The sequence below is a fragment of the Triturus cristatus genome, chromosome 5_1 (genome assembly GCF_964204655.1).
Source record: "Triturus cristatus chromosome 5_1, aTriCri1.1, whole genome shotgun sequence".
Lineage (NCBI taxonomy): Eukaryota > Metazoa > Chordata > Amphibia > Caudata > Salamandridae > Triturus > Triturus cristatus.
This window is the reverse complement of record NC_140587.1, coordinates 497,653,198-497,725,286: the sequence shown is the minus strand read 5'-3', so window position 1 is coordinate 497,725,286 and position 72,089 is coordinate 497,653,198.

The following is a 72,089-nucleotide window of genomic DNA, read 5'->3' as shown; positions in this document are numbered from 1 at the left end:
ACATCACTGATGACATCACTGATGACATCATCCTTGTGATAGAGTGGCAGACCTCCTCTCACCCTAATATAACCTTTGATACACACATTCAAAAATAGAGACTAAAATGTTCAAAACAATGGACATACCAATACCAGTTACAACAACCTCTTCAGTAATTCTAAGATCCACATACACATCCACTCATTCACCAACAGTCCTATACAGTCACTCATACATGTACTCACTCATCATATGTACTCATACACCTATACATCCTGTTACACAATGCCACTCATCCATAGAGTTACTCACACACATAGTCACTCATGCTAATAAAGAATCAAACATACATTTACTTGCATATACAGTTATACACACACCACCATACTTACTTCTACGGAAACTTACACATACTTAGTCTTTTAAACAATCACTTATAGAAACACATACTTATTCATACAGGAACTCTTTCAATCTCTCACTCTCACATATACTCACATATATACACCAATAGTCACATATACTAGTTTAAAACATATGTAGTTACTCATAAAGACACTATTGAGACAGTCATTCACTCACTAACACACCCATACACACACTCATCCACCCATACATTCCTGCACACATGCTGTGTTCAACACATACAAACAGTGAGTCACTCATTCATGCACCTATGCACTACGTAATACCCCCCACCGAACCATGCAGACACTCAGACTGATACTCAAAAAACCAACTAATAACCTATATAGACACCCATGTAGCTACTCACCAACCCATGCAGCCACTTATACACAAAGTGAGAGACTGATACAGATATTTACATATTTAAACATTACTCACTAAGCCATGTATTCACTATGATACACTTAATCAGTCAGTTACACAATCAATTTTTCAAAAACAAATCATCCATTTAGACACTTATATACCCATTTATTCTTCCATCGACCTTGAGATATACATATATAAAACATATTTAATTTTCAGAAAAACACACATTCACTGGATGATGTCATCAGTGATGTCATCAGTGATGTCATTTCAGATGTCATCAGTGATGTCATGAGTGATGTCACTGACCATGTCATGAGTGATGTAATATGTGACGTCATCAGCAGTGCATTGCGGGCGCCCGAGTTATAGTTAGCTGAACTAACTATAACGGGGGAATTTCAATGGTTTTGTACAAGTGAAAAGTCCAGCTAACTATAACACCCCTGAAACCTATGGTTTTTTCAGTGAATATATATATATATATATATATATATATATATATATATGTATATATATATATACACACACGCACATATATATATAATATATATTCACTTAAAAAAACATAGGTTTCACACAAGTTATAGTTAGCTGTACATTTCACTCGTAAAAAACCAATGAAATTCCACGTTATAGTTAGATCAGGTAACTATAACTTGCGCGCCCACAATAAACTGCTGATGACGTCACATATTACATCACTTATGACATGGTCAGTGACATCACTCATGACATCGATGATGACATCTGAAATGACACATTGTGCATTGCGGTCGCGCAAGTTATAGTTACCTGATCTAACTATAACGTGGAATTTCATTGTTTTTTTACGAGTGAAATGTACAGCTAACTATAACTTGTGTGAAACCAATGGTTCTTTAAGTGAATTTGCAAGGTTTTTTAAATGCTAATTCCTAACTATAACGTGTGTGAAACCTATGGTTTTTTCAGTGAATTTGTACGGTTTTTTAAATGCTAAGTTATGTATTTATTTTTAATTTTTGCGCGCACGGTGCGCCCCCTGGAGCGTTGCAAATTGGGGGATTAAATCCCCTTGAGTCCTGAGGGTCCCTGGGGGCCAACTAGCCCACCAGCTACCTCCAGCAAGCGCCACAGAGCTGCGTTGCAGAGAGATGTAAAAAGGGGCGTGGTCTCTCAACACCTCTCTGCAACGCAGCTCCCTGGCGCATACTGGAAGTATCTGGTGGGCTAGTTCGGCCCCAGGGACTCTCAGGATTGAATTGGACTTAATCCCCCAATCTACAATGTGCCAGGGGGTGCATATACACACTTTCTATGTCAGGCCCCGCCCCCTCCCTTTACCACTGTGCAAACGTGTCGAAATAAAAAAAAATCCTTTTGGGTCCCTGGGGGTCCTTCTGGGACCAGGCCTAGGTGTTTCAACCCTGCCCCCTTCTCTTGTTTTATACCTTTGTTTCTCTGTTTTCTAGCGACTCGCTTCTACCGAGCCACAAGATGGCTGCCAACACTTCCTGGTTTGGAGTGTTGGCAGCCAATCACAGTGAAGCCTGTGCACGGGACTTAGGCTCTGCCCAGATATCGAAACTTTAATTTTTCTAATTTCTCAGCAATTACTGAACGGATTCACACCGTTTGAAAAAGGTCACTTTCTGATCTAATCGCTAGTTTTGTGCCAAATTTGGGGTAATTCCGTTCAGTACTTTTGGCTGTAGCCTTGCACAAAGTTTCCTATGGGAAATTGATTATTTGACACTTTTTTTTTGAATTTCTCAAAAACAACTGAACAAATTTACACCATTTAAAAAAAGGTCACTTTCTGAACCAAGTGCTACCTTTCTGCCAAATTTGGGGTAATTCCGTTCAGCAGTTCATGCTGAAGCTCATTGCAAAATTTACTATGGAAATTAACAAGGGGAAAACGTGTTTTGGGACCCCACTTTTTTCTCAGCCCCCGCTTGACGAATCACCCCCAAACTTTCAAGATAGGAACTATCCTAAAAAGTGCAACTTTTTGGAAAATGTCATAAAGATTTGTCAAATGACACCAAAGTTATTAGCATAAATATATATATATATATATATATATATATATATATATATATATATATATTTGTTTTATTTTTATTTATTTTCTTTAATATTCCAATTCCACAAAAAGCAAATACATTTTAAAAAAATTAAAGATATGTACATGCCTTATATGTGTGTGTGTGTGTGTATATATATATATATATATATATATATATATATATATATTTATATGCCAATCGAACTTGCTCCACAAGAGAGAGAACCACACCCAACGTTCAACTCAGCCTTCTTTATTCCAGACGGCAGCAGCACACTGAAGAAAATCCTTGACAGTGAAAGCATGCGTCATAGTAGCCATACGTGTTTTCCCCTTGCTCACCGGCTTGGTACTGGGAAAATGAAACAGCATTGCACTCAGCTTTTTCAGGTGTTAATAGTTTCTAAGACCGCCCATCTGGGCGTGTCATTGCCAGGCATTGTGGTTTTCGTAGTTCAAAGTTATAGTAACTTGCGCTGTTGTGTCTTTTCCTCCAAAATTAAATATCCAATCGGGTCGCTGCCCTGAATTTTGCCGGTATGCTGCTGTATTTGCGCCGCTGAAACAGGTACGTTGTTTCTCTGTGCATTTCACCCATTCAGAAATGCACAGACCTGCTCGTCTTGCAGTGGGGTAATCTCGTGACCTGAGCGGGCCACTACATATGCAAATCGAACTTGCTCCACAAGAGAAAAAAACACACCCAACGTTCAATTCAGCCTTCACTGAAGAAAATCCTTGACAGTGAAAAAATGCACCATAGTAGCCATACGAGTTTCAGGGACCTTTCCCCTTGCACACCGGCTTGGTACTGGGGAAATGAAACAGCATTGCACTCAGCTTTTTCAGGTGTTAATAGTTTCTAAGACCACCCATCTGGGCGTGTCATTGCCAAGCATTGTGGTTTTCGTAGTTCAAGGTTATAGTAACTTGCGCTGTTGTGTCTTTTCCTCCAAAATTAAATATCCCATTGGGTTGCTGCCATGGACTTGGCCGGTATGCTGCTGTATTTGCGCCGCTGAAACAGGCACGTTGTTCCTCTGTGCATTTCACCCATTCGGAAACGCACGGACCTGCTCATCTTGCAGTGGGGTATTCTCGTGACCTGAGCGGGCCACTACATATGCCAATCGAACTTGCTCCACAAGAGAGAAAACCATACCCAACGTTCAATTCAGCCTTCTTTATTCCAGACGGCAGCAGCCCACTGAAGAAAATCCTTGACAGTGAAAAAATGCACCATAGTAGCCATACGCGTTTCGGGACCTTTCCCCTTGCTCACCGGCTTGGTACTGGGGAAATGAAACAGCATTGCACTCAGCTTTTTCAGGTGTTAATAGTTTCTAAGGCCGCCCATCTGGGCGTGTCATTGCCAAGCATTGTGGTTTTCGTAGTTCAAAGTTATAGTAACTTGCACTGTTGTGTCTTTTCCTCCAAAATTAAATATCCCATCGGGTCGCTGCCCTGGACTTTGCCGATATGCTGCTGTATTTGCGCTGCTGAAACAGGCACGTTGTTCCTCTGTGCATTTCACCCATTCGGAAACGCACAGACCTGCTCGGCTTGCAGTGAGTTATTATCGTGACCTGAGCGGGCCACTACATATGCCAATTAAACTTGCTCCACAAGAGAGAAAACCATACCCAACGTTCAATTCAGGGCAGCGACCCAATGGGATATTTAATTTTGGAGGCTTTAATCGCCTTATCAGCAAAAACACGCTATCGCTTGTTTTGCCGACTTAGCGCCCGTTTCCAGCACGCCTAACTTTGCATCGCTAATGAGATGCAAAGTAGGCATGGCTGTCAAACCAACCAGGGAAAATATCGCTAAGGCAGCTTCGCGATATTAACAAGGAAGGGTAGCGAATATTAAAATCGCGTTAAGTACGCCTTAACGCAGGAAGGCATACTTAACATGGGGGGCGGATTCTGTGGCTAAGACCACAGGCCCTATCATCTAGGATATCGCCATTTTCCACCATGGAAAACGGCGATATCCACACTATCTCTGGAATTTTCATCGCCTCAGCGATGCGCGTTGTTGATAACGCGCTAACCGGGCGATAAGTTCCAGAGATAGCCGGTGATAAATGTGCAAGCGCTAAGCACGCTTTGCGATATTTATCGCCGGCCCTTGTTAATATGCCCCAATAATCCTTGCAAAACTGTAATCTCTTCTTGTACCTCAACATAGAAGGAATAGGTTCTAACCAACAGGCACTTGCATCTACAGAAAGCACCAACAAATGTTTAAAATGTACGAAAAGTCACAATATCTTCTATAATATTATCAAAGAGTTATTACCAGTGTTCTAAACATGCAAAATCTATCATGAACTTTTCATGCAACTAATACATTCCTAAAAGTGAAATAAATTGTTCTCTGTAATTTGATGATGGTTCTTTCACTATTCCTTCTACTAGACCAGGTTCTGTTTTACTGCATCAGAAGAAAATACATATCCTAGATATTCCACTTTAGTGAACTTTTTCTTAACGTAAATACCCCTGTTCTTCTAAATCAATCTTGTCATGCTCCAATTCAGTTTCCCTAGACACCAAAATGATGTCTTGAGGTGGCAACACATATTTTAGGTTTTTTATTTTATGTGGGTTTATGTCTGAAAATCTGATGCTGTGGATGTGTGACCAAAAGGCGTTCTGAACTAAATTGTACTGTCAAATGCAATAAATATGGTTAGATTGTGTTAATTCCATTCAATAAAACCTAATGATATAAAGCCCACACCTCCAACTTGCTAAGCCACCTGGCCCAATCCATCACTGCAATTAGGTCTGAAGTGGTGGTAGGCTGTCTATTCAAATTTCATAATTGAAACTATCCAAATCAATGCAGAGACATGGATCACCTGTCTTCTTGCATACAAAAGCAACTAGAAACAACCAACTTGTTAGATCCATCGTTTCCAGTAAAAACTTCATCTTATATATCTTTTGGCAACAAATATATCCTTCTGAACTCAAAAAGGCGCACTGAGAAATTTCTGTTTGGCAAGTGTGGTACCTTGTTTTAATTTAACAATATAAACAAATCCATTCAATGTGCCCAATGTTGTGGCAAGCACTTTTTAAAACATATATGTCAATTTTCTCTCTACAGTCATCAATTGTCTCAAAAGTTCTTAGCATCACCCTAGATATTGTTTGGTACTTCGAATTTAGAACATTTAAATGCTTCTCTGCCGCATCTACTTTTCTGTAAATGCTTTTCTCTTTTAGGCAAAGTATACAAAATAACCAATAAAATAATCTTACATACCTCGTATGAACTTTGGTTATTATTAGCTAGCAATGAATCTTCTAAAATTATGGTAATCCTAGCCCAAGAATCTTCTAATATCTTCAGTTGATTACCATCCATTATAACTCCGCATCCCATTTTCTGTAGTCCATCATTTGTGTCACTCATCATAAACATGTACCCATTTATTCCTCCACACACTATTCAGAAAGGTAATACTTTCCTGTATTTCGATATAATAAATATATGTGAATGAAAATTCCATACTTTTAACATGGTGGGTTGGTACAAAAAACTCAGGACAATAGTGATCTTCTCCAATTGAAAAACCTTGCTATTTGGACAGGTTTCAAGCCTTTGACAGAAGGAGAAGTCTTAAAGAATATCATGCACCTGTAGCCCACATTCCATGCTACTGATCCCCTCCCCTCCACCCGAGGACAAAACCTCAACCACATCATCTTTCCGTTTTGGATTGAAATCATCAACGCCTCCCTCTCATCAGGCCATGGACCTGAATCCCTCCAACTAGGCCAAGTCACACCGAAAATCATAAAACTAGGGGCAGATCCTAATGACCTCAATAACTTCAGACCTGTTACCAACGTTTATTCCCAGCTAAATTGATTGAGAAGTGCATCCTGCTCCAACTACACCAACACATAGACAAATTTAACCTCCATTACACCTTCCAATCAGGATTCTGGAGAGGTTGCAGCACAGAAACTGCTATGCTCAGTATATCAGATAACATTCTCAGAATCCTAGATGAAGGCAACGCCTGCCTCCTAATCCTACTTCACTTATCAGTGCAAATTTGACACAGTAAATCACACTGGCATTAATGGCACAGTCTTGAGATGGTCAGAGTCCTATCTACAACATTGTTCTCAACAAATTAAAATCAACAGTTGTCTTTCTCAGCCTGCCTCAGTTCCACAAGGTGTACAACAAGGCTAAATTCTCTCTCCAGCCCTATTTAATCTCTTCATGGAATCTCTCACAGCTATTGTGAACCAAGTAGGGGTTAAATATCACCTATATGCTGACGATACAGAACTCTACTACAAAATAACATTACTCAGAGACATGTGGCATCTGTATGCAACACTGAACAAGATACAAACCTGGTTAAACACCAACAACCTAAAGCTGAATCCCACCAACACTGAACCAATACTCTTTTCCCCCAAAAATAAACCTTTACCTATTCAAGAATGGCTTAAGAACTTTGACGTACTACTAAACTGTTCTCTTTCACTTTCTAACTCCGTAAAGTCCCTGGGAATGACCCTGTACAAAAAAAATGTTATTGAAGGAACACATCTACAATTCAGCCAAAGGAGCACTCTACACACTAAAACACCTCAAGAAAATCAAACCATTTATTCTCTTGGACGATCTTAAGAAGGTAGTGCAATCACTAGTCCTCTCAAAACTTGAGTACGGCAATGTAGTCATCACTGGTGCTCCAAAAAGTCACTTTGCGCCCTTAAAAGCATCTCAAATATGTAGCTGCCTGTGGGAAGGTGCCCCTTTTTGACATGGTCACTTCCACTTTTTGCTTGGTATTGGATACAATTTTGACAGAAAGTGCACTGGGTTCCTGCTGTCCAGGTCCCCAGTGCCAGATTTTTTTCCTATAACTGTAAAATTATTTCCCCAATTGGCAATACCTTTAGGACCCCTTGTCAGTCCCTAGTAAATGGGCAAGGCGGGTAAAGAGCTGCAGTATATATTGTGCCACCCTAAGCGCCCCCTCAAAACCAACATGCAAACTGCCATTGCAGGCTGCCTGCCATGGTTCAGAGAAAAGTGAACACACAACATGGCATACCTCCTGTGTGCCATACTTACATCCACTGCATGCAATACCCCCAAGACACCGTGGCCATCGAGCGCTTTATGAAAGTATTTTTCATTTCATTTTTTTTTTTCATTTCAATATAGGTAAGTCATGGGAAGCCGTAAGGCAGGGTGCACTATACTACATGTGTGGGCATATCTGCATGAGTAGATATGCCCTTGTGATATCTAAGTCAATTCTTGGATATTACAATGGAACAGGGAAGCCATTGTAAGAGCATGTGCTGGACACTCGTGTTTATGAGTTTCCTATCTACATGAAAGCTTTGCTAAAACTTTGGCATCAAACATCTTGTATTAACCTCAGAGGTTCCCCCTGAAAACCTACCAACTACTATCGTGCAGGCTGACTGGTGTATACCAGCCTGCCACCACCGACAAGTTTCTGAGCCCCTGCAGGTGAGGGCCTGCGTTCTCTGAGAGTAGAAAGAATGCCTGGTCCGGCCAGAAGTGTTGTCACCTCCTCCAAGCAGGATAGCTAAGTGATCAGCATATCAAGGCAGGAGGCTTCAAAGGCCACTGCCAACTTTGATATGCAGCCCGACGCTTCCTCAGACAGGTAAAATGCCACTCCCTGCCCCGGGCACATTGGGTACCAGGGCAGGCAGGAAATTTAGCTAGTTAAGAGGCGTGTCCCCCTCTTAGGCGAGTACCACCACTTAGGAGGGCTACCTGAAGTGGACACTTTTTTAGACACCCACCATCTTAATTTTGGCAGAATTAGGCTCTCTGGGTAAGGATTATGCCCGCTTCCCACAGGAAGTGGTCATATAGAGGGTGCAGACACCCTAAAGGTAAGTAGCCCATTGGCTACTTCCTGTCACTCCCTATAACGTCCCTAAATTGAGAATTTAGGTGGCATCCCTGACACCGGAAACTCAGATTCCATGGATCAAGAAGAGAAGAACACAGAGAGCCACAAGAAAAAGCGACAACTGAAAACTGCTGTGGACGTTCGGGTGCCAAACCCTGCCTGCCACAAGTCCTGACAATCGCAATCATGGGACTTGTCCTGCTGCTGACCAGCTTCCAAGAACCATTGGAGACCACCAGCCCTTCGTAAATTGCCAAGCAATCTCCCTAGGAGTAGAAGAGCTACTCTCCTGCAGTCCGCAGGCACTGAAACACAAAGTCTGGTTTACCGTGTTGCCACTCAGGGAGCCAGCCCAACACAGCAGCCCACCAGAAAGAGGACCCTGTGCTCCTGAAAGTCAGATCTGTCCCCCACCAAGTGAGAGGACACCAAGACTAACCGGAGCCGCACAGGACCAATACTCGGGTATCCAACCCATTGCAGCAAGCAAAGACCATGAGAGTCCAGTCAGGACTCCAATGACTCCAAGACAAAGCAACCATTGAGGGACATCAGCACCACAGAGATGCACGACAAGAGTGGCCCGGCTGTCGTGACTCTTACACCCTCAACAGGCAAGACCAACAACCACAAGGTTCCAAGGCACACAGAGCCCAGCCAACATTTCCACTTTGCACCTGAGCACACCAGCCCGGGTACCGATGAACCAACTGTGCACCCTTGCCCCCAGGGCCCTAGAGACCCAAGCCCCACATAGGAAGCTTGTGGACTTGTCCCCAAGTCCCCCCTGCAGCCTCTTTCTAGGTGGTCCCCCTTCTTTCTACAGGCATTGCATGACAGCTACCAACCCGAACAGTACCTCGGCACCTGGGTGCCCTAGGGCAGGTAACAAGTAACTGCTGGTGATACTTTGAACCTTGGCCCCCTATAATCCAAATTTCTCAAGGAGCCCCCCAGAAACTGACTGCAAATACCTGTATGCCATACATGCCTTTTTCCCCATGGGAAATTATTGTGCATAAAGACGCATTTAAGTGAACATTTTACCTACCTGCTAAAATCTATATTTTAAAAAGTACTTACCTGATAACGAAGTTCTTGGTATCAATATTTATATGAAAATGCAACTTATTTTTCTAAATTTGTCTCAAATGTATTCTTGAGTGTGTGTCTCATTTTTTGCTTTTGTGTTTGTTAACAAATGCTTATCACTATCTTCTGATGTGCCTAACTGCATGCCACATTACCACAAGAAAGAGCATTTGGGCTATCATTTGTGCCTTTGTGAACCAATCAGTGTTTGCCTGGACTCTTTACACAGTGTACCTCATTTCGGTCCACTATATAGAAAGCCAGCCTTCTACACTGCCAAACTCATCACAGGAATTAAACAATTTGATCACATCTCACCAGCCCCCAAGAGTCTCAATTGGCTTCCCATAAAAGGAAGCTGCATCCTCAAGACAGCTTGCATCACCCATAAAGCTTTTCAAACTAAAAACCCCAAATACCTAGAAATCAAACTATCCAGAGCAGGAAAAGATCGGGCCCTAAGAAGCTCCAACTCACTTCTTTTCATACCTCCAAATCTGAAGAAGAAAACATTCCAGTCGTGTTCTTTCTCAGGAAAGGCTCCTAGGATTTGGAACTCACTCCCTAAGGATCTCTGGTGCAACCCCCCACCCATTTCCAGCTTCAAACAAGACCTCAAATCTCGACTGCTTAACAACTGGTTCTACTCGCCCACAAGCTGATCCACTTTCCCAAAGCTCCAACCTCATTGGCAGGATCCTTCGATGCGGTCACCTGACTTATTCATCATTTCAACTGTTGCTAACGCCACTTGCTTAGTTGTATTCTTCTATACTTTTAATGACCCACACAAATCTTTGCATGTTGTCCGATTGTACTTATTCACATAAACTTGGTCTAGACAGGGCTATATAAAACCCCAAAAATAAACAAATAAATTAATTAATTAAAATGCTTGGTCTTAAACTGAATTGAAATCTGCTGCCTTGTGAACCATTTCCACCTCCAGTACTTTGCCCTTAATTTTCAACAATGTACACATCTATGACAGCCATAGCAGACACAGACAAATCAAACTGCCGCTTTTCATGAACATCCCTATGCTTTTGGCAATATCAACAGCCTTACCAGGGGAAGAGGCATTGCAATCTAAAAGGCTCTCTTGGATTTTTGCATCGGGCAAATAAACTAATTGGTAATCAATGAGGAAGAATGATACTGCTGAACAATACTGCTCAAAGGAACTGGTTCACGATATATAAATACCTCCTTCAAATAACAGGCTGTGTTTTTAAAGTGCATTCTAAGATCAAGTTTTTTTTAGGACCAAGAAGATTGCTGAATCATAGTTTTGGAAACTTCTGGATTACGCAGCAAACCAAATATTTATCAGCTTCTAAAATGAACTGTAAAATTGTCTGAATAATCAAAAACTCCAGCATCAAATGGCCTTATTTTTCTATCCAGACCTACCTTCACAATCTGTAACGATGGCTCACATAGTCATTTTTAAAAGGATATTTGTAAATATCTGACCTTTACCCTTTAGTCTTGTAGAACAGGGTGTCTTGTCCCACAAGCTCTCGAATTTCAATATGCTCTGTGTTGGGGTGGGGAATTCTGTCCCTGCTTCATAAAAAAGGTTTGTCAGTTTCTGCATGTAGTGCAAATTTATGAGGAGTTACACGTCGTTTAGTACCAAGGTTTTTTTTTTTGCAGCATATTAGCCTTTTATTAGTAGTTGTATCCAGTTTCTGAACTTGCTCAACTACGTTTGATACCCTCGAGCACATCAGTGGACACTGGACCTGATAAATGCTGTCTTGTTAGTTTCAAAAAGAACAATTGATGAACAGAATGCTGAACAATGTCAAACATTCACCCCAGTATATAGCTCTGGGCCTAAATGCTTTGTTTTTTGCTCCCCATGCCATTCCAGTTTAAACCTAGCCATATGAAAATCAGTCTTGACCCTGCTCCCCATGAGAACAGGCCAGCCAAACTGCCAGGACAGGTCCTGCCTGGACTGGAATGAAGCCTCCTGGGACTGGTTTTGGGGTATCACCCCTCATCAGCCAGGCTAGATTCACTCAAGTGGCATGGAGAGCATGAGACTCATGTCTGGGCATACCCGTACCACTCGGGGTGACAAATGTAAAAAGAACAATTGATGGACAGAACCCCAGAACAGAGATCTAGGCCTAAATCCACTGTTTGTTTTTTTGCGCCCCTTGCCATTCCAGTTTAAACCCAGCCATTTGCAAATCATTCTTGACCTTGCTCCCCATGGGAACAGTCCAGGCCGAGTTGCCAGGCCAGATCCTCTCTATATTGGAAACAAGCATCCTGGGACCAGTTTCGGGGTATCACCCATCTTCAGCCAGGCTAGCATCACACCAGTGGCATGGAGCGCACGGGACCCACGCCTGGGCATACCCGTACCACTCAGAGTAAAATCCCGAAACCGGTCCCAGGATGCTTGTTTCGGGTCCAGGGAGGACCTGGATTGTCAGTACAGGCTGGACTGTTCCTGTACTGTTCCCATGATCGTGGAATTTCATGAGCGGGGTTGATATCACCTGCCCTGCCCTAGACGTGGTGCCAGTTAAGTGGGGACCCTCCTCTTAATCTAACCAATGTTCCCACCTTTCCTCTTGCAAATAGTGGGGCAGGCAAGGTAGCTTGGCTTGCTCCCTATCTGGAGGTTCCTGGGTTGTATTTGAATGGCGGCATTGCCTTTGAATCTTCCTTCCCAGGAAGGCCATCCTGTCCTGGAGGAGGTGTGAAGCACCTCTGCACAGAGCAGGCATTGTTTCTCTCCTCTGAGAGTGCAGGCTCTCACCCCATGAGGTCAGAAAAATGTCTGCTGATGGCAGACTGGTGAAAACTATCAGGAACCACACCAGTGCTTGCTAGGTTTTCAGGGGGCCCTCTAAAAGGGTCTTCTGTGTGAATTTATTAATAAATCCAACACTGGCATCAGTGAGAATTTATTAAGACAAGATGCTTGGTACCAAACGTCTTAGAAATCAGTGAAGCCATCATGGAGCTAGGAAACTCGTGTTGACAAGTATGCAGTCCATGTACTCTTTATGGCTTCCCTGTTCACTTACTACATCCCAGACAGACTGGACATTGTAGGGCCATATGTGCTCATTCTCATATGCCCTCACATAGGATATAGTGCACCCTGCCTTAGGGCTAAAAGCCTGCAGTAGGGGTGACTCACCTATATCTTCTGCAGCGTATGGGTGGCATGGCACACGTTGGCATGGCACACAGAACGTGTGCCATGTAGAGTCTTCACATTTCTCAGCACTAAGACAAGCAGCCTGCAATGGCAGAGTGCATAGCCTTGGTGAGGGGTCCCTGGGGTGGCACCACCAGTGCAGCTGCCCCAGAGGACCCTCTTCAGTACCCATGCCCTAGGTACCAGGGGTACCATTTACTAGGGACTTACAGGGGTAACTGATGTTGTGCCAATCTTGGTACAGTGTGTGGGAAAGAGATCTGGCACTGGGAAGCTGGTTAGTAGGGATCCAGTGTACTTACAGTTCAAAATTACATCAGGCAAAAAGGAGTCACTTTCCTACATGGCCACCCACCCCAAATGAAAGAGGATAAAACTAACTTTACCTTTGAGAGTCTTCATCTTATAAGTAAAAGAACCTGGAAAGGCCATCTGCATTGGCATGGCCACTACCAGGTCTGTGTTCAATTGTAAAGTCCATTCACTGCAGGGATATGGACCACCCTAACAATTCAGGTTCTCCTTTCATCTGCATAGCCATCCAAGAGGCCTGTGGTCAGTTTGGAAAAGGAGGTTAGAACCAAACAAGTATGGTCTCAGCTTCTTCAGTGACCAAAACACAGCAAAGGCTTATTTATTTATTTGTTAAGCGCCAGAATCCACCCCCGAAGATGTATCTCTGCGCTAAGACGAGCAGTTTAAGAGGGTTGTCCATTATGGACTAGAAACAGAAAAGAAAAGTCTTAAGCTGTTTCCTAAAGAGAAGATGATCCGTACACTGCTGCAGCTGTAGGAGGAGAGAATTCCAATGACGAGGGCCCAGATAGGAAAGGGATTTACCCCCCAAGCGGGCTCTTTTAATTCTCGGAGTTTCAAGTAAGGAATTGGATTCAGAACGCAAGGACCTCCGGGGCTTATAAAGAATAAATTTGTCCATGAGGTAAGTAGGGCCAGATTTAACCAGAGCCTTATGTACAATACAGCAGACCTTGAACTTCACCAGCTCCCGTATGGGGAGCCAATGTAGCTTATAAAGCAAAGGGCGGGAAGTAGTCCTTGGTGGGGCATTGACAATCAGGCGTGCCGCAGTGTTCTGGACAACCTGCAATCTGTCAAGAGCGGCCTCATTAGCAGAGGCCAACAGGCCGTTGCAGTAATCCAAGCGGCTTAAAACAAGAGCCTGTGTCACGGTTTTCCGGATTGAATCAGGAAGCATAGGGAAGATGCGGCGTAACAGGCCCAACACTTGGAAGCAGAGGCCAGCAGTCTGAGCGGCATGTTCCTTCATTGTAAGGGTCTGTTCAATACGAACGCCAAGAATTTTTACACAGGTCTTTGGAGAGGGAGTGGAACCAAAGTCTGTTGGCCACCAACTGGGGCTCCACAGTAACTGCGCTTCCCCGAAAAGCAAAATCTCCGTCTTTCCAACATTTCATTGAAGGAAATTGCTCCTCATCCATTGAGAAATGGTTCTCATTCCAGAGGAGAAGGCTTCCTGCACTGATGAAGTGTACTCTGCAAAAGGAAAGAGCAGCTGAGTATCGTCAGCATAGGAGATGGGAATGAACCCACAACTCCTCAACAGAGTGGCCAAGGGAGCTACATAGATATTAAACAAAGTTGGGCTCAAACACGAGCCCTGTGGAACACCCTTGGTCAGTTCTGTGGGTGCTGAACGATACGGCCCAAGAGTGACAGCCTGCATACGAGAGGAAGCAAAACTCGTCATCCATTGGAGGGCCAAATCTCTGAGTCCAATCTCCTCCAACCTCCTGAGCAGTATTTGATGAGATATTGTGTCGAACGCGGCGGTGAGATCCAAGAGCACCAAGATAGTTGAATGACCCCTATCTAGGGTCATCCTGACGTTATCGGTGACCACTAGTAGGGCTGATTCTGTGCTGTGGTTAGGTCGCAAACCCGACTGGGAAGGGTCAAGACTACCCGTCCATTCGACATAGTTAGAAAGATGTATATTTATATGCTTCTCTAAGAGCTTGCTCAGGAAAGGGAGGAGAGAGATAGGACAGAGATTGGAAAACTCGGTCAACGGTACCTTGGTGTTCTTACGAATGGGCATCACCTGTGCAGCTTTCGATTCTGAAGGAACATAACCCTCTCTTAAGGAGAGATTGAGGAGATGCATAATGGAAGGGGACAGATAGCCAGCGAGAGAAGAAGTAATATTAGCCGGGATAATGTCCTGAGGGGACCCTGATTTAATGATACCAATTAATAACTCTACTTCTGCCTGTGTAACCGGAGGAAAGCTCTCCAATAGTGGGGCAACTGTCTGTACAGGTGTCTCAGGTGATAAGATGACTAAAGGATGATTCCCTAATGAAACTATTTTATCATAAATAAACTCTATTTTCTGCATGAAAAAGGATCCGATATCGTCACACAATTTGGGCCACTATGGTCTCACAGGCTATAGGGTTAGTAAAAGTTTGAAGAATACGAAAAAACACTTTAGGGTCATTGTGTGCCTGGTCCACTTGTAGTACTATGTGAGCTTTACGCGCTGCCCTAATTTCCCTGTGATAATTGACCAGGAAGGCATAAAATCGATCTCTGTCATTCCCATCATGAGTTCGGTGCCACAGTTTCTCATGTTTTCTGCAGAGACGCTTCAGTATACGTAGCTGGGGAGAATACCAAGTGTGTGGGGGACGTTTAGGAGTAGTGGAAAAAGATTTTAAAGGTGCCAACTGATCAATGGCACTTAAAACAGCCAAGTTATATGTGGTGAGGGTGTGTTCTATATTATTCGAGTCTAAAACCGGTGGTTCTATGAAGAGCGTTTGGAAGCCCTCCGGGGTGACTCCCTTCCATTGGCGACGACAATGGTGAATGACATGGCTAAGGCTACTTGTCTTCCTAGGGGCACGAATAAGGAATTCAATTAATGCGTGATCGGACCAAGGTAATACCTGTGGAGGTTCACAAAAAACTTTGGAGGAGTTGGAGAAAATAATATCCAATGTGTGGCCAGCTGTATGTGTGGGGCCCTCATTGATTTTATATAACCCTAATGTGGCTAAGTCAGCCAAGAGTGTTGTGTCATCGGCATTAGAAGCACATTCACTATGTATATTAAAATCGCCCAGCAATAAAAAATTGCTACTCACGATCACATGCGGAGCAATTAGTTCAACATGTTGTGAAGAAAATTTGGTTAGAGGGCCAGGAGGCCGATAGACAAGAGCCCCCTTCCAACTTTTTTGGGGCGTAAGGTCTATACGAAAGACCATAACTTCCATAGTCTGGTCATTTCGTTGTTCTAATATACCTTAACGCTTCCCTCTCTATGGCACTCCAACGTTGCTCTCTGGGGAGAAGCCTCCTGCTGACAAAAGCAACTGGTTGGTCATGGCCATCGTAATTGTTCTGGGATAGGACCCCTCCTATCCCATGTTCAGAGGCATCTGTCTGCACTATGAACTGCTTGGTGTGATCTGGAGATTTTAGAATGGGTGCTGAGCACATTGCTTCTTTCAATGAGTAATACGCCTTTTGACAGCTCACTGTCCAGTTAACCTTGTTGTGCATTTTCTTGGAGGGCAGTTCTGTGAGGAGGTCACAACGGTTCCAGATCCCTACACAAACCTCCTGTAGTACCCAGTCAAGCTAAGAAATTCCTTGAATTGGGTCTAGGTGGTTGGAGATTCCCAATCCATAAAGGTCTAGACTTCAGGCTGTAGTGGCTGAACTTGGCCTCTGACCTCAAGGTTGCCCAAGTACACAGCCTATTTGGCATTTGCTTGCCTTGGTAATGATGCTGAAGAAATTCAAAACTCCGTCCCAGGGTTAAACTAACAAAAAAAAGAAGTTGGCACAGAAACTGAAATATAAAAGAACATCTTTATTAAACTCAAAATGAGTGTGACTACGTCACCCAGAAGCCGCAGCAACTGAATGAGGCAGTCCAAAGAGAGCAGAACACTGGGGCCTTATATATGTGAGGGTTACATACTCAGCATAAAAGAAAGGGGCAGTCCTGGCTCATGCAAGCATGCAAAATGCCAATATGGACATACACGATCTGCCAAATATTAGCCAATAGGAAAACATTCAAAACAAGGCATCATGTAACCAGAACGTCCCCCTTGAGTCGTGCTTTTGCCCAACCCCATAAGTCAATCAATGACAGCACCTATAGGTCAATCAGTAACAGCAGGACATGTTTGTGTGCTTCAAAGGACAACTTAATGCGGAGAAAGAATACTGAAGGCCAACAAATAGTTGGGATAGGCAGGGATTTAGTCAGTCTGGCTAGTCCTGGAATTGGCTTCACAACAAGGAAGGGAAGGTTATTTGACACGTGGCAGTACAAAGGGCAAAAACACTCGGTGTACCAAGCTGCCTGAGTGAGGGCAACAAAATGGCGACAGAATACAGAATGGAGTTAAAACTGAATTACCTCAATGCCCGCACTCAACCTTCAGGACCTTGTGGAGGTGGATCAGGTGATCCTGCCAGGTGGAACTAAAGACAGCAATATCATCAAGATAAGTTGTGCAATAGGATTTCCAATCCAGCAAGTCTTTATTCACCAACCTCCGAAAGATGGCAAGGGCATTCTTCAAACCAAAGGGCATCACAGGGATATGGAAGTGCCCATCTGGAGTGGAAATTGTTCATGTTTCTTTTGCTCCAGGGGTCAGACCTATCTGTCAATACCGTGATGTGGAATCAAAGTTACTCAGATATGTGGCTACCCCCAACCTGTCAATCAGCTCATCCACTCTTAGAATTGGATGTACATCTGTTTTTGTGGCTGCATTGAGGCCCCTGCAGTCCACACAAAACCTAATTTATTTATTTCCACCCTGGGAATGAGGCTTGGTGACTAACATAACTGTGATGGCCCAGGAGCTCTTTGGGAGTTCAATGACACCCAACTCCAGCATTTTGTTTACCTCAGCTTTGATGCTTTCTTTGACATGATCAGATGTCCTGTATATTTTGTTTTTGACAGGTAGACTGTCACCAGTGTCCACATCATGTATACACCAGTCAGTCTGACCAGGGGTCAAAGAAAAGAGCTCAGAAAGCTGTTTTAGGGCTTGCCTGCAATCAGTCTGCTGTTGGGCAGTGAGGATATCTGAAAAGACCACTCCATCAGGGAGTGGCTCACTCTCTGCCTCCTGTTCCTCATCTATGACCATAAGCAAGGTCACATCAGCCCTGTCATTGTAAGGTTTAAGGCGATTTACCAGTATTACTCTCTTCGGGTTTCTACATGTGCCAAGGTCCAATAGATATGTTACTTCCCCTTTTCTCTCAAGGATAGGATACAGCCCAGTCAATTTGTCCTGGAGGGCCCAAGGTGTCAACAGCTTCAAACCCATACCTTCTGCCCGGGTTTGAACTCTACCATAGCAGCCTTTTGATCATACCAGAGCTTCTGGGGCTTTTGGCTGTCCTCAAGGTTTTTGTTTACTTTTTTGTGTATTTAGCCATCCTTGAACGAAGGCCAAGCACATAATACATATTATCTTGTTTTGGTTCCTGGAGGGGTCTCTGCAATCCTTCCTTGAAAAGACAGAGGGGTCCTCTTACAAAAGTTCAAAGGGGGAAAACCCCATTCTCTTTTGTGGCACCTCTCTGTAAGCAAAAATCAGGCAAGGTAGTAAAACATCCCATCTCCTTCTGAGTTTTTCAGGGAGTCAACCAATCGTGCCTTTTAAGGTCTTGTTAAATTTTTCAACACGTCCATTAGTCTGCAGATGGTAGGATAGGATAGGATAGGATCATCACTTATAAAGCGCGAACAAATGCCGAGGCGTCTTGGCGCTGGTCCATAAGAGAAAAACCACTCCATCTAGCCCCGGGTTACATCAAAAAGCCGTGTTTTTATCAGTTTTCTGAAAGCTTGGTGACTTTCGGTAAGTTTAACAGAGCCCGGGAGCTCATTCCACCGTCTAGCCGCATGGAACGAAAAAGCTCTGCCACCCCATCTGGCTTTTTTAACCCGATTCAGTTTCAGCAGGCTTTGAGTAGATGACCTTAGTGTCCGACCCGGGAGGTAAGGGCTGAAGAGCTTCTGTACTTCCTTAGCTCCCCCCCCATACACAGCCTTATGGACTAGGCATAAAGCCTTGAACTCTATACGCTGCTGAACTGGGAGCCAGTGCAATGTTTTCATTCCCTCAACGACAGATTGGTCCCTAGGTACATCCAGCAAGAGTCTAGCTGCCCCATTTTGCAGAACCTGCAGTCTCTTCAGCAAGGTTTTGTTCAATCCTAGCAGTACTGCATTACAATAATCCATCTTGGACAGCACCAAAGCTACCACCACATTCCTGCGAAGATCAGGGTTGATAAAGGGGAAAATCTTCCGCAATATCCTGATTAAATAAAAGCAGGAAGAGGCAAGATTGCTGACATGCGCCGAGAAATTCAGTTGGTTGTCAAAGACCACTCCCAAATTTCTGACCTTGAGCACAGGACAGGGACATTCACCCGCCTCAGCCGGCCACCAGGAGCTATTCCAAACTGGACTTCCCGGGCCAAATTCCATTATCTCCGTTTTCTCCGTGTTAATCTTAAGGAAGTTTTCTCGCATCCATCTCATGATTTCAGACATACAGTTATGAAACTTCCTCGCCGTGTCATTAACTTCTTCACCAGCCGAAACTATAAGCTGGGAGTCGTCAGCGTAGGAGACTACAGTAAAGCCTTGAGCCCTAATGAGCTCGGCTAAAGGGGCTACATAAATGTTAAACAACGTGGGAGATAAAGAAGACCCTTGTGGCACTCCACATGGTAGATGAAAAGGGTCCGATTGTAGACCATCCCATAACAGGCTATGGTCTCTGTCCTCCAAAAAGGAAGCAAGTAGGGCCAATGCCCTTCCCTGTACCCCAATCTCCTGAAGCCTTCGAAGCAACACCTTATGATTAACGGTGTCGAAGGCAGCCGAGAGGTCTAACATCACCAATACTGCCCGACTACCCCCGTCTACTATAGTCCGTACGTTTTCTGCTGCAATCAACAATGCTGACTCTGTAGAGTGCTGTGCACGAAAACCGTGCTGGGAAGAGTTCAGCAGATCGTGGGCCATCAGATATGCCGTAAGGGCACGATTTAGTTATTTCTCCAGAACCTTAGCCCCCATGGGCAGAGCAGCAATTGGACGATAGTTTTTTAGGACGAGGGGGTCTAGTGTAGCTTTTTTTAATAAAGGTTTGATTATTGCTCTCTTCCAGCAAGACGGGTAACGCCCCGATTGCATTGCTAAGTTAATTACCTGGGACAACTCCTCCGCTATCACCTCTGCGGCCAGGTGAAAAACTGATGGAGGACAAGGATCTAAGGGCGATCCTGAGTTTGTCGAAATAATCAGCCTCTGAGTTTCCTCCACCGTAATTGAGGCAAACTCACTAAGTCCCATGTTGTTCCTGGGGCCCAATTTCGGCCATGCCTCTCCCCCCTCTAGACTAGGACACATGCTGTTAAACTCATTGTAGATGACCTGGACCTTCTCTTGGAAAAATACTGCCAACTTTTGGCACATTTCTTGGTCAGGTCGGTAGTTATTGTCCTGCGGTGGTTTAGCCAGAACTGTTATAGTCCTGAACAGCTCTTTGGCCGAGTTGCCGGCCTCCCTGATTTTAGTTGAGAAATAAGCACTCTTGGCTGCCACTATCGCATGCTTATAAGCTGCAAGGGTGCAGTTATAGTGTGCTATGCCCTCAGCACTGTAATCCTTTCTCCACAACCGTTCTGCCCTTCTACATGTGGCCTTCAGGAACTTAAGTTCAGTATTGTACCAGGATGCGCTTGGTTTGGTTCTCCTGGATCCAAGCAGCTTCTGAGGGGCTACCCTTTCCACCACCGACTCCAACCAATCCTTAAAATGCATTGACGCGGGGGGCGTGGCCAAGATGGCGGGGTGAGCGGACGCTTCCTCCCGTAGCTCCTCCGGCCCGGCCAAGCTAGAGCCCTTTTCTTATGCTTTTCTCCCCCCGCTGAGGCTCAGCGCGGGAGAGGAGCGTGGCGGAGCATCAGGGGTGCACATTGGTGCTGTTTCGGTTCGGATCGCCTCGGGGGAACCCCCCCAAAAGTTCGATCGAGACCAAGGAACGACGACGGCGAGCCCGAGGGGCGGAGCGCATTGGAGAGCTGTCCGGGCGCCTCGGCTGGGCCTGGTGCTGAAAGTTGCGATCTGGAGGGGATCTGGCCCGCCGTTCGACGTTGACTGAAGGAGCCTTGCGGGAAGGGACCCGACGGTGTGGAAGGCTTGGGACGGGTGCCCCGGCACTCAGACTGGTGACGGCGACACCTCGCACTGCGGAGGCCCTAACCCCTAGCCGAGGTACAGCGGACTCCCTGATGAGGTTGGACCATCTAGGCCCCTGTGCGTGACAGACGGGGGCCGGTGGTGGAACTTATTTTACTGTGGGGTGCCTCGGGGGGCCCGGTGGTGTCGTCGGGCCTGGTCGTATTGGCCTGCTCCGCCCGGCCGCCATTTTGTCCCCGAAGGTGCAGTGGTGGCAGCCTTCGCCGGTGTCCTGGCTGCTGGATGCAAGCGACCCCCGCTGCTGCTGGGCTGAGTACCGGAGGGATGTGCTGATGAGACCCCTCTGCTGCGGCCCCCTTGGTTGTCTCACACAAGCTCTTGCGGCTGACGGTGACCGGACTGGGCCGCCATTTTGTCACCTGTGACGCAGCGACCTCACTCGTGGGGGATACCCAGGTCGAGTGCTAGCCGGCGGCTGAGCATCCCTGGAGTGCCTGGCTCGGTGCCCGACTGCGGAGCTAGCGATGTCTGGAAGAGGAGGCCCGAAGAAAGGGGACCGTACCCTGCTGGACATGCTTGGCAGGGCCCAGCACTTGCGGGACAGGACGCAGCCCTCACCGGGGCCCTCCCGGGCTCCGGCGGATGTGACTGGAGGGGAGCCACCCGTCACGAGGGCCTTTATGGAGGAACTGTTCAGCTCCCTCAGGGAGGACTTCCAGACACTGAAGCAGGAGGTGGCCAGCGAGGTCCGAGAAGTGCGCAGGGAGGTGGAGGGCCTTGGCGAGCGTGTGGAAGCGGCGGAGACGGAGGGCCAACAGCGAGCGGAGGAGATAGTCCACCTCCAGCAGGACGTTCTTCGCCTCCGGGAACAGTGTGTGGAGCTCCAGGCCCACTCCGAGGACCTTGAGAACAGATCTCGGAGGAACAACATCCGAGTGCGTGGCGTGCCGACTGCGGACGAGGGGTCCGATCTGGGGAGCTACTTGCGGGCCCTGTTCCGAGAGATCCTGGGGGAAGCTGCGGACTTTCCCATCAGCATTGACAGGGCGCACAGGGTTGGCCGGCAGCGCCAGTCATCGGCACCTCCACCGGACATTCTGGCCTTCCTGCCCGACTTTCCACTAAAGGAACGCATCATGGCTGAAGCCCGCAGGAAACAGCCCCTGACTTTCCGGGATCGGCCGGTGGCGCTTTACCAGGACCTCTCCGCCATCACTCTGCAGAAACGCAGGTCCTTTAGGATTGCCACTGACTTTTTGCGCGAGCATGAGACGCCGTACTCTTGGGGTCACCCCTTCCGCCTGATTTTTCGGTGGAACGGAGTGCTACACCAGCTACGCTCCTTGCAAGACATTTGTGGTGTCCTGGGGCTCACGGCGGCGGAGGAGGAGGGAGCTACGCCGTCGTGGAGGTCCTCGGAGAGACGGAACCGGCGGAGGTCAACGAAGCGGCGCTCAGCGACCAGTGTGGGGCGCCCGGACTCCCCTACCATCAGAGCGGACATGGCCGACGCCCTGAGGGTGGCGGCCGGGGACTCGACCGGCTCCTCTAGCGTGGCCTTGACGGCCTAACACACACTCCGGGGGGAGATGTCTTTAGCTTCTTCATATGCTTGGCACGGGGCGGGGGGGTTGGGGGGGAACGGTTGGAGGTGAGTGGCTGGACGTCCACTTTGCTCTTTTCTACGGACTTGCCCGTTTTGGGGCTTGACTGAGACTATGGGGTGTTTGAGTTTGTGGGTGGCTAGTTGCCAGGGTTGGGTTTTGGGTGGGGGAGGGGGTTGTTCTGGGGTTGGGAAGGTCCCGTCCGATGTTGTCTATGCCCGCTTTGTTTTGGCTTCTCCTGCGCTGCGGCCCCGCACGCCCCACCCGCTGATTCCCTGCCCATTGCATGGCGCTCCCGACCCCCGCGAGGAATGCCGGGCCTAAAGGTAGTGACCCTTAATGTTCAGGGTCTGAACAACCCGGTGAAGGGTAGAGCGATCCTGTCGTTGCTGGAGGGGTCGCAGGCGGACATTTGCCTTTTGCAGGAGACACATTTATTGCCCTGAGATTGCCATAGGATGCGCTCTGCTAAGTTCCCTACCCAGTTCTTTTCCTCGGCAGCGAACAAGACGGCGGGGGTAGCCATTCTCCTAGCGAGCTCCTTTCGGGGGGAGGTGTTGCATAAGTGTGCTGAACAGAAGGGGAGGCTCCTTGCGTATCGCATGCGCCTGGGAGGCATAGCATTTACGGTCGGTTCCGTTTATAGCCCAAACGATCACCAAGAGCGCTTCCTAGATTCCGCGCTGGTGGATGTCACTGCTTCCCCCGACCGCCACATTATCTTGGGGGGAGACCTCAACATTGTCTTTGACTCTGCGATGGACAGATCGGCGCAGCGCTTCCCGCAGACGGGGGAACTGTCCCAGGCTGGGAGGGCCCGGATTGCGGAAATGGATCTGCACGACCTCTGGCGCTCCATGCACCCCACGGATAGGGACTACTCTTACTTCTCGCACGCACACCGAACCTACTCACAGCTGGACTACCTCCTGGTGAGTGGACCGATGCGTGCCGCTGCCACGGCGGCGGACATCGGGGTCCTGACCCTGTCTGACCACTCCCCAGTCACCGGCGTTTTCCAGTGGCCGGCGGCCTCCCCCTTTCGGGGGGTGTGGCGCCTCCGGGATACACTTCTACACAAAAAGCCGGTGGTGCAACGCATCGGGGAGGTCATACAGGACTATCTCACCCACAATAGCAACACTGACACCTCGCTGGCGACACAGTGGGCGGCATTGAAGGCCGTCCTCCGGGGGGAATTCATCTCTATCTCTGCAGCTGAGAATAGGGAGCGGCAACTGAAGAGGGATGAGCTGACAGCTCAAGTCCGGGAGCTTGAGCAGGTCCACCGCCGTACGGGGGCGCCGAGGGTGTGGAGGCAGTTGAAGGCAGCGAGGAAGCTCCTGTCGGCTCTGGATCTTGACAGGGCGGAGTATGCCGCCCTACGCTTGAAACATGCCTACTACACTGGGGGGGACAGATGTGGCAAGCTCCTAGCACACCGGCTCCGGGTCGCGCAACAGCGCAGCGTTGTGAAAGAATTGGTGGGCGCGGACGGGGGGGTTGTCTCCGGGGACGCGGAGGTAGCGGAGTCTTTCCGCGGCTTCTACGAGGCGCTGTATGCTGAGGAGCCCTCCTCGCCACGGGATGCCGACGGCTATTTGGAGTCGGTGACCCTCCGGTACTGGATCCGGCTCAGGCTGACCACCTGGAGCGGGACATCCATGTTGAGGAAGTGATTTCAGCTATCGCGCGGCTGAAACATGGCAAGGCCCCGGGCCCGGACGGGTACACGTCGCTATTTTACAAGACTTTTTGCACGGCCGTGGCCCCTGTCCTTACTCGGCTATTTAACTCTTTCTCCGAACCCGGAGCCATCCCTCCGGATCTCCTGAGGGCGACGGTCGCGGTAATCCCGAAACCTGGGAAGGACCGGGCCCTCTGTGGCTCGTACCGACCCATCTCGCTTTTAAATGTCGACCTCAAGCTGTACACGGGGATTCTCGCGTCCAGGCTGAGTCCACACCTCCCCGACCTGGTGGAGGCGGACCAGGCTGGTTTTGTGCCCGGCAGACAGACGGTTGACAACACCAAGAGGGTGACGCATGTTCTGGAGAAGGCCTCAAGGATCTCGGGGGAGCGGATGTTGCTGTCCGTTGATGCGGAGAAGGCCTTCGACAGAGTTCACTGGCCGTATCTTGAGCTGGTCCTCAAGAAACTGGGAATCGGCGATAAGTTCCGCACCATGGTCTTTAACTGCTACAAGCATCCTTCAGCGTCGGTGCGGGTCAACGGGTGTAGCTCCGGTGGCTTTGCCATCGAGCGCGGCACGCGGCAGGGCTGCCCTCTTTCGCCGCTCTTGTTTGCCCTCTACATGGAGCCGTTTGCTCAGAGGATTCGTAATAATCCGGATGCTGTCGGGGTCCGGATGGGCCAGTACGTCCACACCGTCAGTCTCTACGCGGATGATGTCCTGCTGACTTTGGACGACCCTAGGAGGTCGCTGCCTGCTTGCCTCCGAGAGCTGGACGCCTTTGCGGGGGTGGCCGGCTTCAAAATGAATATGAGCAAGTCGATGGCATTAGACGTGTCCCTGGCTGCGGAAACCAGGAGGGATCTTCAGCGGCTCTTCCCCATGCAGTGGTCCTCGTCCACGGTGCCGTATCTGGGGATTCTGCTGGCGCCTACATTATCTGGGATGGTTACGGCCAATTATGCCTCCCTCAGCAGGAAGATCAAGGACGAGCTTGGCCGCTGGAACAAAGGCCTGCTGTCCTGGCTGGGGCGAATCGCGGCGGTCAAGATGACGGTGTTGCCCCAGATACTATATCTTTTCCGGGCCCTTCCGCTCCAACCCCCGGCGGGCTGGATACGACAAATGCAGGCTGACATCTCCCGCTTTGTATGGCAGGGCCGCAGGCCACGCATGAAGAGGGTCCTCTCCACGCTTGCCCCGGAAGCGGGGGGGCTCGGCATTCCGGACCTCCGTAAGTACTTTCAGGCGGCACAGCTCCGCTATCTGGTGGAGTGGAGCAGGTGGGAGTCCGACAAACATTGGCTCTTCCAAGACCAGGCAGTGGCGGGCCGCACCTTACAAGAGGTTCCATTCCTGCGCCGCGCGCATCGCCCCCCTAATCTTTACACTTCCTTTGTTACGCGGGTCCCCCTGCGGGTGTGGGACGCGGTCTGTGAGGCCCGGGGCCTTACCACCTTCCCTTCGCCGCTCACGCCCATTGCGGGCAACCCGGACTTCTCCCCAGGGATGGAGCCGGGGGTTTTCTCCCACTGGGTGCGGGCGGGCTGCAGGGCTCTCTTCCAGATCTATGGCCCGGAAGGAGTGGTTCCTTTTCAGCAACTCCGCCAGGAGTTCGGCCTGACGGAGCTGGACAGATTGCGCTACATGCAAGTTCGGCATTGGGCCCTCCAGCCCCAGGTGCGTGCCACCGCCGCCCGTCCAATTACACCGTATGAGAGGTGGTTGGCTACTCGGACCTCCGACGCTAAACTGATCACCGATCTGTACAAATACCTACAACCCCCGCCGTTTCACTATTACAACCCGGGGAGGGAGCGTTGGCACAGGGAATTGGGTAGGACACTCAGCCACAAGGAATGGGACAAAATTGCGTATCGGGAGCGGCACTCTGCATATCACACGGGCCTTACGGAGACCTTTACTAAGGTATCCACATACTGGTACTACACCCCGGAGAGACTGTATGAAATGCATAAACACACTGACAGGGGGTGCTGGCGGAGCTGCGGGCAGGAAGGTACCCTTACACACATTCTTTGGGATTGCCCAGTGCTGACCGCCTACTGGAAGGAAGTCTTGGACGAGGTGGATAAGCACTTTGGGATAGAGCTACCGCGACTCCCGGCCTATGTCCTGTTGGGCCTCCCCAATGACCTAATGTACCCACTGAAGTCCCGTAGGGGTAGGCAGATCGCAATCGCGCTGGGGTCTGCGGTTCAGAACATTCTAATCCACTGGCGCACAACCACCGTCCCCTCTATCACCGGTTGGTTGCATAGGCTCTGGCATGTGCTGGGGATGGAGAAGCTGTCGCTTACGGTTGCGGGGGAGATAGACCAATTTGAAGAGCTGTGGCAACCCTTTCTAGCGCTGCTGTCCACTGAATTCCGGGAGCTCACCTGCCCGAGGTATCTTAGGCTGCTCAGGCTGATGCCGCCGGTGACCCCGGCGGACTAGCTTACATGTGAAACGGGGACCACCGGGGAGGGGGGGGGGTGCGGGGCTTCCTGGTTAGGATTACTCTGATGCGGGACCATAGGACGGGGGGGGGGGGAAGTGTTGTTGTTTCGTTACTGGGAGGATGGGGGATGGGAGGGGGGGGATTGTGTTCTATTGAGGTGTTGATGGGGGGGTTTTTATTGTTTAGATTTGGGGTGTCGGATACGCGTGCGGGGATTCCACAGCTTGTATTTCTAGCCTTCATTTACTGTGTTTTTCCCCCTGACCCGCCGCGCTACCTATTGCCGACCCTCTGGAGTTGCACCCTTTTTCTTTGACTGTATTCCATGTATCCTGCCCTCCTATCCCCCTCCCCCATGGTTTGTTTTGTCTCAATAAAAACGTTTTAAACATAAAAATGCATTGACGCCATGGAGATGTCATTAGTATAAACGGGACGTGACCTGGCCAGAATAGGGAGTAATTTCTCGGCAGTAACCTGAGACCAAGGTCTGATCATACGTTTCTCTACTCTGTGACCTGAGGAAATGACTGGTATCCCGGTCATAACGGTGAAATTCACTGCCCTATGATCAGACCAGGGAAGTGCCACGGTGTTAACCCCTTTCAAAACCATATTATTAATAAATATACCATCTGGGGTATGTCCTCCACTGTGCGTGGGGCTGGTAACCATTTGGTTAAAATCCAGCGCTGCTAAACTATCAATTAACGTAGCCACCTCAGACTGGTTAGGGAGTTCTAAATGATAATTAAAATCGCCCAAGATCATAAAAGGGTGATAATCCACTCGGGACTCTAAAAAATGCGTGAGCACATCAGGAAAGGTGGACTTAGGACCTGGTGGACGATAAACCAAAATTCCGCTGAAGTTGTACATATTAGCCACATAAATGTTAAAAAACATTGCTTCCGCGGCGAGGTCCAAGTGTGTTTCCACACGAATTTTCAGCTGTGATAAATGAGCCACAGCTATTCTCCCCCCTTTTTTGCCATGTCTGTCCTGGAAAGAAACAACATACCCACTTGGTAAGGCAATATTCCAGTCTGGACCAGACGCCTGGTCCGTCCATGTTTCAGTTAAAAAAACGAAATCATACGCACCACTTTCTATCAGATCATGAATTTGGTAGCTATGCTTATGAAGCGACCGAACATTCACCAGGACGCAACTAAGTGACTGAAATGGGTGGCCTTTCATCAAAGGAAGGGGCGCTACTCTACTCTCAATCGTGGACTCTCCGGCTTTCTGCCTGTTCAATGGAGTCCTGCCAACATCCTCCCTAATGTTGTTCCAAACCTGGCCCTCACACTTGGGGCAGGATCTTGTCCATGAAGCCTTCTGATTTGGATCCCAATCACGGGGCGTACATATAGAGATGTCCAAATCCAACAACTCCTCTCTGCTATAAACATGCAAGTGGTGAGGGGCAGGGGTCCTGGCGCTGGGCGTGGATCGGGCGCGGACGGGCGCAGACGGGCTTGCCTTTGGCGCGCCTTCGGCGCGCCGCCGGCGCGCCCGCTACGCGCGCCCGCTGCGCGGCCGTCCCAGCGCCGTTTTTATTTGCCAAAAGACACGCCCCCTATCTGACACGTCGAACCCAGGTGCAGTGCGGACCCGCCTACAGCCGGGTCCGCTTGGGTCGACTGTCGATGACTTGACAGGGAGGAGTGACAGGGAGGAGTATGCAAGAGGCGCCTTCCCGGTGAGATCGCTCTTGTGCAAATAGGCAATGTGCAAAAGCTATTCCCAGCAGTATAAAAACCTAAATGATACTTTTTTAAAAAGTGATACCTAGCAATGTCGTTTAAAAAGCAGCGCAATGATAACCCCCACACAAATTCAGTAATCCGATAGGTTTTTAGATAAAAAATAGGAGCAGTCCCAACACAGTAACGAGGTAGACCCAGAGGCCAGATAGAGGTCCTCTCTACAGACCGCTGCGCGGCCGTCCCAGCGCCGTTTTTATTTGCCAAAAGACACGCCCCCTATCTGACACGTCGAACCCAGGTGCAGTGCGGACCCGCCTACAGCCGGGTCCGCTTGGGTCGACTGTCGATGACTTGACAGGGAGGAGTGACAGGGAGGAGTATGCAAGAGGCGCCTTCCCGGTGAGATCGCTCTTGTGCAAATAGGCAATGTGCAAAAGCTATAGTGGTATAGTGAACCTATAGGTCACCCCACACTCAGCCCACATGTGGTTTAAGTATGCAGACATAACGTTTTGTTGCTCAGTCTGATACTACCTCCTTAGGAAAGCCAACCCTAGTAAGAATACCAAGGGGTGCCTTGGCCATTGCAGGTGCAGTGGTGGTCTTTAAGGGAATTGCCTCAGAGTACCTGGTGGCATGATCCACTGCCACCAGAATAAATGTATTCCCGGGAGGGTCAAGGTGACCAACAATGTCAATCCCTACACTACCAAAGTGTACCCCAACCACTGGAAGTGGAATTAAAGGGGCCTTCAGGTGGCTACCTGTCTTGCCACTGAACTGACAGGTGGCACATGAGATGCAATAGTCCTTCACCTTCGGAGACATTTCTGGCCAGTAGAAGTGGTTGACTAACCTATTCCAGGTTTGTGTCTGGCCAAGATGCCCAGCTAGAAGAATGTCATGGGCCAATGAGAGAAAGAATTCCATAAACTTCTGAGGCACTACCACTCTCCTATTGGCCCCACGTCTGGGGTCTCTGGCCTCAGTGTATAGGAGTCCCTCCTCCTAATAGGTCCTGTGGGAACCATTGACACTTCCCTTTTCCTGAGGCTTTCAAGAGTGAGACACGTTCTCTGCACCTGACACATTCCTTTCCTAGAAGGTCCCCCTGGTCCTAATAGCTCTGCCTTGAATGGCTCAAGTTCCTGGGGCTCACTTCCCTCTGGGGCTAACATGTCTTCTCCCTGGGGACAGGGGACTTGGTCTGGTGTCTGTTTTGAAGGTTGTTTCCCAGACTTCCTGCTCTTTCTCTTAGAAGGTCGGTCTATAATTTCAGGATCCAACATTTCTTTTTCATCTTGGGTTTTGCTTCAGGTATTCCCAGCATTTCTGCACGGGTTTTCCCCTCTAACGCAGCCCATACTGAGTACTCCAGATCATTTCGAAGCAGACACTCGACAGGGATAGCAGGAGACACCACTACCCTTCTGAGTAAGCCTGGGTGGAGTTCACGTAGCAGTGCTAGGCGGAAAAAAAAAAAAAAAGTGGATCCCCACGAGATCCAGCTCCCATGACAATACTAAATCAGATACTGCCAACTATTAGTAAATCGGTAATCAAAATGGTTAACCTCTCCCTGGAATTGGCTACAGTACCAAAGGGATGGAAGCTGGCCATGGTGCGATCTTTGATTAAAAAACCGAACCTTGACCCAGAAGATCTGGCGAATTATCGCCCGATTTCCTTGTTACCCGGGATGGGGAAATTAACCGAAAAACTGATAAATATTCAATTGGCGGCATTTCTGGAGAAATACAAGCTTCTCCACCCATCCCAGACGGGTTTTAGGAAGGGACAAGGCACGGAGACGGCACTGTTGAGGGTGGTAGAAGAGGCCAGAGGGATCTTGGACGCTGGTGGCAGCGCGGCCATTATCCTTCTGGACCTCAGTGCCGCCTTCGATACAGTAAGTCATCACCTGTTGCTGTCGCGACTCCAAAATGTCGGAATAACCGGGAAAGCCTTGGAATGGCTGAGATCCTTCCTTGAGGAAAGATATTTTCAAGTGTTTGATGGAAACAATTGCTCCCGCCTTTTTCCGTTACAGTGTGGGGTTCCACAGGGGTCATCCCTTAGCCCCACACTGTTTAACGTTTACATGGCCCCGTTGGCGGAATTAGTAACTCCGTTTGGCATCCAGCTAATAAGCTACGCGGACGACACCCAGTTGGTGTTTTCCCTGCAGCAAACAGATGCCCCCCCGAACAACCTAGCCAATTGTTTGGAGGTGGTGGTAAATTGGATGCACGTGTCTCAGCTCAGACTCAATGCAGGAAAAACTGAGCTGATGCTCCTGGGGAAACAGGATATTCCCGAAAGCCTAACTTGGCCGGCGTGCATGGGTGCCAGACCATCGCCCAAGCCGGAAATAAAGAGTTTAGGCTTTTGGCTTGACAACGCCCTGTCTTTCGGTATGCAGGCCAGAAAGACGTCTGCAGTCTGCCATGGGATACTTAAGTCACTGCGTAAAGTCCTGCCCCTACTACCTGAAAAAGCAAGGAAAACCGTAGTTCAGTCTTTGGTGTTATCCCGTATTGACTACGGGAATGCTATTTATCTTGGGGCACCGGTATCCACCTTTAAGACCCTACAAGTGGCGCAGAATTATGCTGCCAGAACTCTGACGGGAACTAGTCGGTATGTATCGGCGAAGCCAGCATTAAGATCTCTTCACTGGCTCCCGGTGAGGGAACGGGTGCGTTTTAAATCCCTATGCATCGCCCACAAGATCCTGCATGGAGAAGGTCCCTCCATTCTGGAAAACCTGATAAGTCCCTACAAGCCCCAACGCAACCTTCGCTCGAGCGAACATAATCTGGCAATCATCCCCAGAATAAAACGAGCACGATCGGGCGGTCGACTTTTCTCTCTGCAAGCCGCAAGAGAATGGAATGCCCTCCCAGGTAATTTGAGGCAGGAACGGACTTTTCTTCAGTTCAGGAAGAAACTAAAAACCTTTCTATTCCCCAAAACCAGCTCTTAGTAGGATTGCAGATCGGATCAGCCTAGGGTCACTGCTTCTTTCCAAGAGCGCTGGGATGCCTACGGGTAGCCATGCGCTATATAAGTGTTTTTACAATTACAATTACAACTCCGTGAAGCGGCAAAAAAATTCTGTCGCACTATGCAGAGTTCCACCGGCGAGCGCAGTTGCTTGTGCCGCCAGTTCGCGGGACGTTTCCGCCGTACGTTTATGCGAATTATATGTTCGGGTGGAAATATCGCACAAACTGCACCATGAGGTCGCACATGGGCGTGGCCATCTTGTTTCTTACTCTGTTTATGGTGCTAGGGCCTACTTTTCCATCCTTATTCAATCTTTGTAATCCTTGCTTTGTAAAACTTTTTTCCCAATCTTTTTTATTTATTATCTATCCCTTTGCCTTTCTAAGTGTGTATTTTCAGGTTTTTTCTACTTTCTTGTATGTTTTTGGTGAGTTTTGTTCTTTTTTAAAATTATTTTGCTTTCCTACTACCTTATTACCCTCATTTCTTCCTTTTCCCTGTTTCTTTTTTTCTCTCCTTCCCTCCAGCCGCATAGCAGAGAAGGGCGCAGCAAGGCACGCAAGTAGCAGCCGCCTTCCTTGCCGAAGGCGGCGCCAGGCTAGGATGCAGCCCCGTGCCCTGTTTTCTGAGGTGGAGGTGGCTGCGCTGTTTTTTATATCCAGCGCCACCTCCCCTCCACCCTGGCAGCAGGCGGCAGGTCTGGGTCGGGGTACAAGATGCGGGAGCGCAGCAGTGCAGGGCAAGGGTGCGCATGGCCCTTAGTGATTAGTGAATTGACCCGTCAAAGGGGGTTGAGAGATTGCGAATGAGATTTGAGAAGAAGAAAACATAATTTGTTGCAGTTTCTTATTGATAATTCCAAAATGTTGTTTACTAACTTTGAAATAGGGCTAGGTAGATACATTTTGGAAATTTGAAATAGGGTAGGACGGTTTCCGATATACTACTACTAGTTGATCAGATTTAGAAAAGTTAAATATTATTGCTATTTCCTTTGCCTGTCACAAAATATTTTGGGGAGATATTTATTTACCAATAATCTTTTTCTGTCTTTATGTCTTACATCATCATCCAGGGGCACAAAGAGGGCAGAAGCGGGTGAGGTTCCGGGAGCTGGAGGTGCCTCCCAGAGTTCCTCGGCCGATGGCTCTGCCAGCCCCAGTAAGTACTCCTGGTGTTAACATTAATATATTTATTGCCCTAACTTTTCGGCTCTTATTTAACAATGTGGTGTCTACCAGTTTTATATTTTTTTCCAAATCCTCTTGGATCTATCCATTTCTACATATTTGTTTTCCCTGCATTATCCTTTTTACTTATTTTCTATATTTCAAGTTTCTGTACTTTACGTCAAACTGTCTCTAGCCTGTAGTGACTACTGACTAGTCTGTCTGTAGCTTCCTTTCTTCTGCTTTTTCAGTCAGCTTTCTATCTCCCCTTTGGAGGACGGCTGAGTGGTGGTACTCTAAGATTCAGATAACCCATTGGCCGCATACTACTACTACTACTACTACTCATCTGCCATAAAGACTGCATGCCCATTGTACAAGTGAGGTATTCTACACATGTTTGTTGAGATTAGAAGGCTCAATCACTAAAACAAGAGAGTGGTCACGGTCATGTTGGACACCCCAAAGTTATGCCTTCTTATTAGCTGGGCCTAGTATTATCATTAGCAGCAGTTGGTGAACTGATCACTGTGCATGCGCATGTCTGAGAGGAAGTGCAAGGAGGACGGCCCCATTAAATTTGCCAAACACGGCGTATGCTATTTTTTCTCAAAACATCAAATCATCAATCAATAGCTCCAGGCACTCCTTAACAGCTTATCTCTTTCTTGACTTGAGGATTTTATTAAAAATCGCCACCAAAAAAAAGGCCCAACCTGATATTTTTGATAGAAGATACTGTCTGTCATGTATCCAAATTGTAGTGAATGGTGTGTGTGGTGTATTTTGCCATAAAACACATAATAGGGGGAGGCGTATCTGGCATCTAAGAAATGTGTAATTTATTTTCCTAGCTGCACCGACCACCAGTACCGGGGCCAGCAGTGACGGCGCCAGCCAGTCTGCAGATGCAGAAGGGGAAGGGGGTGAGCCAACGGCAGTGGCGGGCGGTGGTATGTCATATTGCTTGCTTATTGACAATTAATTATAAACTCATTGTAAAGGTGTAGTGTTGTTGACTTGTGATCAACAGGTGAACACAGCAGGAGTAGAGCTGAGTAACTAATGGCCACTCCTATCTTCAACTCAGCAGAGAACATTCATGAACAAGACCTTTAACAATGGGTTGATGGAAAAGGGAAGGATGTAAGGGGAAAGGATGGGTGAGATGTAATATGTATGACCATAAGAGAAAGATGGATGGGTGAAAGCGCCAGATGCATATAATACTACAGGTGTCTGATAGCTAGGATGCATGGGTGGGTGATGGATAAATGAAAGGTATACGGGTAGGAAGCCTTCCTCGGTGGGTGAAAGTGTATATGTGAGAGGATGCCTGCCTGGGTGGGTGATTGGCATCCTGTCGAGATTTCTTTTGATTGAAATAAACTTAAGGACTCGTTGGTGGGTAAATGACAAATGGATGTTGCTGAATGGTTTGTTGAGATGAGAGACTAGAGTGAGACAGAGAGCTATGTTTGGATGGATGGCTATATGGATGGATTGATAGTTTCAATGGTGAAGAGTGGATTGAGAGAATGTAAAACTTAAATGGTGGTGAGTAGCAAAGCCAAGGGTGAAGAATAAAAAATAAAATACTGGAGGAACAATGTATTGATGAATGGAAAAATGTGTGGGAAGTAGGATAAGGGACTAAGGTGCTCCTCTGTAATGGTGTTCTTCTCACCTTTACTTGCCTGGAATGTTTTTTACGAAGGTTTTTTGATTCAAATAGTTGAGGTGGTATTTCAGACTCACTTCTCCCTGGACTCACAGTAGTTTTCAAGCATAACATTATGTATCCTTCCTACCTACCCATCATCATTTACCTCCCTCCCTCTATACCCATGGAGTCATTTTTTATTTGTTTTGCTAAGAGCATTGTTTACAATTTGTCTTTTTTCTTTCTTGATATGTAGCTTCTCTTGCTGCTGATCGCAAAACACAGAGCAGACAGGAGATTGCAGCCTGGACCCGGCAGTGGAAACTCAAGGCTATCAGGGCTGAGTACCGGCAGCTGGTGGCCTTGGAGGATGAAGAGGCAGAAGCTGCTGCAGATGCCCCGGGCCCAGCCTGCCCACAATATCAACCCCACCACACTGTCGCCATGGTCCAATGGGTGCCCGCCGCCATTCCATTACTGCTGCTCCCCCTTATTTCTGCCGATTTGAGCACCGCATCATGCTAAGGCAGGTGAATATTAAAGCCAGGCAGGAACGTATGGACAGGCACCTGAAGAAGCTCCTAACCTGCCGTTAGTGCCCTCTTCAGCCCCTTTTTTTTTTTTTTTTGGGTTGGTCGGTTGTTGGGGAATTGTTGGGTTTTTCTTTATTTATGGACAAGTGAATTTACTCTAGGACACTACGTGGCCATTGGTTGGGATTAGGGAGAGGGGTGGGCCAGTTATGGGTTTGGTTTAGAATAGTTTTGTTCAGGGAATAAACTTTTCATACTTTTACATTTTATAATTCTGAAGGATTTAAACATTTTTTGTGAGGTTATTGTTTTACTACGCACTTCTGCCTTTGGCACAGCTAGTTTTAAAAATCGGATGATAGTGTAAACAGAATAGTTATGCGGTACCCTCACTTGTCCTACTACTCTGTCCTCCTAGTTTCTCCAGTCTACTCTGCTACTATATATATTAACCCCTTAGGACTCAGAGGGGGAGAGGAGTGTGAATTCTATTTGTATAGAATGATTGTCATTCAACAATGAATCGATCAACCACAGTTCACTTCTCTTACCTGATTAGATGAAGCGAGGGCTGCATGGTTTCCCAAGGTGCCATGGTAGCGGTAGAAGTAGCAGCATGCATTGCTAGCGTTTCTTTTGGTATTGAAGGCAAACTCCTCAGAAGGGAAGCAGGGTCCCATTCCCTCCTAGTTGAACTAGAACTGTAGGATAAGGACTTGGATAGTGGGGACTATTCATCGCAGAGAATTTAACAAATTGAAATAAAAACTAGGTTAATGCTGCTATGCATGCTTCGAAAAAAATGACAGTCACCAGAGACTAGACTACTAGAACAGACTCAGACACAAGAAAAGAGTATGCTAACTCACACAAAAGGAGGGGCCGCATTACAGAGGCACTGGAGGGGCTAAATCTACTACACCACATATTCAGCATATGCAAGGGGAGTGTTAATATGGATGCGGGCAGGGGTTCCATTCCAACTGGTGGACTTATTAGTAGACCCAGATGGCCGATACGTAGGAATACGGGGATGATTGGAAGGTCAGGAACTAAATATAGTAAATATTTATGCCTCCAATGTGGAATAGCCAGCCTTCTTTGCCCGACTTAACCATTGCCTGACTCCATATTTGACCGGGGATACCTTAATGGGGGGAGACTTTAACAGTGTAGATGACATACACATGGACAGATCCCACTCCCCACTGTCAAGATCCCATGCAGCGCATGCCTCACAAGCATTCAACACATGGCGACAGGGCTAGGAGCTGATGGACACCTGGAGAACTTTACATCCCTGAGATAGGGACTACTCCTACTTCTCCGTGGTCCACAAGGTGCATGTGCGTCTTAATGCCTTCTTCTGTACGGTAGATATACAGAGCCAAGTTCTCTCTGCAGAATACTGCATGTGACCGATATTGGACCATGACCCTGTGGTCCTGTCGTTGGGATGGGTGCACCCCATATCGATGATTCCAACCTGGAAGCTCCGCCTGGATACCCTAGAGGACTAGGCCTTCCGGGAGGAGATCGGGGGAGAAATCACACAATATTTAGTGAAGAACGTAGGGACGGCCTCCTCACCGAATGCAGAAAGGGACGCCTTCAAGGTGGTCTTGAGGAGCCACTGTATATCACGTACCACGGGGGTCAGGCGCACCCTCCTGAGGGAGGTTAAAGGGGCAGAAGCGACCCTCAGTGGACTGGAGCGTAAGCGACCAGAGCACCCACAGCTCCACCAGGCAGTGCTTGAAGCCAAAGTAGAGGTGGCAAAGCAGACAGAGAGGCGCAGGTGCTTCGACTATAACAAATACTTATAGCACACTCATGCAGAAAGGGATAAGTCAGGATCCCTCCTAGTGTGGCTGGCGAACCCAGTGAGTAGGGATTCCCCACTGGTGAAAATAGAAGATGAGTCAGGCACTATACGCAGGCAAACATCAACAAGGACTTCGCCCGCTACTGCGCCAGATTGTACAAGAGATCAACACACTGTGATAATGAGGAGGTCTGGGAATATTTAGAGTGATTGCAGATGAGAAGGTTAGACCCAGTAGAGATGGAAAGCCTAGGAGCAGATATCGTGCTGCAGGAGGTGAGGTCCGCCATCAAGTGCATGGCGAGCAACAAGACCCCGGGCACCGACAGCCTACTGGCCAAATTTTATGCGGCAGATGTGGAGGAGTTGGCGCTAGACTGGTCTCATTACATCAGGTGGCTCATGCCGCTGGAACATTACCGGAGACCACAAGGAAGGCCCTTTTCATCACGGTGCCGAAGCCTGGGAAGCAGGCACACAACTTTACAGCCTACAGACCATTAGCCATGCTGAACATGGACTGTAAAATATTAGCAATTCGCCTCTTGTCACACATGCCGCCACTGGTCCACGCATACCAGGCGGGGTTTATCCCAGGGTGGAGCACGGCCATTAACATAAGGCGACTCCTGACTGTTATGGACTCTAAAGAGTACGACAGCCAGGAGGCAGTGGTGTTCGCAGTGGACATCGAGAAGGCCTTTGACAGCCTAGAGTGGCCATACCTCTACGATGTCCTGTCTAAGCTGGTACTAGGAGAAGGCTTTCTTGCGTGGGTGAGGCTACTCTACACAACTCCTACAGCCCGAGTGCGCATCGGGAAAGCTATTTCACCCAGACAGATGGTCAAAAGAGGTACGAGGCAGGGATGCCCCCTCTCCCCACTATTATTTGCCCTCACCATGGAGCCCCTGGCTTGCAGGGCAAGGAGCGGACAGGACTACAGTGGCTTGTGGACAAGAAAAGTGAGGCATAATATAGCCTTATACGCAGACAACCTCCTGCTGTTTCTTCACAATACAACCACAGAGCTTAGAGGGGCACAAGACATAATGCCCAGTTTGGCTGGCCATCTGGCCTTAAGGTCAACTGGCAGAAATCAAAACTTTACCCTATGCCACCTAACAGTCCCCTGCCGCCTGATCTGGGTAACTTACACTGGGAACCCGACTGCCTGCCGTACCTTGAAGTCAAAATATACCATGGCTCAGCTGAATTGTTAGAGGGCAATGTAGGCAGAGCAATACACTCGATGCGGTACTCTATGGAGTCTGGGGGACATTGCCGCTCTTGGTGGCTGGAGGAGTGGCCGTCCTGAAAATGGTGGCACTCCCACAGCTGTTGTATTTTTTTGGCACCCTCCCAGTGTGGATACCGCGAGCGACATTTAGAGACCTTGACTCAATGAGAGTATCCTTTATCTGGGGGCAGGATGCAGGAGGGTAGCGCTGACCACGTTGCAGAGCTCCTCAGCTGAGGGAGGCCTAGTGGTTCCTGACTTTGAAGGATATTACGTGGTAGCCCAGCTGTACTGGCTGATTCAATGGCTAGTAGCCGAACGGAACCCAGACAGGGAAGGTGCCCGTCTGCTTCGGATGTCCCAACGCTTGCAAAGATACTACTGTGGGTCCAGAGGAACCAGTCGGGAGGCACAGCAGTGACCAGGGTGGTGGCGTGCTGCTGGGCCAGATACTTGACGCGAGTGGGTGCTGGACCCCTTATTCTCCGGACTCACCCATAACAATGCTACACTGCCTCTCACAGGGATAGCACTGGATGGGGTTAGAAGACTGAGAAGAGTCAGGCCTAAAAGTGATGGGGGACCTATACGGAGAATCAGTAATGCTCCCTTTGGAAGAGCTATGAGCGGAATATGACTTGCCAGGGGGCCAGTTTCTGAGGCATAGAACGCTTATGAGGAGGATTAGGAAGCACTGAGGCACAGGCAGCGCAGAGCCTCGAGCGCTTACAGGATGCAGATATGTTGCACTGTCGGCAGGAACAATCAAAATGGTCTCCTGTCTCTACAAAGTGATCAAGCAAGACATGCAAAGACGGCTGGAGTGCCTATGATTGCAATGGGAGGAGGACCTGGGGAAACAGATCCTGGAGAAAGACTGGGACATGTTATTGAAAAGAATCCTGAAGGCATCCAGGAACGTGTGGTTCAAAGTAATAAACTTCTATATAATCCACAGAGCATATCTTACCCCATCCCACATAAGGCGATACTTTGGGGTAGAGTCCGCAGCATGCCCCAGATGCGGAGAGAGGGAAGCCAGCATTCTGCACATGTTCTGGGATTGCCCCATATTGCAAGCATTCTGGGAAGAGATACGACACATAATAGGCTACCGCAAACCCCAGACCACTACCTGTTAGGATGGTTCCCTCACATGGCCAAAAACAAAATGACTGGGAAATTCCAGGACCTCACCTATTTCCTGCCCAAGTGAGAGATAGCTAGGAACTGGAAGTCACCAAAGGGACCATGGGTGGGCACATGGAAAAAGGAATTGGGAAAATGGGCGGGGGCAGAAGGGAGATTCTTACTTAGAGAAGCTAGGCAGGGAATAGGTAAAATAGACCTGGCATGGAAATGCCTAGTAGGTGAATCAACAGCTGACAGACAGGGATCCAGCATGGCAGAATCCTCGTACCCGATAGCACAGGACCAAGAGGAGAGAGGAGGCAAGCAAGCGGCCCAGGGATAAATCGGCACCTCAGAACCCCAAAACAAGACAAGACCTATAATGAATTAGCAGCACCCAGCAACACATTTACTTCAATCAACAGCAACTCAAGGGGGGAGGGGGGAAGTTCAGTTATAGGGGTCTTTGAATAAATACACCAGAGAGTAAACGTATAAAATGCATGCATAATGTATATCGCAAATGTGACTCATGTAAGTTGAAGGTGTTTTGTAAACCCAATAAAATCTGGTTGGAAAAAAAAAGAAGAGAGTATAATAAGCAATGAAACATGAATTAATCAGAACAATGTTGAGATACTACGAATGGTACAATGTGGACAAGCTTTAGCATAGAAGCAAATTAATACAGTGCCTGAATGATGATGCTGGCAATGAGACGTTCCTCTGAAAAAAATATCATACACTGAGCGGGGGTGGATAATATATTATACGCTCAGTGTGGGCTCTATGAGCTTAAGAATAAGGTCCTCCTCAGCATGCATTGAGTTGGTATTGCTTTCACCACATCCGCCCTGCCAAGTGTGTCATCAATTAAGGGTGTAAATTGTTCAGTCACACCTCAATAAATCACACAGCCTGGGGGAAGAGGGTTAGGGGTTTGATGAATGGATGGGAAGGGGGATTTGAGGGAAAGATTTGACAAAGACAAACACTACACAAGAAGAACAGCACAATCATCTTGGCAGCCGACCATCATAAATCTGTTATGGGAGTAAAAGGAAATGTATGCATGATGATGAGTACTAGACTAGTACAGGTAAACCAAATCAAATTGTCCATCTGCTCCCAGAGAGACCCAAGTTACATTATGTTCTGTTGTCCAGGGTTTTGAAAGATAGCAAATAAAATTACATATCTGTAGGAGTCAAGTAAACAAACATAAACACACACACAGTTGTAATGAATGAAGAGAAAAATGGTACTATATTCCAAAATTGAGAGTTGCATCTTTGCATTCCTCTTGGACACCTGCGGCCGCTGCAGGTGAGGGGGGATTTCGAGAGATGACCATGAGGGAAAATTTAATAAATAATTAATTTTTTCACACGGTCGTCTCTCGAAATTCCCCCTCACCTGGCCCCACCGCTCTTACCTGAAGTTGCCGTGGCTGGTCTTGGACTGTCCGTCATTCTTGGGTGCCTGGCAGATGCGGTTCAGTAAGGTAAGTATGAGTTGTTTTTCCAGTGGTGCAGAGTAAAGGGCTTGTAGATGGAAAAATAAAATAATATTGAAGAATCAAGGAGAACAGTTACACAGCATAAGGAGGAGTGCAACAAGAAGACTCTCAGAGGCAGCATGGCTAAATTTCTGTTTCCAGATGTTGTCTCCAACAACAGGCCCCCACCCAACCTCCACTTTGCTTTGAATTTGAGCCAGACAGCACTGAGCGTACACACACCGCAACATAGCATTTTCCTAATCAAGTAAAATCAATGCACCACTGTCAGTCACACCAGATTCGTCATCACCACCACCACTATACAGACATGTAGGTCTAGTCTGGTGTTGTTGTTTACCTTTAGGCCACTTCCAAGTCATCATCATCCAAATCGGCTGGTTTCAATGAATTTGAGAACTTCCATCTTCTTCTGGTGGAATTTCTTGAATTAGTCACACTCACAGCAACGCCCTGAGTCATTCCATAAATCATCTCTGAATCTCCTGACTCTGATTCTGAGTATGGTGTCCAACTCCGTACCAACAGTATCCCGAGTGAGTCCAGACTTGTCCTGACTCAAAATGCAATGGATCGGCCTGTAGTAGTATAATTTTGGTATTGAACAACAAGATGGGAAGAATTGACTTGAGTCACATTTTTGTGTGTAGAATAGTAGACATCATCAATAATTCACAACAAACAACAATCAAGCAGCGTGTAATGCATGCCATCATTTACCTGTTCTTCCGGGGCAGTCCCTCTAGGCTAGGAAAGGATAGATAGATAGATAGATAGATAGATAGATAGATAGATAGATAGATAGATAGATAGATAGATAGATAGATAGATAGATAGATGGATGGATAGATAGATAGATAGATAGATAGATAGATAGATAGATAGATAGATAGATAGATAGATAGATAGATAGATAGATAGATAGATAGATAGATAGATAGATAGATAGATAGATAGATAGATAGATAGATAGATAGATAGATAGATAGATAGATAGATAGATAGATAGATAGATAGATAGATAGACAGACAGACAGACAGACAGACAGACAGACAGACAGACAGACAGACAGGCAGGCAGGCAGGCAGGCAGGCAGGCAGGCAGGCAGGCAGGCAGGCAGGCAGGCAGGCAGATAGATAGATAGATAGATAGATAGATAGATAGATAGATAGATAGATAGATAGATAGATAGATAGATAGATAGATAGATAGATAGATAGATAGATAGATAGATAGATAGATAGATAGATAGATAGATAGATAGTCAGAGCCAGGGTTGGAGGCAGGCACACATTTCTTTGCATTCTCCATCCAATGTCTGGCTTGAGGGAAATGGCTTTAGGGCGAGTCCGGAGTCGGGACTTACTTCTTCACTGACTGCACACAGTTGCAACTCTAATCTGGCAATAAAAGAATAAGACAGTGCGGATGGATTAGTGAACCAGAGACAGACTCACACAAATGATAAAGTAAATAATGTTCCTTAGCCATTTCGTTTTTTGGAGTAATTTGTGGGCGTCAAAGAAAAATAGAAAGTAACTAGAGATACTAAAGCCTAGTTTGTCAGGGAAGTAGAGCTCGTCCTCCAACTTTAGTGGTTCGCCCAGAAATAGGTCACCTAACACACTACGTCCATGACTTGCATTTCTGGGTACACCCAACACCCTTTCAACCCCACGTAGCGGTGGAGCAAGATGCAGTCGCACCTGTCCCGCTTAAAGTAGCTATTTGTAAACCAGCTCGCCGCCCTAGGGAGGACATAGATACCGCAGGTACGCTGAGATGGGCATGGGAGGAGTTGCATAAAAGGGCGGGAGTCCAGGTGTTATATGCCCCTTCGATATCACTGACGCAAAACCCACTGCTGCCCTGTGTCGCAGACGGGATTAGCAAATTCCTTGTACAAAAGTCACATCCTCTTACCTTTGCTGATCTATTTCCTGACAATATATTTAGACCCCCCTATCGGCAGACGATGACCAGGCTGTGCCCTTCTCCGAGCTTTTCTTGTATCATAAACTCTGTACGGCATGTAGGGCTCTTAGCAGCAACTTCCCATCGGCCCCCTCAGTGCTACCCACTTTGGAAAACTTGGTAGGCTCCCCATCCTCTCGCAAATTAGTCACACGGATCTATAAGCATATGCAGAACTCAGCCCCATTGGTTCACCCCAAATCCCTGCAATACTGGAACAATGATCTACCCACCCCACTGACCAAAGCACAGTGGGAATTCTGCTGTGGGCAGCTCACAGAGCTGTCTCCCAACTATAGGTTGAGACTGATCCATTTCAAATATCTGCACAGATTGTACAGAACTTCCATTGGTCTCCATAGGATGGGGCTCAGCGAGGATGAGAGTTGCTGGCGCTGTGGACTTTCCCCTGCTACGTTTTTACATGTGGCATGGGCTTGTACGTCACTCACAGATTATTGGTCTAAGATTTTTAACTCAGTGAACCAAATTGTTGGACGATCTGACACTCCATCTCCCATAATGGGCTTATTGGGATATGTCAAAGACACTCCACCAAGAACACGTAAACTACACACTCTGCTTTTAATATTTGCCAAAAGGCAAGTGGCGGTGTGTTGGGGTAGGAGGAGGACGTCATCGGTTAAGGGATGGCTAGCCGCTGTAACATTTGGGCACACACAGCTAACTGCATTTTGAGGGCTCATGCCACCCACATCCAGGCCCGTGACATCTAGTAGCCTTTCATGCAATGGGCACAGAATCAGAAAGAAGTTGCTGAATCAGTAAAGGCGACCTATCCTTAAAGCTTGCACTAGAGGGTGGGATTATTGGGCACCAAATGAACTGTGTTAGTCCCTTATCTATGTTACTAGGAGGCAACTGTTGATGCATATATATGATCGCCTAGATTACATGTCTTCTGAAGTACCAACAGAACGTCTTGATTTTGTACACTTGTGTATATATCCTACATTGTAAACAGCCCTAGAAGTTACATACCTAATGAAGGTTATATTGCTGTTGTATGCACGAGGTACCCAACTAATGCATAATATACTATTGTATTTTTTTATGACTGCACCAATATTATGGAATGACACAACATCACACTGGCTTGTTCTGTTGTTGGAATGTTTTGTATCTTAACAAAATGCTAATAAAAAAACCAAAAAAAACCCTGTGCAACCCCAGTCAGCGCCACTTGGTGGTCCACTCGTGCCGTACGCAGGCCTGGGTTGCCACTAATCCTGTGGAACCCCAGTCAGCGCCACGTGGTGGTCGGCCTGTGCCGTATGCAGGCCTGGGATCCCACTAACCCTGTGCGCAACAAAACTCTTGTGCCTTTTATGATTGGGAACCGTGGCATCCGTCATCCAGTCACCACGGGCAGAGGAGAATGTGAAGTTGTCGGCCCCTTATCTTGGCGGAGTCACATGGCCTGTGACAACTGTGCCGGATGGGTGTGGTGTGCATGCAAACCTGCCCTCAGGGATTCGCTGTAACATGCTGACAACCAGACCAGTGACCTGCACACCACCAGTGAGTACGCCTGCAATGGGTAGCAAAGAGAGCCCCCCTCGGAGCATAAGCGGAGTGGTCTGGCCTACCGTATGGCGGACCAGCGCAGGGCTTGCCACAGTGACACACGGGCTCTGGGTGTGGTTCAGCTAATGTCTGAACAAGGAGGTAAGTGATGCTTTTGTCCCAGTTGTAGTGTCCGCCGGAACCGGCACACAAAATGCAATGTTGCACCCTCTGACTGGCATCCCACAGGAAGCGCATCATTGAGGCAAAGGAAATCACTGTCCCTACATTCATCCACACATGCATACATGACGACTGATGATAGACATGACACAGCAGTGCGTCAATGGATGTTTATTGCACATCCAGTGCTGTTATGCAGCTGGAGTGGTTCAGAGCAATGTCCAGCACACTGCACAATATGGGCCCGTGGATGGCCAGCCAGAGTCCATCCGGGGATGACAAGTCCTGCTGAAGGGAAGGATACAGTCCGCAGCCTGGTCGCCATGTCATTGGGCATCAATCCGGAAGTGGCAGTCCATGTCGCTGTCCAAGATGAGTGCATCGGAGTGTATCGTGGGTCAGTGGAAGGTCATGAGGCCATGTGCGGAACCAAGCAGACACAGGCCAGGTGGCGGTGATGAATGCTAGTGCCTGGTCCTTCTGACCACAGTCCCATCCATGTCCTCATCCCCAGGTGTTTGCCCTGCCCCACCTGTGGGTATTGCAGAACCGGCTGCCGCACTGTGTGCAACTGACACATCAGCGGCCTGAGTGGATCCAGCTGCCGCACTGGGAAGAACTGACACACCAGGGGGCGGGGATGTGGATGGTGAGTTTGCAGCAGCATTCATCAGCGCCACGCCTTGTGGTGGAAATGCCATGTTGGAGGTTAGTATGGCATGATAGATCCCAGCTACATTTCAATGATGTGCAGCGGTGGCTGCCATCCTTTCTGCCTCCATCCGCACCATGTCCTCCATGAGCCTCCGTATGTGTGCCAGCTCATGGCTGGCATTGCTGTAGCCACTCTGAGTGGACAGGTGTTCTTCTTTCTGCGTCATGACTCCAGCGATGTCAATCAGGACGCGTTGGAGACCATGGGGTGGACATAGACACCCAAGGATGGCGTCCAGTTTGGTAGCCAGGATGCCGAAGTCCACCCACACCTGCTCAGCCGTCTCCATCTGGCACTCCAGCACACAGCTTTAGAAGGCCATGTGTTGTTCCTGGAGGTCTTGGGAGGGTGCCCAAGACCTCCTCCTGGGTGGTTTGGGTGGTGGGTCGGGTCTCATCGATGTATCTGGGCTGCCCTGAGCCTGGAGGTAAGTGGCGGATGAGGTCAATGATGTCTTGGATGGTTTGGGTGTCGATGCTGGCATTGTCCTCCTCGTCATCCATGAAGAGTGGCTGGGACTGCTCTGCAGGAGGTGTTGACAGTGCCCCTGCGATGTGAAGGGGAGATTATGTATTACAATGTGTCCACATGTGTGTAGACACATGTTACAGGTTGACATTTAGACAGCATGGCGTTGTACATTGTGACAGTCTGTAGATCTGGGGGATGACCCAGAGTCATTGTGGGTGTGCACTGTGCTTTTGCTTTATTGTGCATGTGTGCCATTGTACCCATCTCCACCCGTCCCCCCAGTCACTCACCCTGTTGCGGTTGTGTTGTGTCCTGTCGAGCAGTGTCTGGTCCCCCGACTACGGCCACAGTCTCCACACTGATGACTGTTGACACCAGCTCCTCCATGTGCTCCAGCTGTGGCGCTGGGCCCCCACCTCCAGTCTGCGTTGCTGTCTTCTGGTTGGCGGAGAGTTTCTCCTTGGTCTTCTGCTTGATATCATTCCATCGCCTCTTGACCCCGTCCATTGTCCTCTTGTGCTCTCCAACGGCATTCACCTTGTTGACGATGTTCCGCCATATTGCAGTTTTGGTGCCCAGTGACACTTTGGAGGTGACGAAGATTTGTTGATGGTGTTCTATCACCTCCGTGACTATGATCCTGTGCACCTGCGCACTGAACTTCATCTTCCTCGTCTTCTTGTCCTTGCCCTTCCCTGTCCCCGGGGTCCCAGGCTGGTCGTCCAGGGTGCTTGTGGGGCTGCGCTCATCCTCTGCGCCTGCTCCGGCTGCCTCCATGGTACTTGGGTGTAGATCAGTTTGTGTGTGGATGTTTTTTCTGCTTTTATGGAGATTTTTCCCACCTGCCAGGTGTGTGTTGCAGGCCTGGCGCAGCTTATCGCTGATTTCCTCATCGCGCTTAGGCCCATCGCAGGTTTTTTGGTGTTGTAGTTTGTGTTTTAATCTCCATCGAAGTGGTTTTATCGCAGACATTTTCCGCCGTTTCGGCAGACTATCGCATGCTACCGCCTTGTTGTGAATCCCACGTTGTCACGGGGTTATTTTCCCAAGATGGGCTGCGATATTGAAAGCTGCGGTAGGCTACTCTTGCGGTAGTTATCACACGTTCTAGTGAAGATACCCCAATGTTTTATGGAAATACATTTGAAATATTACCATATTATCTATTCCCCACAAAAAAATACATATTTTTCAAAACATTTTGGTTATAGCATCTGGACATATATTCATTTAAAAAACGCAATAAAAGTGCAGTTAAGGTTACAAATTAAAGCCACTGAAATTTGCAAGTAATTTTTAGGACTGCAATCTATTTCTTGCACAGTAGCAATGTAAATCATAGATTGCATAACAAATGCAATGCTCATGACCTCGACCTGATGTGACATATGCAATTGCAAATGTTGTAAATAAAGATAGAGTTTACATTGCGTATTACATTACCCATGCCACTATGAGAAAGATGACTATGAATGCAGTGTTAATTATTGGTTTGAGTACGTTCAGCTATTTAATTATATTGTGCTTTTGGGTGTTTTTAATTTTTGGCACAAATATGGTGAGGTGAAAGGATTTACATTTGCTGTGCTAGAGAAAAATCTTCTGAAAAACTGCTGCCATGTCTAATTGAATTTGTATTTCTTTAGACATTGTGGTGTGTGAATGTTTTGAAAACCCGGGTTTGCAGATTATCCATGCACTAAGGGTCCCGATATCTCTCTCTAATGTTCCGGATGTCTCTATCTTGATTGACATTCTGGATTAATGTGAGGCCTACATAAAAACATTTCATGTCAAGTTAGGCTTAATTTTGTTCAGCTGCTTTTACTATATCTAAACATGGAAATAAGCCTATCAGGAACTTTCGTATCACAGTTCTTAATGAGTTACTCAATAATACAAATACAATCTGTGTGAAATAAGCCTTCATATTGCATTCTCAATTTGATGGCACTGATTCTGTGCATTAACCTGAAGTGTCTATGTAGTTTGTGCAGCCACATTATAATTGCATTAGAGGCCTTGGGTACGTAACAGATAAATCAAAAATTTGAGCGCACAACTTATTTTCAGAGCCAAGATCAAGGACTAAAGTCTTTTATCCTTCCAGCCATTACTAAATAAAGCTCCTGTGATCACCTGCTCCCAGCACCACAAAATCACGTTACCCTTAGCAACAGCTCTCAGCTATATTCTTCTCATGCCTGCAAATGGTACTGAAATGTTGTTGACTTTTCTTGTCATTACTTTTATGTTTTAACTGTCGAATACATTATCTACCAACAATCAAATGTGACGATAGTAGAGGTGGAGAGAAGTGATGAGATTGTGATATTTTGATGGCCATATCCAAGGACAAACGGAGGCGGGGGTGGAGAGGGATCGCAGAGCTGTGACAAGGAGACACCCATTCTCAGATTTGCTAAAAAGACACATTTGGTCAACTCATATTGTCTTTATTTTTTAACAGTATTGCTGGTACTGCATGCATTTGCGCCTTTTTTTAGCACAAAAGTTCTGCACATTATCGATTTAAGTAGCAAAAAATACACGCTTTCAGGAAGACCGCTTAAAACAAGTTACCCACGATCTGTAGCACTTTTAATTGAAATACATGTGGAAGTGTAGAACCTAAAACCCCTGTGGAACACTCTGCCATCAGGCTACCTCAGCAAATCAGGGATGTGGGAGAATGTGTTCAATTTCCTAGTATCAGATAGATCCCTGTTTCAGGACACAATTAATTCATTTAGCTGGACTTTTAGAGATTGAATACACATTGGAGGAAGCTGTGTACTATGTGGAGATGTGGGCTAGTCATTGACTGATATTTCTTGAAACCTCGATGCCTGAGATTTAATTCAGTCTTGATACATGTCCAAAATTGGACAAAATCTCCCTGTTACCAGAGTTCTTTCTGATTCTTATTGACCTTGCCATTTCTGTTCCTAGGTCAAGGTCAGTCCATCACTCCCTCGATTGACAGTTAGTCAGAGCTACATCTCTGCCCCTTCTTGCCTCCACATTTATGACATCCTGGATACCTCGCCTTCGTCATCCCTGGTTGATGACTCCATATCTCATAAGCTACCCTCTTAAGAGCATTCATTTCTGTTTCACAACTTTCCATTCCTGATACTCTGAGGACCTAAAATTCAACAAACAGGCTGTCTGTTGCAATGAGAGTGTTTGTGGTAAATTATGTTAGGCACTAACTCGCAAACATATCTTATCTCCTCTCATACGCTTTAGATTGTTCATCAAGTTCTCATAAACTCTGTGAAAAATGGCTCTTAGAACTCTTCCCAGTAGTTTATCACTACATTAACATTTCTTCTTCTCCTGTTAGTCCACACTGTGTGAAATAGGTTAGTGAAACATATTTATTGTGTCTGAAACTATTTGCATGAAACTCAACACATGCCTGTCTCTTACATTCCCTGACGGGCATTGTCTTGCATATTGCTGTTGATAGGTCCATACTGTTGTATGTCATTACAACACATGCCTTACCATGCATGCCTTTACCATACATGGTTTAATATGCAATGCCTTTACCAGGCATTGCCTTTGCCACACATGTCTTTACCATGCAAATGAAATTGCATGTGAGCGGATCTGTGATTGCCTATGTGGCTCTTTGAATGGGTGTGTGAGTGCCTGTGTGGGTCTGTGAGCGCCGTGGAAGTGCCCAAGTGGGTGTGTGAGTGCCTGTATGGCTCTGTGAGTAGGTCTGTGAGGGCCTGTGTAAGTCTATGAGTGTGTGTGAGTGGTGCCTTGCATATTGGGTATTTGCTTATTTAGGGTATTTAAAAGGGAGAACTATGGACTCTGCTCTCACCAGCTGACAACAAGAAAGAAACAACGTATCACAGTCAGTACACATCAGATTGTGTTCCATAAATCAACTATGAATTCACATCTATTAAACATTTCATATCGTTTTTCAACATGAAATACGAAAGCCAATACACTTGCTTTGACATCAGCAAGCCCAAGAAGTTGGGATTGTTTGTGCTTTACTGATGCTATTTTTGTATTTGTAAGTGTTTCGTGTTAAGGTTTAATTTCTGTAAAATCAGAACCAGGGGCAGAATTAAACCTATTTTTTTCCAAAAAGAGTCCCCTATTTGCCGAAAACATGTACCCAACTGGAGTACTTTCATCTAGTTAATTAGTAAGTGATACCTTATTGTGTAAATGTCTCGTGCATACTGAGCACTACAGTTGCATAAAGGACCACAAGGTAATGTTTCCAGTGATCTTGTGTGCATGTAATTTTGGCAATGTGATTGTTCCTCGAGCATCTTCATCCGCAAATCTGCGATAACCTGAATCCTCTTCAAGGGAAAACGATGAGACTACAAAGAGGTGAATCTCTACCAAACAGGGGTGCGTCCTGTTAACTAAATGAATTAGGTGCTTCTTTGTTTGGTGGAGATATCCTCATATACCTCTGCATTAATAACACAGCACCAAAATTGTCTGGAAATGCGCTTGGAGGCCTTTTGTTAAGCTATCCTTCAACGCGGGAAAAGGCAGGAAGAGCTTTGTATACTATTAAGGAAAATGGGCCGTGGCCTAATGTGAGGAGCTTGCAGATGATTTTGGGCATTTGCGTCCACAGGGTAATTAAAAGGGAGAATCGTGGACTCTCCTCTCATCAAAGAAATCACTCGTCACCGTCACCCCAGGTCAGAAAGCACTCAAATATATTAATGATGCAGTCACCACCATTAAGGATTTCAAATTGTTTTTCAACATGGAATACAAGAGAGAACACACTTGCTTTGCCTTCTCCAAGCCCAAGAAGTTAGGTTTTAATTTCAACTATGGGAGGGCCACAACTCTCTGAGTGCCCTGGAGCCCACCCAGGGCACCCAGCGTGGTTTGATGGGGACAGTGGGGGGACTTTCAAGATCCTGACGGTCATATCTGGTTCCCCATCTCCTGTGGGAGTCGGCATTCCTCTTGCACACAGGGAGCTGCTAGAAATGCAGCTCCCTGTCTATGGGAGAAATCATTCATCTGCTTCCCTGCCCGCATGACACATATATATATATATTCACTGAAAAAACCAAAGGTTTCATGGAATGTTATAGTTAGTTGGACATTTCATTCGTACAAAACCATAGAAATTCCGGCGTTATAGTTAGTTCAGCTAACTATAACTCGCACCCCCGCAAAGCACTGCTGATGACGTCACATATTACATCATTCATGACATGGTCAGTGACATCACTGATGACATCACTGATGACATCTCAAATGACATCACTGATGACATCATCCAATGACTGTGTGTTTCTGTAAAGTTTACATTTCTTTTATATATATGCAGGCTGTATTGAAGAATGAGTGGGTGTATAAGTGTCTGTATGGAGGATTCAGTAGGTACGTGACTGACTATATAAGTGAGTGATTAAATGTGTCTTACTGAATGCATGGGTTAGTGACTATGTGACAGTCTGTATCAGTCTGTCTGTTGTGTTCGCTGCTGCATGGGTTGGTGAGTAGCTGCATGAGTGTCTATATGGGTTATTGATTGCTTGCTTGAGTATTTGTATGGCGGCCTGAGTGTGTGTGTGGGTGGGAGGTGTGTGACTGTGCATAGATGTGTGAGGTGTATGGGTTCAAGAGTGCATGTGGAAACAACTGTATAGGTGGGTGAGTGTGTGTATGGGTGTGTTAGTGAGTGAATGGATGTCTCAGTGGTACATGTGCAAGTAACTACATATGTAAAAGGCAGTATATGTGAGTGATGCTGTATATAAATAACTATATGTGAGAGTCAGTAATTGTGAGAGTGGCTGCATGGATGAGTGTGTATTTGTATCAGTGATTCTATAAGAGAGTAATTATGTGTTAGTATCTGTATGAATAAGTGAGGTGGTGTCTGTATAACTGTATAGGTGAGTAAATGGAAGTATGATTGATTCTTTGCATGACTGACTAGGTGTGCGAGTATGGACATGTGGCAGTGTGTGAGTGTCTGTATAGGTGTATGAGTGCATATGACAGTGTTGTATTGATGAGTGACTGCATGTATGAGTGACTGTATGGGCGAATGAGTGGATGTGTGTGTAGACCTAGGAATCAGTCAGTGCGTATTTAGTAACTGGGATTGAAGTGTCTATTGTTTTGAAAATGGTAGTCTGTATTTTAGAGTGGTTGTATCAAAGGTTATATTCAGGTGTGAGGAGGTGCATCAGATTTTCACATGAATGATGTCATCAGTGATGTCATCAGTGATGTCATTTGAGATGTCATCAGTGATGTCACTGACCATGTCATGAATGATGTAATATGTGACGTCATCAGCAGTGCATTGCGGGGACTCGAGTTATAGTTAGCTGAACTAACTATAACGCTGGAATTTCGATGTTTTTGTACCATTTTGCTCGATCTGTTTTGCAAGATTTTTGGATCTAGTCAGGAGGACACCCTCCTCTGGGTGAGGTACGGCTTGGGGATTCTATTCAAAAGGTGAGGAATCCACAGACAGAAGTATCCATCAGAAGAACAAGTTACTTACCTTCGGTGGTGAATACAGTATCTGCCTGTGGATTCCTCACTGTCCCACCCGCCTCCCCATTGTCCACCTGTTTCTACCAAAAAGATGCTCTTACTGTTTAGCATGAATGTTTTTAATATGTCTTAATCATGCTTATGTTTTAATAGTCATTTAGAATGCATGCCTTTACAATGAATTTCGTGGTAAAGTTATGCCTGGTAAATAACCATGCTTTCTAAAAAAATGTAGACGATCCACGTCGTTGTAAGGAAACAGAGGCTGTTCCGTTTTCTCACAACGACGTGCACCACCCCTCAAAGACATCGTGAAGCAGGAACCACGAGGAGAGAGGAACGATGAGGAGTGAGAGGTAAGGGGGATTGGGCATGGGGTTGGGGTTACTTTTCTAAGGTTTAGGGTAGTGCAGTGGTGTTTGGGTAGTGTAGGGGGTCATGCTGGGGGTAGTGTTTTAGGGTTTAGGGTAGTGTGGTGGTGTTTGGGTTGTGTAGGGGATCATGCTGGGGAAAGTGTTTTAGGGTCTAGGGTAGTGCAGTGGTGTTTGAGTAGTGTAGGGGGTTGTGCTGGGGGTAGATTTAGGGTTTAGGGTAGTGCAGTGGTGTTTGGGTAGTGTAGGGGGTCGTGCTGGGGGTAGTGTTTTATGGTTTAGGGTAGTGTAGTGGTGTTTAGGTAGTGTAGGGGTCATGCTGGGGGTAGTGTTTTAAGGTTTGGGGTAGTGCAGTGGTGTTTTGGTAGTGTAAGGGGTTGTGCAGGGGGTAGTGTTTTAGGGTTTAGGGTAGTGCAGTGGTGTATGGGTAGTGTAGGGGGTCCTGCTGGTGGTAGTGTTTTAGGGTAGTGCAGTGGTGTTTGGGTAGTGCAGGGGGTCGTGCTGGGGGTAGATGTAGGGTTTAGGGTAGTGCAGTGGTGTTTGGGTAGTGTAGGGGGTTGTGCTGGGGGTAGTGTTTTAGGGTTTAGGGTAGTGCAGTGGTGTTTGTGTAGTATAGGGGTCATGCTGGCGGTAGTGTTTTAGGGTTTAGGATAGTGCAGTGGTGTTTTTGTAGTGTAGGGGGTCGTGCTGGGGATAGAGTTAGGGTTTAGGGTAGTGCACTGGTGTTTGGGTAGTGTAGGGGGTCGTGCTGGGGTAGTGTTTTAGGGTTTAGGGCAGTGCAGTGGTGTTTGAGAAGTATAGGGGTTTGTGCTAGGGTTAGTGTTTTAGGGTTTAGGGCAGTACAGTGGTGTTTGGGTAGTGTAGGGGGTCGTGCTGGGGTTAGTGTTTTAGGGTTTAGGACAGAGCAGTGGTGTTTGGGTAGTGTAGGGGTCGTGCTAGGGGTAGTGTTTTAAGGTTTAGGGCAGTGCAGTGGTGTTCATGTAGGGGGTCGTGCTGGGGGTAGTGTTTTAGGGTTTAGGGTAGTGCAGTGGTGTTCGGATAGTGTAGGGGGTCATGCTGGGGGTAGTGTATTAGGGTTTAGGGTAGTGCAGTGGTGTTCGGGTAGTGTAGGGGGTTGTGCTGGGGGTAGTGTTTTAGGGTAGTGCAGTGGTGTTCATGTAGTGTAGGGGGTCATGCTGGGGGTAGTGTTTTAGGGTTTAGGGTAGTGCAGTGGTGTTTGTGTAGTGTAGGGGGTCGTGCTGGGGTAGTGTTTTAGGGTTTAGGGTAGTGCAGTGGTGTTTGTGTAGTGTAGGGGGTTGTGCTGGGGGTAGATTTAGGGATTAGGGTAGTGCAGTGATGTTTGGGTAGTGTTGGAGTCGTGCTGGGGGTAGTGTTTTAGGGTTTAGAGTAGTGCAGTGGTGTTTGTGTAGTGTAGGGGGTCGTGCTGGGGGTAGTGTTTTAGGGTTTAGAGTAGTGCAGTTGTGTTTGTGTAGTGTAGGGGGTCGTGCTGGGGGTAGTGTTTTAGGGTTTAGGGTAGTGCAGTGGTGCTTGTGTAGTGTAGGGGGTCGTGTTTTAGGGTTTAGGGTAGTCCAGTGGTGTTTGTGTAGTGTAGGGGGTTGTGCTGGGGGTAGTGTTTTAGGGTTGATGGTCATGCAGTGGTGTTTGTGTAGTGTAGGGGGTCGTGCTGGGGGTAGATTTAGGGTTTAGAGTAGTGCAGTGGTGTTTGGGTAGTGTAGGGGGTCGTGCTGGGGGTAGATTTATGGTTAAGGGTAGTGCAGTGGTGTTTGGGTAGTGTAGGGAGTAACGCTGCATCGCTAGGTGAGACCTAAAAAGCATTGCACCAAGATGGCTGCCAACACTTCCTGGATTGAAGTGTTGGCAGCCAATTAGAGCCAAGCTCGTGCTTGTGTACTTAGGTCCCGCCCAGATATATAAAGACTTTTTTCCTTTAATATCAGAAAAACTACTGAATGCATTTATACCATTTAAAAAAAAGGTCTCTTTCTGAACCAAGGGCAACCTTTTTGCCAAATTTAGTGTAATTCCATTCAGTAGTTCGGGCTGTAGCCGTGTCTAAAGTTTCCTATGGAAAACAACATGGGGAAAACACATTTTGGGACACCCCTTTTTTCTCGGCCCCCGCTTGTCGAATCACCCTGAAACTTTTTAGACACAAGCTGACCGGAGCTGGCCACTAGTTTTGAAAATTTTCTGAAGATTCGTCAACCGGTTTAACGTTGGGAAAAAAATGCTTTTCCTATGGAAACTAGGTCCTAACTATTATTACTTACTGGCGACCGCCAGTAGGTAATATACATATATATATATATATATATATATATTTACAGTATTTCAGCGGAATCACGAGGTCAGCGAGGCAATACTAATCACTTGCATTTGTACTGAACAAACAAAGACAAAAGACCGGAGGTCTGGACTTCAAACGCACCTAGTGCGACCTGGTTGTGAGAATAGTCTGATTACATGGTGAGTACATGCCCTCTTTTACTCATAACAGCAATGTGACCCATTAATGTATAGAGGAAGGGTCAGGAAGCGAGCAACATTTCATTATAACAGTATTACAAACTCCTCAATGGATGGGAAAATGTGGCAATGATATTTTCACTTTGAATGTATGGAAGCACAATTGTGTTACTTAAAATGCTTGTGGTGGAAATTTTAAAAATAACCAAGGGCTTCCAGGTGTGTCAATGGACAAACTACATTTCCCAAGATAAATTTCACCATACAAAAGGTGTGGCAGAGAGAGCAATGAGTGACAATGACCGAAACCACTCTTTTTTTTAAGTTTCAAAGAAATAAGTTTATTGAAAGAAATTGAGTGAACATCAATACTTTGTACAATTAAACATCAAAAATGAAATAGGAAGTAACACAAACATTACATATTCTGTTTGGGAGAGAGAAACAAAATGTTTTAAGAAATACAAAAAGCTGGCTCCTGGAAGTCTTAATTGAAGAAGAAATAAGAAGAAGAACTTAAAATACTAGAGAGATGTAATCTTAGGAATAATACAGAAATAACTTATTAAACAATGTAATTCTCAATGTAAGGGAAGTCAGGGAGGCTGAACAACTTCTTATACAAAGGGAGTGGGAGCACAGGATTGTTTTGCACTACTATCTAAAAACTGTGTGACAGGAGACCATAGTTGTAGACGTTTCTTAGTAAGGGATATAGGATGTACAAAGGTTGTGTCCAATCTGTGATTATGAAAAACAGCATACCACCAAGTTAAATATGATAGTTTAGATGTATCCTTCTAATTCTTTGTTATCTGTAGAAAAGCAACTGCTAACAACAAGCCTATGATTTGTTTTTGTGATTGCCCTATACCCCCGTCAATAGATGGGCTCCCTAGAAAGATGTTTGGTGAAAAGGGGACTGTGGAAATAAAGATAGTGTTAATCTGAGTCCAAACTTGTTTCCAAAATTTGAGTACGTATGGACACATAAAAGGTAAGTGCTTTAAATCAGAGGGTCCAAGGGAGCATGACCACCAAGTATCAGGAATTTCAACATGCATTTTGTGCAAAATTGTGGGAGTTAGGAGGAATCTGTCATAAATGAAAAAAGAGTTTGTATAGTATTTGCTGCTCTAGATGATTTCCTGATTTTTACCCATATCTTATTCCACAAGGAGATGGGTCATTCTATGTTGAAATCAATTTACCAAGAAAGTTCTGCTTTTGTTTTATCTTTGCCAATAGAGGATTCTATCAAGTGAGAGTAAATACTAGAAGCTATGGGGTTTATGTGGAGAAGATTGTGCCACATAGAGTCAGGAAGAGAGGAGGAAGGTCTTAGAAATTGAAAATAAGTATGTGCCTCAAGTATTGCGGTTCGCAAATTTTAAAATTTGTGTAGGGAGGAAAGAGGTAATTGAAAAAGAGAACGCACCTCTAAAAATGTAAGAAGTGTGTCTTGTTCAAATAATTGATGTACCCAAAGTATTCCCTTATTTCTCCATGTTTTCCAGTAAATGGGTTTATTTTTGATGAGAATATGTTTGTTTTGCAAAATAGTGGAGGTGAAAAAGGTATCAAGATCTTGTGGGGCGGAATGGTGGACAGTGTTCAATACCTTTCAGGAGTGTTTAATTACTGGTGTAGAAATCTTTTGTGGCTTGCGAGTGAAGGATAGGTATTCATGAAATGAGAAGGGTGAAAGAAATTATTTCTCAAGCTTAGATACTTATTTGGACAGCTGTCTTAATCGGAAAGCCTTGTGATATTTAGGAAAGTCAGGGAAATTTACACCACCTTCTGATTTTGGACATATCAATTTTTGCAGCGACATTCCAGATTTTTTGTTATTCCATAAAAAGGATAAGAGAATTGAGTTAATTTTATGAAAAGACTTAGTTGGTATGGACATTGGAATATTAGATATGACGTAGAGTATGATGGGGGTTAACATCATTTTTATGGTATCTAGGCGATCCCACCAGGTTAGATAAAGAGGGTGCCATTTCTTAGTGAGTGTAGTTAATTTATCTAGGCATTTATCAGAATTTAGAGAAATTGTTGTCTTAATAGAAGGGGTAAACCATAAGCCAAGGTATTTGATGTGCTGAGGGCTCCATGTAAAGTTAGAAATCAAGAGCTCCTCCTTAAAAGTGTATTTGGTCAAGGGCAGTATCTCACTTATCTCATTATTTAGATTATAGCTAGATATTATTTTATAGGAGTCAACCACTATATCATCTGCATATGCTGCTAGCTTAATCTGTCGGGTGTTAGAAGTGAATCCAGAAATTGATTGGTTTTGTCATATTCAAGATAAAAATGGCTCCTTTTTAAAAAAAAACACATTTTATTAATTTTTTATAAATATAAAATACCAAAACAAGTACCAAGGTGAAAAAAAAATCATACAAACACCCCGGCCCTCCCCCTACCCCGCCCCTCAAACAAAAACAATAAGGATGACTCGAGGTAGAGAGAACCAGTTACATAAAAACTCCAGTTGCTTTTCTCAGTCCACAAAATGTATAAGATAAAGCTTAAACACAGAAGAGTGGCTAATTTTGGTATCCATATTGAGCTGTAAGCAATGTGGTATATAAAAAACATAAACATAGTGATATCCCTGCCATGAATCATTAGAAAACAGGTAGGTCAAGCCTTTAAATAATCAAACATCGCAAACAATCAGGCCAAGCAGAATTGATAGACAGTCATCACCTAAAAGAAAAATGAAGGACATTTTCTTTTCAGGGACCCTAAGAATGTGTCTGACTGAGCCACACAGTGAAGGGTTCACAGGTAGCTAAGCCCTTCTTTTTTCCCCTTTTTTAGCAAAGATAGCCTTCTCGAGGTGACAGGTCGTGACCAATCGGGCAAGCCATTGGGAAAACAGTAGAGGGTTTTGATCTATCCAAAACGAAGCAATACAGATCCTCAGTATAGTCATGGCTAAAAAAATAGGCACTTCACCATTCTTTCTGTTAAACTTGTCTTGTATCCCCAACAGAATAATCGTGGGGGTTAACTTGATGTCCTGAGAGAGGACTTTGCTTAAGAAATCTCGTATTTTACCGAGGAATGGTGCTAGTTTCAGGCAGGTGGCAAACATATGCACAGAGTCTGTGCTGAACTCTGAGCACCTAGGACAGAACGTCCCTTTACCTGTTCCCCATTTAGCAATTCTGCTAGGTGTAATATACAGAAAAAAGGCGGTCTTATAGAATTGTGCCTGCAATTTGGCCGACAGCAGGTCACTCTGGGCACATCGCAAGGCACAATAAAAGGCATTATAGGGAGTATCCAGCTTCAGCTGTCATTTACTTGGTATCTTGGACATGTCATCGGGCATTTGGCTATTCAATGCAGTGTATATATATCTAATACGGGGTAGAGCGGGGTCCTTTAGTTTGTCAATAAGATCAACCTTTGTGAACCCAGCAGTCCCACCAGCCTTACGGGCCAAGAAATCCCTTATGGCAATATATTTAAAGGCCTCCTGTTCCCTCAGGTTGTATTGAGTTTTAAGGTCAATAAACGGCTTGATTCCTTTGGTGGCAAACAAATCTCCCAGCTTTAAGATTCCCACTTTATACAAGTCTTGGATATACTATCTCCCAAAGATAGCTGGCAAGTTGGTATTATTATTGATGGGAGAGTAAAAATTCAGTCTGCATAGCCCGTAAAGTCTACGTATGTTGGAAAAAACTTTATATGCACTCATCAGGGTCTTAAATCTGACCCGTTTGTAGTATCCAAATGTCAATTGCCGCCACAGGCACCCTCGAGCCTCCTCCCCAAGTAGTAGTTGAAAGGGAGACGGGAGTCCTGCGGTTGCAATATAAGAATGTTCATGTAGCAGTTCCGTGCTATACTGCAAAACCGAGGCCCAGTTATACAATCATAAGTTAGGGAGCGCCCATCCCCCTCTCTCCCTGGGAAGGGAGAGCAGCTTAAAAGCCTGCCTAGGCTGAGAGTATGCCCAGATAAATTGAGAAAAGAGTTGTTCAAACCTCTGAAACATTGTTTTACTGATCTCTAGAGGGATAGCCCTGAAACAATATAGTAGTTTGGGGAAGTAGGTCATCTTGATAACATTACACTGCAACACAATAGTCAGGTGTAAGTTGTTTATCCAACTAAGGGCTCTTTTAGTTTCTAGTGCCAACAAGATTTTCTTCCATAATCAGGTCGGTATTTGCGACAATGGTGACCACCAAATATTTGGCTTTCTGGACAACCTGACTGTCCACCCAGTTAATTTCTTTATGTAAGATGATCTACGTTTTTCCTTTATTGAGTACGTATCCCGAGATCTTAGCCTCCTGTTCCAATGCCAAAATGGCAATCTCAGGATCAGGGGTCACCACGGCCAGGTCGTCGGCGTAGGCCATAATTTTAGTATCCCATCCAAATCTACTCACAGCCTGAACTTCTTGAATATTTTCTATTTTCTTAATAAAGTGGTCTATATATAGAGCGAAGAGCAGCGGAGAACAAGGATAGCCTTGGCGAGTGCCCCGTGAGATTTCAATCTGCTCCATCAATTTCCCATTTATTAAAATGCTAGCTGTGGGATTGAGATGGAGGGCTTGAATCGCCTTGGGCCCAAAACACATCCTTCTCATGACGCCTCAGAGAAATTGCCAGGAGACCTGATCGAATGCTTTTTCAGCATCGAGTAAAATTAGCAATATCGGGTCTCCTGAAATCCGAGATGCATCAAGCAGGATGATGGTCCGTCGGATGTGTTCAGTAGTACCTTTCTTGGGGATGAACCCATGTTGCCATTTCGACACCAGGGGCTCTATTCTAGAAGATAGTCGAGATGCAAAGATCTTAGAGTATATCTTAGAGTCGCAGTTAATGAGCGTAATTGGCCTGTAAGAGCCCATTTCCAGTGGTGACTTATCCTTTTGCAGAAAAATTACGATCTTAGCATTGGACCAGGAATCAGGTGGAGAAGCCCCGTTAAAGATAGAAACTACAAGTGAAGTAACGAGAACTCTTATTTGAGGAGCAAAACTTATATAAAACTCGACCAGGATACAGTCGGCACCAGCCGCTTTACCATCTGGCAGACTTGCTAGGGCTATGGCAATTTCTTCCCAGTTCAGAGGATCTTCAAGTTGGTCATGATCTTCTGCACTGAGTTAAGACAGGGTGATTTCATTAAAATAGTTAGAGATCCCATGCTCTCTCAAGTCAGATGACCTAATGTTCTCCTCAGAGTAAAGATTCTGATAAAACTCTCAAAATGCCCTTTAGATTTTAGTCGGGTAATTAGTAATCTCTTCTGTAGAGAGTTGAATCGAGAGTATTTCACAAGCAGAAACCTGCTGCCTAGTTCTGAGAACCAATTGATGGCTGATGAGCTTGCTACACTTATAGATTTTCTCACGTGCAGAAGCTCATTTAGCTGCCACCCTCTCTGCAAAAATTTACCCAATTTCAACCTTAGTGACTATCACTTCAAGCTGAGAAGCTTCAATTTCAGCCCCCCATTGAACTGCCTGAGTTACTTTCTCCTATGCCTTTTTCATCTTGTCTTGAAGTTTTGAGATCAGCATCTTTTCTTTCTTATTTTTCCTTATGGAGAACCGCAAGGTCTCCCCCAGGATACCCGCCTTCAATGCATCCCATACCACCATAATTGTGGCTGACCCTATATTTAGCTCAAGGAATTCTTGGATCCACCCAGGCATATGCATTTAATATCCGGCATCATATAGTAAAGCTTTTTCAAAGCTCCAGTTCGGGATCTCCCTGCTGAGTCCAAACCCCCCATGTTTATGATAAGTGGGTTGTGGTCTGACATACATCACAGAGCAGTGTCTATAGAACAGTCCCGAACCAAGGAGGATGAAACCAGAAAATATTCCAGCCTTGCTAAGGAGAGATGTGGGACTGAAAAATATGTGAATCCTGGCTGACTAGATTTTAAACTAGCCCACACGTCACTGAGCCCATGAGTTTGCATTAGGTTTAATACAGCTTGGTATACTTTGGGCTTTCTACCTACGTAGGACCATTGATCATTTGCTTTCCAGTTGCTAGGTAAATTGATGTTAAGGTCACTACAGATAATGATTGGGAGAGGCCAATGGGCTAGTTCTCCTGTGATCCAGTTAATTACCCCAGGGTCGTCAGTGTTACTCCCATAGATGGAATATAAAGTGAAAGAACAATTGGGAGGTAGGCAACATTCCGTTATGAACCATCTTCCAAGAGGGTCAGATATCACATGGACAGACTTCAGTGAATGCCTGTTTCGTACAATAACCCCTACCCCTCTTACCTTCGCACCCTGTGAAGTCCCCCATAACTCTATACCCCAGAGAATGCAGCAAATGTTTCTGCGATCCCTCAATGTGTGTTTCCTGGAGACTAACAATGTCAGCCCCCAGTGAGTGCAGACCCTTTGCCACCTTCTGTCTTTTCAGAGCATCATTCAGGCCACATATGTTAACTGAGAAAATTCTAAGCTTGCTTAACTTATTCATACAAAATTCTTATCAACTGGTCAGGATTAAACAACATGCAGATAGTATACACCACATAATCAAAGATACAAATCAGTTTTATCCTGTACGCAGAAGAGCCTTAAAAGTTCCTTCTCCTCTGTCACCACAAGCTTACTCAGTTTGCTCAATTTATTTTCTTTTTTTTGCCCTTTTGTTTCTCTTAACCACCCTTCCATGACTGTTATAATTTTATACCCTAACTTCCAATATAGCTTCACAGTAACTAAAGCCAGTAAAGTGAGAACAAGTGTCATTGATCCCTCCACCACAGTACAGTTAACCCTCCACCCTTCCCGAGCCCACACCCCCTAAATTAGAGCACTCAGGCAAGCCCTGAGTGATGGTTATCAGATATGGATCCCCGCTGCCAAGCCACGCCATATATAGCAACAAAGAGGATTCGGTGTATACTTGAAGAGAAAAAAGGAAAAAGAAAAGAGACCGAAGAAAGAAAAAGGAGGAAGAAAAGAAGGTTCCCCCATTTAAAAACTGATCTGCCAAAGCCCTCTGTTCGTTCACCCAGAAATTCACCAGCCTTAATCTCTGACAGAAAGATCCAAGAGGACCCATTTAGGATGACTTTCAGTCTGGCAGGGTTCATTAAAAACACCTGAGCACCCAGCTGTTGAAAGGGGGTAATTAGTTGGCACAGTCGCCACCTCCACTCTACTGTAGAATGACAAAAGGCAGGTTTAGCGAAGAACATTACCCCATTAGACCCCTTCTGAGTGTTCCGGTGCGCTTGATCATAGCCCAGCTGCCTAAGGAGGAAGTTCCCAAAGAACACCAAGAAGGCCTTGGGTTTTTCTCCAGAAAAACTGCTGCAGTCGCGTCATTGCTTTAGATTGAAGGGGAAGCGATGTGCCCGCTGAACCTCATGTTCCCAATTCCAGTTCGAATGATCAGGAAAAGCCTCTCGCAGGAGTTTCACAACATAGAGCCTTGGGTCGTCCCCCTCTACTTCTTCCAGAATACCTAGTAGGCGAAGATTATTCCTACGTTGTCGGTCTCCTGCTCTTCCATCTTCATCATTAAATCCAACAAACATGCAGCCTGAGAAGAACCTTGGTCTTTTAGGGTGGTTACTTCAGCTTCGAGGCTCTTTGTACGGCCTTCGACCATGGTAACACGATCGCTAATGTCAGTGCATATTTTACTTAGCTTCCTCATGCCCCGTTGTAGTTTTTTGGCAGCCCCTTTAGCTAAATGGCTGTCAGAGCCGGCCTCTTCTTGGAAGTGCTTGATTGAAGCTAGAACAGAGGCTAAATAGGGTTCTGCCATGGACTCTGGTGTGGGTTTTAAGTTTTCCCAAAGCAATGTCTGAGCGGCTTCTTCACCAAGGGTAAAATACATCTGAGAGTCTGAGTAGTCCCACTTGAGCTGGCTTCGTCTTTTTGCCTTGTTGCGTATCTTTTTCTGGCGCTGAACAGTTCCAGTGTCTTTGGAAGGATCGGTATCATTGTCTTCTCTTGAACTGGTTCCACCTTCATCTGTCTTGGACATAGAGCCATCGGACACGGAATAGAAATGTTCACCGCTAAACTCAAGAGTCTGAGGAGCTTGGGGACCTGGATTAACTTCCAAGCTAAGGATTTGGTTAGTGGTACTGGCTCTGGAAGTTTGGACCTTCCCTCAACTACGCAGACTGTCGAAGCAGAGTCTGGAGTTAGGGCAGCAGAGGCAGATGGTGCCGTTATTCCTAAATCCACAATGGTTGCAGTGCTTCCTTCAGTAGGAACTGGGGTAAGTTTAAAGTTTGTGGGATCTGTCAGTCCTTCTGTGCCATCCCATTGTTCTCTAGGTGTCCTTGGGCTGAACAGAGGTGTTGTTTTCCTTTGGTGTAGGTGCTGATTGCCTGAAGTTCAGATCGCCTTGTTTGCCTATTGATGAGCAGTCAAGTTCACTCTCAGGGGGGAGTGTAGAGTCCAATATAGAAAGCGGTGCCTTAACTCCCAAAAACAGTTTGGCGACAGAGTGCTAAAGACCTGCACCTTCCTTTGTGGCTCCACCACCCCCAAGTCTCCCCGTTATCTCTTCGAAACCGCTAGCCTCCCGTTTACCTTTAGGTGGGTTGCCCGGCACCACGACATCCCCTGGGGCGGCGCTTGCTTGGACGGCTTGGGCGGCTTTCATTTTGTTTATTTTGTTGATTTTTGCTCCCCGGGTCGACGTAATCTGGCTCTGCCTTTGTCTCCCTTTAAGCCGGAATACCAACTCAATGGAGACCGAGGAAAAACCGAGGCAGCAATGGAGCAGACCAGCCAGTGAGTAAAAAGTTCCCGGAGCGCTCTTGCAAAGGCGAGCACCCCGCAGCCGTTTCTAGCATCCGAGTCAGTCCCGACGGTCTGACAGTAGAAACGGGCCGGTTGCGTTCTGCCCGGTTTCTGAGTTGGCATCACGGGTCAGTCAGCATAGCCGATTGTCGATGTATCTCCGGCACAGCGTGAGAGGCTGGGTGGCGAGGACTCACACTGACACCATCTTGCTCCCTGGAGCTCCGATCCTCTCACGTTAAAAATGGTTCCACTGCTAAATTAAAAAGAAAAGGAGATAAAGGACAGCCCTGATGAACTCCTCTATGTAAAGTAAAATAGGAGGAAGTAAGACCATTAGTGAAAATAGCGGCGTTGGGTTCAGTGTAAAGTAAAGCAATTAGGGAAATAATTTTTGGTCCAAAACCAAACCACTTAAGTGTGCAAAAGATAAAGGGCCAATACACTCTGTCAAAAGCCTTTTCTGCATCTAAGGCAATCGCTGCGAGGGGTTCTGAATAATGTGATATTTTAGATAAAATATCAAAAAACAAACATGTAATATAACGCCCCTTGACAAAACCCGATTGTTCCTTGCCAAGTAGATGAGGGAGATGTGGTTTGATTTGAAGGGCTAATGCTTTAGAATTTTTTTTATAGTCTACTTTGGCTCTGGAAATGGGTCTATAGTTTTTGCAATAGCGCAGATCCTTGCCTACCTTTGGGATGAGACAAATCAAGGCCTCTAAAAAGGAACCTGAAGAATGGCATGACTTAATAAAGGAGTAGATAAGAGTGTGGAGGTGTGGGAGGAGTATTTGGGCAAAATGTGAGTAAAATTTGACTGTAAAACCATCTGTGCCTGGGGCTTTATCTTTTCGGCGAACCTTCAATGCATTGATCAGTTCTATCTGTGTGATATCAGATTCCAAAAGGTCTAGGTTTGTCGGTGGGGTTGCATGCTTCTGGACAGTAGAAAGATAATGGGATATGGCAGTATCCATAGGTGTGTTCTCTTGTGTATATAATGATTTTTAGAATTGTACAAACTCTTGTAAAGTTTCTGAATCTTTGAATTTTTATGTTTGATTTAAATCAATAATGGATTCAATTTGGAGCTCAATCAGCTTGATCTTAAGGTAAATAGCTAACAATTTATCTGATTTGCATTGGCCCATATAACATTTCGCTCTGGTTTTCAGTAAATATAAGGAAGCGCTTTTAGTTGAGTCCTTGTTGAATTCAATCTTAGCATTTATAAATTCTGATAAACAATCCTTTTCTTTTGAGGTGCAAAAGGAGTGCTTCAGTCTCCTTATCTTAGTGAGAAGTTCAGCATTAAGTATTCAGGACTTTCTTTGTTTGCTGGACACATATCTGATGATAAACTCACGTGCGGCAGCTTTAAAAGCATCCCAAATTGTTTGGAAGGGAATATTGTCGGTTTGAATAATTTGAAAATATTAGTGAAAAAATGAGATAAAAGAAGCATTAAAATTGGGGTCTAGAAGTAAGGAGAGGTTGTTAAAACGCCATCTTTTGGGAAGCACAGATTGAGGTAGAATGTCTATCTGAATCCAAATAGGAGCATGATCAGAGATGAGTATGGGGCCTATGTCAGCTGAACGCAGAGATTGAGAAACATTATGTGAGATGAAAATATGATCAATTCTGGACTGGGTCTGATGAGGTGGGGAAAAGTAAGTGTATTCTTGTGAAGAGGGATTGCTTAGTCTCCATGCATCCATTAAATTCAGTTGTTTTATGGATTGTAAAAAAGCTTTATGTGCTTTATTCAGGATAAAATAATCCTTGGATTCTCAATCAAGAAAGGGATCAACCACCTAATTGCAGTAACCTGTTAAAATAAAATTCTCTTCGGGGGTATTTTGCAAGTAGTCGAGAGATTTGGGACCAGAAAGGAGCATCACCATTAGTAGAGGCATATATATTGAACAAAGAGACTGAAGTCCTCCTGATCATTAAATTGGTGTACAACCATCTACCCTCATTATCTGATTCGTGAGAAATAAGCTTAGCATTCATTGCCTTGTGACATAAAGTTATAACACCATTTATTTTGCCATCACCGGGTGAGAAAAACACTTCACCTACACAATTCTTTTTACGTTTTAGTGACTCATACTCTGTAAGGTGTGACTCTTGCAATAAGGCTATATTAGCATCTAATTTAGATAAATATTATACTACTCGCAGCCTTTTGATAGGAGAATTTAAGCCTCTGACATTCTAAGTAACAATTGTTAGAGACATAATATATTTATACAAAATAAATAAGTAAGGAAACCAGCATTGGTGTACATGCTATCACATATAGACCATAATACAGATACAAATATATTGACATGGAGAGCCAATGTGATAAGAAAGGAAGAGAAGAGAGAATAAGAAATAGATAGATGATAGTAGAAGATTTTACACAAAAAGGTTTGAAGCAGGAAAACAAGATAGACGTAGAAAAAAGAAAGATTGATATTAGAATTACTAGAAGAAAAAGGAAGATCATAACTACATAGATTCAAAAACAAAGAAAGGTTGGGGGGGATGAGGCCACTTGGAATGATGACATGTCCAGACTCCATAGTGGGAAGGCGGGAAGGACCGCGGAACGAACGACATGCAAAACAGATAAATCATATGACAAGGAGATTATACCTGTAAGGACAAAAAAAGAGGTTAATATTATTTAACATACCATGTTAAACAAAAACCCTTTCTATGAAGTTTGTATAAAAAGACATCCGAAACATGAAAGTGACTTTGAGATTTAGAGTGGGACTGAACAGACTACTTAGTATGCGCTAGAGAGGTGTCCAAAGTTTCAATGCTGAAAGTACTGAGGAAGATTTTCAGCCTAGCTGGGTCTTCATAAGTAGCGGCCTTGTTGTTGTAGGTTACTTTAAATAAACAGGAGTGCAATCAACCAAAACGTGCACCAATAGAGCGAAGATCTGGTCTCATAGTGAGAAATTCTCTGCGTCTATCAGCTGTGTTCTTTGCATAATCCTGTGAGAAGAATAGATAGTTACCCGACCATGAGGCTCATTTTATGGAGCTAACAGGACCTTGAGAAGATCAGTATATTCTAGAAAATACAATATGACCCCTCTTGGTTATCTTGTGCTGTAAGTCGCTCAATGAGGAGTACCCAATCTGTGGTCATGCTAGATGGTAAGGAGAGCGCCTTCCGGCACTCTCCGAAATGTTGGGAGAAGTGATTTGAAGAAGGTGAGAGGATCAGAGCCACATATTCTGAGATTATTTTGTCTGTTCCTGTTTTTGAGGTTTTCCACCTGTTTCTAGAGAGATGTAACCTTAGAATGAAGAGCTTCAACCTAGAGACTGGATGAACCAAAAGATTTGAAGTTGCGTTCAACTGTGGTGATTCTTTCTTCCAACTGTGTCCATCTGTCTGTTAGAAACTGTAGTTTAGAATTTGACTCTTCTACAAATGGGCGCAGAGTGCGGATCTCTTCTAAAAGAAAGTCCATAGATACAGTCAAGATCTGTTTTGGTGGAGGAGGGTCCTTTTTCAAGTGTTGACTTGGTGCCTTGCTAGCTGCAGAAGGCGTATTTATGCTGGATGACGAGGTGCCTTTAGATGGTGAGTTCACAGAGTCCTCCATTGAGGCAAGGTGCATAAGAAAATTCGAGCCAGTTATGAGCTTGTAAGTTGAGAGTGTCAGCAGGGTTTTTGCTTTTTAAAGTCTGCCCATGTGAGCAGATGGTAAAGAGCAGGATGAAATACTTTTAGCGTAAATTCCGTTTCCCTCTATAAAATAGTATTTTTCTTGGTGTAATGCTACATATATGTTGTGAATCAAAGGTTGGTCGCACTCTGCTCGTCACACCAGCAAGTTGCCCCAAGGAACTGTGGTCAATGTAGTGGCGACGGCGAGTACGCCTATGCCACGGTGTATGTAGAAAAGTATGTGTCGCATTAGCCATCCCTGGACACGTGTTTCGAGGTAGTTGCCTCTCGTCAGCAGGGAGCAGGTCAGTGTAAAGGGGTGCCGCGTGGACTGCCAAAATGTAATTAAAACAGGTAGAGTACCTCTCATGGCGCGCAGGTGCAGGTCCAAGGCTCGTCAGCCCGTTGGCTCAAGGGAGCCGTAATAAATGAATCAAAGGTTGGTCGCACTCTGCTCGTCACACCAGCAAGTTGCCCCAAGGAACTGTGGTCAATGTAGTGGCGACGGCGAGTACGCCTATGCCACGGTGTATGTAGAAAAGTATGTGTCGCATTAGCCATCCATGGACACGTGTTACATATATGTTGTGATGAAAGTTTGTGAGGTCTCACAAAGAGTGCAGCATAGAATAAGCGCACTGAAGGTATTTGTTTATGTCACTTATGTGACTAGCAACTGTTACCACAAGAAATGCAGCACTGAGTAAAAAGTATTGAGAATAAATGTTTCATACCTCACAAATGTTATAAAGGAATATGTGACTAGGGCAGCATTGCTAAAAAACAAAGAGGAAACGAAAAACTGAGGGGAGAATCCATGTGTCAGAGCCTTCTTTTTACCTTTTAGGTATTAAAAATGGCAGACGTCATGCCGACGAAGCCGCTCAGAGCCAAAGAGGGAAGGTGCGTTGCTTGCAGGATGCTGTATGATGGGATGAATACTCCGTTGATGTCTCCTGTACTTACTGAGCCTGCGAGTTCATTTTATCGGCTCACAGACGCCGGGTAAGCTGTTTGTGCCTTTGGTCTTCACGCCGACCCAGGGAGGGTCACGGGAACACCGCCATCTTTGTTGGGTGCTAGCCACGCCCGACTGAAACCACTCTGATAACAACTGATGTCGAAACGAGTCATGGTGTCTAATAGAATACTGATTGTCCATTAAAAGAAGGTTACTAAGCAATGCTTTTGGGAGTGCAGCGTTATATCCTTTTGTATTTAATGTTTTTGCTGTTTTGTTGTCTTTACCCCCCATGCTAGCACCAGCAGCTAGAGCGCGCCATTGTCAGACTGCTTTGTTGTAGATCAGATTACATGGAGTGGAGAGATTTCTCAGATGGCAAAAAATGTACAGGATTTGGCAATGGAGGAAAGAGCTATCTGAGGCTTCACTGAAGTTCCCTGACAGCAAAGCTATCCCACAGGCTTCCCCTGAAACCGCAAGCTGGTTCTCAAGGTATCCCCATTGGACAGTCAAGGTTTTAGATAGAACTGCTATCATTCAGGTCCATGGCTAATATTGCATGGCTGATAAAATCTGATGGAGATGAACTGTAACACTGCTCAGGGTTGCATTGATAGTCTGTGAGGAGTTGTGAAATCCAAGCTGGAAGCCAAGCAAATGCGTGCTAACTGTTTTCGACACCGCTCGTTCTCTGATGGATCCTGCATCAGGAATTTTCAGTATTACAAAGTTCATACAAGTTATTTTGATTACTTATATTAGTTTCACTCAATCTTTTATATAGTGCATTAAACTCCAGGCCACTGGAGTTAGGCAGCAGTGAAGGACCAAATTATGCAGCAGGATTAACTCATTTATGAAGTAAGGAACGAAGGACAAATCATGTGGCATACTATGTGTTTAAAGTCAAATTATGTAACTTCCAATGAGTTTATTATCAAGATCTTAGGACATTATTTGAAAACAGACCACAGTGAAAAAAAGTACACCCGTTTTTCAAGACAGAAAACCAGACGTATTCAACATATCCTACTCAAAATACTCTTCACCAATAATTAATAGTTGTGTCTATTTAAAAATATTGCAAAAAATACTAAACAAAAAACAAGTACCCCATACACATTTCTCGCAATCAAATGGTCTCAATTATTTGATTTATCTCATTATGTTCCAAATGTTGTCTTAACTTTGAGGTTTACCCTGTGCTCACAATAAAAAACTAGGCCTGGGCGGTAAATTCCGTTCCGCTCGCGGAATTTGCGGAATTTCGGTAATTTTGCGTTCTGCGGAGAACGCGAAATTGCCCAAAATTCTGCTTAACGCGACTTCACGAAATTTTTTCTTGTTCGCGTTCTCAAAATGCGAGTTCACGAGACATTTCTCCCCGAACACGCAAACAGCAACTATGAACAGGAAAAAAGCATCGCGAACATGCAATTCCGTGTGTTCGCAGAATTTCTGGATGTTCACGGAGATTTTTTACCGTTTCGCGGAGATTTGCGTAACGCGATTACGCAAATTCCGCCCACCCCTATAAAAAACCTTATAGTAACTTTTAGACCAGATTCAGCCTGGAGCAAAGTCACTTAGCGTCACTGAAAGCATCATAAACTCCTATGAGGGTGTTTACTTTGCAGTGCAAAAAGAATTTTGCACTGGAAGAGTGTACTTTTCTACTATGCCTCAGAAGTACATCTTATTTTAAGGATGTCCAAACACTTTCCATCGCTCTCCTATGGGTAGAAACTATTGAATAAACTGCAATTTTTTAAAGTGCTTCGCAACCTAGATCCTTATGTGCTGTTCATACATTTTAATCACTTTTTCCTGACAGCTATCAATGCCTAAATGATCTCTATTTGTAGATACAAAAACTTGCAAAGCCAAGGTGCCTAGGATGGACAGGATTACTTCTACATTTCTATGAACAGATGTTTGCTTGGCACTCAGCACCATGCTGCAAAACATAGAGACTATTCAGTATACATTCTGGAGGCCCAGGAGGCCCAGGAGTGCAGTGCTGAATTCTGTTGTGTAGAGAAGACAGTTGTACAGATCTTGGTAGATTTTCCCCCTTTTCGGTCTCTCCCACATAGACCCCAGTGACAGCCGCACAAAGGTGGATCCCAAGGTAGATCCCAAGCCCCTCTCGGATTTCAGCCAATTTATTCTGACTGGCTATTGCTACCAGTGGTCACTTAACACCACAGCACCTGCTCAGAGGCAAGTAATGGCACATCAGAACACTCACAGTTGACCCTCAGAGTCATGCCCTTCTTTAAGCTTTTTTATGCAACAGCAGTCTTTGAGCCTCACCTGGAACACTCAAGTAAAAGAGGAAGGCCCAGGAACACCTGGTTCTGAGGCCTCGACTCTGACTGCAAGGAATGGATTACACTTGGAGTGGAGAAGATTGAAAGAAAAGTTCAGGACGGAGATGGCTGGAGAGTCCTGGTTGAAGGTCTATAATCCTATACCATCTTCCTCCTGTAACTTCCTTCTCCTTTACAGACCTTCACCTAGCAAGGCAACATTCCCATACACACTTCTAGACACAGTTTCAAACCTGATAGCAATACACTACAATCTATGAATTATGGGTGACCTCAACATTTGGTTTGACAAACCCAATATGCCCCATCCGAAAACAATAATCGCTGGCCTAGACGTATTGAACCCGCATCAGATCGTCCACAAACCCACACACATCACTGGACACATCCTAAATGTAAGTTTTGCTAATACCAAACTAGTTAACTTTCAAACTATAACTCCAGTCACATAGTTAGACCACCATTTGCTTTCTTTCCAACATAAAACAACACTAAACGACTCACCTAAAACTACCTTACATGAATCCACCTATCGACCGTGGAACAAACTCAATTTGGAACACTTAGAAACATAACTAATATCCAGTACAGATCTGGAACAATAAATTCTGTTAAAAAACTATACGCGTGGCTACAGGAAGCTTTTGACATCCTAATAACACTGAAAACCACACAACAAAACAAAAGAAAAGAAGCACCTTGGAGAAATATAGAGATAAAAGACATAAAACAAAAAATTTGAAAGCTGCAACGTGCCTGGCTCAGGACAAAAAAGCTAAGAAAAGGTACTATTCAGACAGAATCCAAAATGCTAAATGTGCAAATAAAGAATTCTATAAAATACTCAATGAATTTCGTAAACCAAATTGCCTAGAAGGGACTCATACTTTTACTGAAGACTTCACAGACAAACTGGCAAATCATTACACAGACAAAGCAGACATGTTGGACTCATTCTTAAAACAGACACAAAGCACCAGCACTAACCATTTTACAAAACAACAATCCAAGATTACTCTAACCCAGCCTCTCTGTTTCTTCCAACACATCTCACACAATGAATTTATGGACCTGGTCAAAGCAAGCAGGCCTGCCAGCAGCTCTTTTGACCCCTCTCCACCGTAAATTTTCAAGACAATTCTTTTAACAACCTCTGCTGCCACTCCAGTAAGAAGAATCATCAGCGATTCCCTAGCTAGCGGAATATTTCAAGAACT